The sequence below is a fragment of the Gymnoscopelus microlampas genome, assembly GCF_963454915.1.
Source record: "Gymnoscopelus microlampas genome assembly, chromosome: 4".
Taxonomy (NCBI): Eukaryota; Metazoa; Chordata; class Actinopteri; order Myctophiformes; family Myctophidae; genus Gymnoscopelus; species Gymnoscopelus microlampas.
In genome coordinates, this window is record NC_139941.1 from 34,284,305 (window position 1) to 34,356,393 (window position 72,089).

Below are 72,089 nucleotides of genomic sequence, written 5' to 3' on the forward strand. Positions count from 1 at the left end.
TGTGTGTGTGTGTGTGTGTGTGTGTGTGTGTGTGTGTGTGTGTGTGTGTGTGTGTGTGTGTGTGTGTGTGTTTTATACGTATGCATACAAGCCGAAATCTTATGTGTGGTGAGCTCGTAGATCAGCTATTTTCACTGAATTGCCTTGAAACTTTTCATCTATGACATGCTCAAAATAGCAATTGATTATTCATCTAATATTTTAAATTATCATTTTCTTTTATAATATTGATTAAGTCAATTAACTGTTGCACCCCTAATGATAATTGTTGCTACTATTCTGAGGGTCCCGCCACAGTTTACAGTAATCCAAAGTTCTCTGTTGTCTTTTCAGACCATATTTGACATCTTGAGTACAAATAGCGAGATGTTTATTATGTAAAAAAGAAAACGTTTGAAATCCAATTGTTAACATGTATGTTACCTTCTGACTATGTCACTATGAGACCGTAGATCGGTTAGAAGAAAAGAGCGTGAACAGTTTTGCATATAACCACATGGCCAAAATAGGGATGTTAGATTGAAAGTGGTTAACACCAAACCCAAGCAATGCTAAAATAGTGAAATGAATGTGATAGAGTTTTTGTCATGTAAATTTAAATAGCAAACTGTACGTTCAAACCCTACACTAACAGAAGTTGTATTCATGTACAATTCAACAGGCAACTAGAAAAGAGATCTGAAGCCCATTGATTTTAACCTTTGTGTTTATTTGGCATGTTTCAGACAGTTAGACAGGGGAAGAACATACTTTCATCATATCATTTTTTGTTAGATGTTTGCCCCTGAGAAAAAATATATTTCATCATATCATTTTTAGATTCCCCCCCCCCAGCCCATTGATTTTAGATCAAATAAATAAAGTCACTGTCAGACATCTCTGCCCAAAAACTAAGAAAACTAACCGATGCAGTCAATCAATTAATTTTTTAGACATTTAGAATTTTATATTTTATAAACCAGAATAGCGAAAATTGTTTGGAAAGAAACTCTCTTTTCTTTTCCCCATACGGCGGCAGTGGCTCAGGGGTAGAGTGGCCGGGTAGAGTGAACTGGAAAACCGCAAGGTTCCCAGTTTGATCCCGGGCTGGGGCGCTCCCCTAGAGTTAGTGTCGAAGTGTCCTTGAGCAAGACGCTGAACCCCTAATTGCTCCCGATGAGCAGGTTGGTGCCTTGCATGATTTCCTCCGCCATCGGTGTATGAATGTGTGTGTGAATGGGTTAATGGCACAATCAATGTAAAGCGCTTTGGATAGAAGCGCTATATAAATGCACCATTTACCATTTACCATTTATATTTTATAAACCAGAATAGCGAAAATTGTTTGGAAAGAAACTCTCTTTTCTTTTTCCCATACTTTTCCAGACCTTGAAATTACTCAAATCAAATTCCATACCTTTCCATACCGTTCATACTTGCATAGGAACCTTGCATTTTAATTCTTGTTGTTGTTTCAGTGTGCAGATCTGTCCAGCAGGATGAGGTCTGTTTTGGCCTTCTACCTTTGCTACGTGCTCTGCCTGTGCCTGGGGCTAGCCTGTGTGATGACTGTTTGCTATTGGAGCGGTCAGTATCGTGGTGGCTTCGCCTGGGATGGCTCAGACCTTCAGTTCAACTGGCACCCAGTACTGATGGTTTCAGGTCTGGTGGTGCTCTACGGCAATGGTGACTGGCACCTTTTATCATGAAGTTTCAGTTCTTTTTCTCTATTTGTTTTTTTAGAAACAAACGTTTGGTTGATCAATCGAAAAGAGAAGTGACGCCTTAATTAAAGGTATCACTTCTCTTTCAGCTAAAGGTGTCATCTTTAACTGATGCTAGTAGTAGTTTCCACTTTGGTGAAATTCTCTTCCACACTGCTTGTCTGTTTCTAGTGGAAGATATGAGCGCTATGAGCTTGTAGATCTCCTATTTTTGAAAAATCGTGACAATGTGTCCAAATCTTTTAATATATATATATTTTTTTAAGCGAACATTTGTAACTCAAATCTTTGCCTCGGGGGGTCCCTGGAACAACATATTTTGAGATGGGGGGTCCGCGGCCACATACATATCATTTTGGGGGTCCTTGACATGAAAGAGTTTGGGCACCACTGATATAGCAACATAAGTAAAAAAAAAAAAAAAAGAAATACAAACATTTAGGATTTAGAAGACATTGTAGAATCGGCCTCGGGTCTTAACGGCTTAACCCATTAAGCCGACCCCCATCTCTAAATATTTTGTTGCAGGGACCCCCAGAAGCAAAGATTTGAGTTAAAAATGTTCGCTTTAAAACAATGTATATTCAAAGATTTGCACACATTTTCACGATTTTTCAAAAATAGCCAAAGTGTAACATTTTTTTTTTACACTTTTTTTTTTTTTTCTCAAATCAAAAAATGACACAGATGCGTTCCAGGTCTTAACGGCTTAAAATGTGTGACCAGAAACCTTTAAATGACATGCTCTTGTTGTCTCCCCGCCCCCTGTAGGAGCTGTGCTATACCGTGTTCCTCTGACATGGGGTGACAATAAGCTTCCCTGGAAGCTGCTGCATGCTGCCGTGATGCTTCTGGCCCTGATCCTCTCCATCCTGGGGCTGGTTGCTGTGTTTGACTTCCATAATGCCAAACACATTCCCAACGTCTACTCCCTGCACAGCTGGATTGGAATTGGCACTGCCGCACTTTTTGCCTTACAGGTATGAATTTAACCATTAAGAAAAATCACGCTTTTACATAATTTCTTATAGATGGCACAGTTTCAGAAACATAATTGTCTAACTTTGAGGTATTGCCAATTACTGTAGGTAGACAGGTGGGCAGCATTTGCAGCCATAGACCAATGAATCCCACATCTGCCTTAGACCAAGGGATTCGTCTGTATGTCTATCTGTCTCTGTATTCTGTCTTTGTTTGACCGCAGGCTCTTTGAGGATTGTAGTAATAGGAGTGTAACTTGGATGGGTAAAAAAATGACATGAATCTCAGTGTGTCTGTATGTCCTTTGCATATCTCGATAATCTGTCAAATTGTATTGCTGAGGACCCATGGAAGTACAGTGTTGAGTGTGAAGTCGATGTTCCAAACAGGGGCCAAGCCCCGATTTAGCGCAGCGCTAGTGCATTAAAACTGAATATTGCTTTCGCAAACAATAAACACGCAATGATGTAGACTGTTTGATTACTTAGTCAGTTTTCATACCTGCAGTGTATGGGATCCAGTGGCTTCTTTTAAAATCAAACAAACTATGGTATATTTTGGAAAATGGTTGCCATTGGTAGCCATTAATATCAGGAGTCGTAGTCAATGGGCTAAACATGCCAGACCTCGCTCCGCAGTGGTCCTTTAACACTACTATCTGTACAACTGATTATTAAAAAAAAAAAGAATGCATAGATCCTGTATGATCTGCCAGACAAGCTACTAATCAACATTGTCTTAACAGTGGGTTGTAGGCCTGGCTGGCTTTCTCGTGCCCTGCTCCCCGGTGTCATTTCGTATGCTGCTGAAACCTGCTCATGTGTGGATGGGAATCGGCATTATGGCCCTCAGCATCGCGTCCTGCATCTCTGGAATTAATGAGAAACTCTTCTTTGTTCTGTGAGTGCCACCTCTCGGGTTGTTTTCTTATTAGTATGAACTGATATGATTTCATTGTCAAATGGAAACCGTTTTGGAGGCCATCAATCCATGGTAGCTGCATACTCCACCAGGACAGTGGAGAGCTCCCCGAGACGAAAACCGTCTGACAGGCAAATGGCAATTCATGTCTGCCACAGAACTCTTCTGTGTTCTGGAAGCCAGGCCTCGCCCACCATGGCTCACGCTGTTGGTAGTCTCTAGAGCAGTGATTCTCAAACTTTTTCATGTCAAGGACCCCCAAAATGATATGTATTTGGCTGCGGACCCCCATCTAAAAATATTTTGTTCCAGGGACCCCCAGAAGCAAAGATTTGAGTTACAAATGTTCGCTTTGAAAATATATATATTCAAAGATTTGCACAAATTTTCAAGATTTTTCAAAAATAGCAGATCTACAAGCTCATAGCGCGGCACTCGGTGCCGCGCTATGAGCTTGTATATCTGCTATTTTTGAATAGCCAAAGTATAAAAGGTCATAATTATTCTGATGCTATATTTACATATTTTGCTGGGTACCCCCTGGAACCCCCTCAAGTACCCCTGGGGGTCCCCGGACCCCACTTTGAGAACCAATGCTCTAGAGACACTGACTGAAGCAGTGTGCACTTCAGCCAGCACTGCCGGAACCGATGGTTTTAACACCTGGATATCGTAACGTGCTGTGGGGAAATTGTGACAGAGTTTTGCCCTTTCTAGCGATAGGTTGTGTTCATGAATGGTCACTAGACTAGAGAGAGATTTCAGAGGTGTTTGTACCTCCAGGAAGTCGGCTTGTGTCTCTTCCAAACTATCGCTGCTTTTCACTCGCTTCAATGCTGACAGTCACAGAATAGCTGGGCTGAATGTGGAAACCGTGTGAGAGGTCTGACCAACTTCTGACCAATCACAGTGGACAAACTAGTTCAGCCAATCGAAACATGTTGGTGGCGCAGAACAACCGGAAAAGGGTCTGAGACCGCCCACCCGAAGCTCTGAATGACGTCATTATTGTCGTTTTGGGCCAGCCGAACTGATCAAAGTTTGCCTGTTCTGGTGTAGTATGAATTGGGCTTTGATGTGGTGTAATCATGTGTTTTGGATGAAGTCATGACCTGTTTTTGTGTTGTTGTTGCAAATCCTTTGTCTTTTCTTGTGTTTTCCAAGGACATCAAACACCAATGGAACAAAGCCATATAAGTTACTACCCTCTGAAGCTGTGTTTGGAAATTCATTTGGCGTTTTGATTGTTGTCTTTGGACTGGTCGTATTGGCGATTCTGTTGAACCAGAAATGGCAGAGACCAGAGCCTAGATCTGACGAAGCAGCCTACAGGGTAAGAACACCAAAATGATGTATACACAGTAAAATCCTCAGTGTTAATTTAACTCTGAGAGTGTTTGGTTCCATTTGTACACTCAGAGTTACAAATGGATAAATGAACACTGATAATTCTACTGTGTACATAGTTTACATACATACAGTATACTGTGTAAAATAGAAAACAAAAAAGAAGGGAAAATAACATTTGATTTAAACTTTTCCACAGCCTTTGCTCCAAGAAGATAATTAAGGAAGGGAATGAAGAAATATTGAAAATGCGCACAAACTTCTCTTTATAAAATGTAAAAGTGCAATTCTGAATGTACAAGCTATACGTAGTACTACTAGAGTATGTGAAATGACTGTCTTTTCTGGATATGATTATTTATTTGAGATTATATTTAACTTTGCTGTATTGTTTTGGCCAAAGAATAAATACATAGATACATCTACATCACAAGAATGACCATAGTCTTCATTCAAGATTCTTATTCATTTACCATGTGCAGAGGAACCTCAGTTTTGAGGTGAGAGTATTTTCCTTGTCACTAGTCGGGCCTTGATTCTACAACATTTCTTACGCTTTAGTAAGAATAGTTGTAGAAGGTCTAGGCTAGGGTAAGTTTGGGGTGCTCGGTGCATATTTAAACCAGTGCTGGCTATCATCTTGATGCTAATAAATATTCCAAAAAGGGTATTTGTATAAACTGCTGAAACCTGCAAGATGTATGTATGTGAGCCAGCTTTACAATATGATAGATTGCCATAATTACCATGTGTTGATTGGTATAAAAGCAATGTCTGCTCTCTAATGATCCTCAAAGTGAAGTTTGGTTACTGATTTTGCAATACTTAAGGCAAGTGTGACAACCACAGTAATTGCCTTAGGGATGGTAATAAGTATAATGTGTCTTTTGTTGATGAATTGAGTACACAGGATCCCAATGGAAACAAGCCACAGCGCTTTCTTGGGTCTAATCCTCTTAGCAGACCTTGTATTGAACTGTACTTTCTGTGCTTCTTTTTTAGTATTCAATCAATTGTCTAGTTTGAATAACATTGGAAATGACAGAATACTCTGGTAATTTTTTGGCTGAGTAGAATGTTTATATATTGATTTGGTTTTGCTGTGTAACACACAACTATTTATTTCTCAGCAGGATTTGGGGCAGTAAATGCATGAATCATTACCTCTTGTTTGGAATGGATAGAGTTAAATTATAGTAACACTAACAAGAAAGTGGTATAATTAATGTAAAATTCATTATTAAATTAGCTCATATCATATTAATGTCAAAACATACGTTTTAATTATGTGGTATTGCCGGAGTCTTTAATTACTTTTAATAGAGATATAATTATTCCTTTCCCTGTCTGTAATTAGTATAATTCATTTGATACATTCTTCTGTGCAGAACAGAGAAACATTTGTCATCTATCGCATTTCTTCAGCAATAAAAACCTCTACATAGGGGGTCTCTCGAAACCAGCCCTCATCCTTTTCAGTTTTGCTCAAAATCTAGTGTGAACACTTTTCATCTCACCGCCATATAACTACAATGAAAACGGACAATCCTGCCATCCGCACCGGTGACTCACCAGTGTGATCTCCTATCTATTTTTCTGGATGGTGTCTGAGAACCATAAGCTGTGAGTTTAAGTTCATGTACTCACTGTATGATTTATTACTTTAGGATAGTCTTCTAATGGCATGTTACAATTGCTGTTGAATATTAGCTGTTGTAGTGATTTATCTGAGATAAATCTGTACGTACAACAACAAATACATGCAATTCATTTACCACTGCCCTGTAGCCTTCCGAGATAAACTTGAGAACTTTGGTCCCCCTGTGTTCAGCATCTTCTCTGACAATTGTCCGTGAGGAAGAAGCCCAACAAACCCGCGGTGAGGCCTTTAGGAGGGCCATTCCATTCCAGCGTACCGCAAGCGGAGCTAATACCATTAGACGGCCCAATCTAGTGGTATCGGCCCAAGGAACCATCACGCCAGAAGGAAATGTTTGGATCGGGGCGGTGCATCTGATCTGGCGCAGCGCTCAGGTCCTGGACCTGGTGAGACGAAGGAGGAGCCCGGCCAGGAGACAACCCACAGTGCCTAGTCCCTCCACGTGCCAGAGCCTCCCCGAGTCCCGGCAGAGTACTTCCGGAGAAGCGGACTGAGTGGCCCTGTCTTTCCCTTCAGGACTGACCGTGGGTGCTACTGGGACGTAAGTCGGGGCTTGATCAACCCTGGCTGGGTCACCTGGGCGAGGGTGTATGTTGTATGTTGCGAGACCCGAAACACCCTATGACCCCAGGCTACAACACTGATGATGCGTCCCAGTTGCATCCATGTGATGTATTTCTTTATTTATTATTAGGCTAGATCAGGGAGGAAGTAGTGATGGCGTGAGTGCGGTTCAGGCTCATGCCACATATTCCTGCAGAGCGGCCTGAGCTTTATGCCAGTTCAACTTTACAGGAATAAAGGAGGACTGAGAGCATTCATGCGATGCCAATCATGATCAGAGCCCCTTGACTTCTCATCTTCTCAGTTAAATGGGCTGGTGATGGCCCCAGTAATGATCCATGCTGATGATAAGGTTCAGAATGGAAGCGGTGGATGGAACTCATGATAATAAAAGGCAACCCAGAGCCCTCACAGAGGCTGCCAGATGGCCAGAATCCTGCCTACTCAGTAACTGCCCTCAAACATATGACGAGTGTGTGGCCACACAGATGTCAGACACAGCCAGAGACATCGCTAACACATGGGCCACCTTGGATCTCAAGTGGTGGAGTTGGACCACAGTGATGCACACCAGGTATCTTTCCATGAGTGTGCTGAAGAGGACAGGCAGGCAGTCACTGAGGGAGTTAGTTACCAGCCTGGATGTTTCACCATCGCTTGTGTTTTGCATAATTTCCTCCTTGTCTTACCCTGTGGGCCGTGCCAATATTCCAAGGGGGGGAAAGAAACTACTACCAGACAGTGGGGTCCATTGAAATAGATTCACAGCAGGTTAGAAGCTCTGCTGTCCTGTCCTTAAAGGGGTAGTTCACCCCCAAAATGACTTTTTTTTCTATCGATTTACTCACCCCATGGAGACTTGAATTCATGGATTTTTTGTTTTTTGTTTTTGTCGCATTCCTAAGCCAATAATTTGATGACGAGCAGTGGGTTCCAGTAGGAGACACAAAGAAAAAATATCCATGAATTCAAGTCTCTATTGGGGGGGTGAGTAATCGATAGAAAATACGTTTTGGGTGAACTATGCCTTTAAGATACATCATGTTAATGCCAGACATTAAGATGCGCACCTTTGCAGCCACATGTAGCCTCATAGTGCCTTATGATTGATTCCCGTTATAAACTTTGATTCCCTCTATAAATGTCCTTCTATGTCTCCTCTACTTACTCTCTATTTCAATGAAGAAGAAAAAAACTGTGGAATACCCCCTCATTTTATTAAAATTGCTATAATAATGTTTTAATACAAAATATATGGACCATATTAGTACATGTATAAGGTGTATAATATAACGCCTGATCCATTTCTCAAGTATCCCAGGCAACCACTTCTTTCTTTATACAGCTTTCCTCCTCTTAATGAGAAAAAAGACAGCTGTGAAATGTTAGAATGCACTGCTGAGCCTATCACTGCTAATATCACTATTGGGCTCTGAGAAAGATAGAGGTAAAACTTGTAGGAATGGTAGGTAAGCAGCAAATAGGAGCACAAGGGAGGGAATGCAAGATATGAAAATATGGTAGTGCTGCAATATGCATGCACCAATCACTCCAACCTGCATCCCTCACAAGAATCACAGATTTAGAACATTCTACATATGGAGGTTTTGCACATACCTGTAGAGTATATATAAAGCCTATATCTGTGTGTGTGTGTGTGTGTGTGTGTGTGTGTGTGTGTGTGTGTGTGTGTGTGTGTGTGTGTGTGTGTGTGTTGGGGATGGTGTGAGGGCCTGAGGGCAGCACCATGCTTGCACCTTGCCATAGACGGTTAATTACTTGTGAGTGCAGTAATTATAAAAGGCCCAGAGGCAATGCTATTAAAATTACCCCCCCCCCCCCCCCCTCCAGAAAAAACATCTACATAATTACCAATATACATGGAATGAAAAATCGATGTCAAAGTCGGCCGTTAAGTTTACAGTCCATTTTCATCTCAAATTATGCTCAAATGGTAGACAAAGGCTGGGCTACCTAGAACTGTAATCTGGAATATGTCGATACCAGGGTTGCTACTTTGGGCTTGTTTTTCTGTGAAGTCACTTGTAAATATTGGTAGTTGCGGGTTGCATTTTTTTGGGGTTTGTTTCTTAAGTGGAAGTTGCTTATTTGGGCTTGCTTCCTAATGTTGTTTAAACCAGTTGTTCTCAAATATTTTCATGTCAAGGACCCCCTTAAATTGTATGTATTTGTCTGCGGACTGAAAATATTTTGGGACCCATGTAGCCTAGATTTGTGTTGTTAAAATATTCCAAAGTTTTCAATTTTTTTCCTAGATTATTTTGAAAATAGCAGATCTACAAGCTCACGACATTGCTATTTTCAAATAGCCAATGTATATAGGTTTAAAGTGCTCATGTGGCGTATAGTTGCTTCTTTTGGGCTTGTTTTCATAAACTGGTTGCTTATCTCTCTCACAAATATGGCAACACTGATCACAGGTCCGAGGCCCTACATGCCTACATGGGGTCGATGACTCACAGTCGTATCCTAGTTTGCACAAGGTGGCAGCAAAGTCTATTATAATCCAATCTAAATCATTACAAAATCTGTTTTTAACCTCTTCGAGGGCTTAGCTTTTAAACGTGCGGCATTTTAGAGACGCTATTCGCGCTGACTGTACGGTTTCTAACTGTAGACATTGATTGTGCTCAGAAATCAGCTGAGCAGTGCTGCTTCTGTGACAATTAAACCTCCACCTACTGCAGCCTGTTACTCTGGTCTACTGGGTCAGAGTCGGGACCCATTTGTAGGTAGACACATTTTTATGTGTCACGAGTATATCTTTTTCCCCCCCATTTCCTACATTTAAAAGAATAATTAAAACATTCAAAAGATTTTTAAAAGTAAAAGAAAATCACAACTGTTCATCAATTAAAAACAAGTATTTCATTAAAAAAAAGAAAAGAATAATTTGCATTTATAAATGCATTTTTAAAAAGTTTGAGAAGTCGTGAAAATAGGACCCTGGACCCTAGTGAAAATAGCTGATCTACAAGCTCAAGATCTACAAGTTGTGAGCTTGTAGCTCTGCTATTTTCACTAGTTTGGGGACATCAAATTTCTCATTTGGGTGTTGAGCTAAACAGTTTGGTAACCAGTGCAGTTCTAGTCTGTACCCCTCTGGCAGTTGAATAAGCAGCTTTCTCTCCACTCCACTCCATTCACACAGCATGGCCCACCATCACATCACTGAGGTCATCGGGGAGGTGGGTGTGACTGACTGGGAAGGTCCTGCTCAGTTTGGTCGGAAAGTTAAACTCACAGCCTGGGAGGAGGAGGAGGGAAAGTTAACGGAATAACTCTCTTGGCTCAGCTGCTCTGCCTCTGGACACTGTGGAAGGCGGCGGACGGCGTTATTTACTGTGATCGATTGGTTGGTTGAACCAGAGGACCGCAGAACACCAGGGAAGCCTTCAGAGGCAGAGGGAATCACGTAAGTTTAAAACAACCACTAGTTTATGCACGAAATGTTCATGCAACAATGTAGCGCTGGGTGAGATTGTCAGCTAACCGTAACCCCGTTACTTTGTGACTGTTTCCCCATCAGCCAGTGGTGGAAAAATTACTCAAGTATTTTACTCAAGTAAAAGTATAAATTCTGCAATGTAGAAATGAGCTGGTGGCCGAAATGTGGTTAATGTATGTTTTGTAATAATAATCAAAATCTACAAAGACCCATTTTTCTATGAATTGAGCACAAAGGACCCCAATGGAAACAAGCCATAGGCTTTCTTGGGTTTATCCTCTTAGCAGACCTTGTATTGAACTGTACTTTCCTGTGTGTGTGTTTGCATTCTGCTAATTAAGTATTCAATCAATTCAATCAACTAGTATCTAAAGTTTTCAAATAATTGTAGTGGTAAAAGTACAATATTTGCCTCTGAGATGTAGTGGAGTAAAAGTAAAAGTATTGAAAATTGGAAATACTCAAGTAAAGTAAAACTACCTCAAAATTGTACTTGAGGTATATGAGTAAATGTGATTAGTTACTTTTTCTACATTTTCACTGGTTCTGTTCCTGGCCAGTCTGTAGTTTTCTGTTTGACTTAATCACCTAGTTGTTGTTACTTCTAGAGTAAACTGGAGTTTAGTTTAGTTAACCATTGTTCACTGAGGGTCATTTCTCAATGTTTTCTCGAGGTGAATAAAGGTTTATGATGATGGAGACATGGTGTTGGCAACAATGTCTCCAATTTATAGGTTATTACTTTAGAGTGACATTTTGACCCTCTGTTTGGTCCATGCTACAGTTTCAATTACAGTGTATCTATGAGTCAGGTGACCTGATTATGAAGGTTAGGAGGGAGACAAAGGCTATTCTGGCTTGATTGGACATTTTTGACGACAAACCCCCCTTGATACATAATATGATGATGCATAATAGATTAATGGAGCATTTGATTAGGAAAGATAACAATGAGATAGCTTTTAGACCAACTGTATAGACCTTTTTCTGACAAAATACAGTGAGGGTTTCACTCAAGCATGCTGGTCCAGTCTAGCCTGGTAATCCCCCCTCCCTCCGGAAATCTCATTTGCATTAATACAAATGAGATTTCCGGAGGGAGGGGTTTAACAGGCTAGGTCCAGTCAAGTTCTGGAATATTGTTTGGTTAATATTTTGGGGATGACTGTTGGTACATAATTCACACAAGCCTTTTTTGCAATCATTAGTAATTATGTCATGACCAAACACCTTGTTATTCATTTCACTCAGGTAGAACAGTCTAATAAGTTCAGAACATCCGAATCCGCCTCTGTTCAGTTGATATACAAGGAACTGTATGCAAGGAATTTGTCTCAGTGCATTGCTCTTACAAGCTATATCAACATATTTCGATAGTGTCATCATATCACTATATATTAATATTGGTCAATACATTGGCCAGCTCTAGTTGGACTGGTTGGGTCAATGTGCTGCAACCTGATCCACATAACCATCCTGTTGACATGGTCTCTTAGATTATTATAATACCATCAAAGCAAAGCCACTGGATTGGAAGCACATTTGAGGTCACAGAAATAGCAAGAAGCTCTATAAGACGAAAGTTCCAAATTCCACGTATGCTGCCTTAGCTGAACCTTCTTCTATGCATGTATGTTAACCATGTTTTTGTAAGGACAACAGCTCACAGGATTTACTGCACACACGAGACAGAGGCAGAGTCTGCTGGCTCTATTCCAGCAGGCCTGTTGGTTTTGTACAGTATGTGTATTTTGTAACTTGTGTATTTCACTGCCACGTTACAGATGTTGCTTTTACACAAGAGTGACACTGAGTTTTTTTCTTCTTCTTTGTTATGTCATTGCATTGTAGAATCACAGTTGGAAACATTCAACATTGCACATTGTGTTCATAGTTTAGTTTCTTGAGACATTGTGGATAATGTTACTTCACCACTGCTACCCTTTCATGCCATTTTGACCTATGACCTGGGGTTTGTTTGTTTAGCTTCTTTTAAGGCTTCAAGGGACACACAGGAGAAGGGGTGTGGCACTGACCATAATAATACCAGTATCACTGCTCTCTTTTGGGAGTTTAGGCATTAGTCCTGCATCTTTTTGCAGGTGTCTTGTTAAAGTTTAAACTCAAAAACTCAAGGTAAAATGTGAACTTGACTGATAGAAAGCTATTGAGGCATCTAATAAAAGTTTTTAGTTTCTCAACACTACAATAAATTAAATCACATCTGCGACTCACAAATGGGTCCCGACCCAGTGTTTGGGAATTTTAAATAACCACATTAAATAAGAGAAGCACAGGAGAAGAGTATAGTATAAGTTGGTTGGAGTTGTTTTACAAAGGGTATTTTCCAGACGAGGCAGAATGACATCAACATGATTGTGTGGTCATCATCACACCAGTTTGTTTAATGAGGTGTACTGCCTGTCTGTCTGTGGCTGGATTCCATCGTTGGAGTTACACAGAGGACATGTGGGTCCATAGATAAGAGTTTAAACATGACATCATCACTGGTCACCATTTAATTGATTCTATAAACATGATGGAAGACTTACATCCCTTGGCCTTCTGTTTGAGACTAGTGTTCCCCTGTCCTGATTCCTCTATAATAACCCATTAAGGCCGGGAACGCATCTGTGTGCAATTTAACGATTACTTTGGCTATTTTAAAAAAATTGTGAAAATGTGTGCAAATCTTTGAATATATATCTTTTTTAAGCGTTAGGATTTAGGATAAAAAAAAAAAATCGGCCTCAGGTCTTAATGGGATAAACGACCGCAATCCCAATGAATCACTAACCAAGACAACAGCCGTGGAATTTTAATGATCACTGTTCTGCTCTCTCCATCTATTCTCCCACAGATCTTGTCTTCCGTCCGTCCGTTCTGTGGGTTCTACAAACAACAACGATGCTGGTCGCCCACTGTCTGCCCTGCTGCTTAGCCTTCCTTTATGCCCTGTTGGCGCTCGGCCTGGCCCAGTATGAGCACCTGGGTCTGCCGCCGGGCTATCTTGACCCCCAACAGGAACAGTACACCGCCCCGAAACCACTGCCAGCCGACACGCCCAGGATCCAGCTGCGCTTGGCGGGTGATAAGCGGAAGCACAACGAGGGCCGCGTGGAAGTTTTCTATGATGGAGAGTGGGGCACGGTTTGTGACGATGACTTCTCCATTCACGGCGCCCAGGTGGTGTGTAGGGAACTGGGCTATGTTGAGGCTGTCTCTTGGTCGCCATCCTCCAAATATGGCAAAGGAGAAGGTACAGTAGTTGTTATTTCCCTCCCTGTAATGTTTACAACCAGTGTTGCCAGATTCTGTGAGAGAAACAAGCAACCAGGTCTAGGAAAACCAGCCCAAAAGAAGTGACTATGGGCCACATATGCACTTTAACATGTACATCAGCTATTTGAAAATAGCAGATCTACAAGCTCACAACGCGTCGCATCGCGACGCGTTGTGAGCTTGTAGATCTGCTATTTTCAAATAAAATCTTGCGGGGAAATTATAATAAGCAGATCTGGCAACCCTGTTTACAACTGGCGGCACAATTATTTGTGTAATATACACCGGTGGATTTGAAAGGCTGGTCCAGGGACCCCCAGGGGTCCTTGAGGGGGTCCCCCAGCTAAATGATTGGTAACTCTGAGAGTGTACAAATGGAACCAAATGAACCCTTACTGGTCCATTTCGTTCCATTTTGTCACTTTCAGAGTTATGGCGGTCCATGTCCCTAATCCATAGTAAACTGGAAAAGATTTGAGAATCTCTGGTTTATACAGTTAAATAGAGCTGAAACTACTGGCAAATCAACAATAGCAATATATCAACAGCTGTGTTAGTTTAGCATAGTCTAGTTCATGTTATATAAGAAGGGACATCAAATTATTTTTCTGACTGAAAATCATGACTCCACAGCTGTTACAGTCATTATACTGTATGACTCAATGTTCTTGGAAAACTTTGTTCAATGTTCACCTTCTCACCTTGGTTGCTCAGGATTTACTTACTTAGTTTAACATTATGGCTCCTACCGTAGCATGATCTATTAACGAACAAAATGGAAAAGATTAAGCGCAAAATATCTAATTCCAGGCATGACTGGATACTCATTTGCAATTACCTCTTGTGAGTCACTTAGCATGATGTATATTTCACATTTCATTATGGAATTTGATGATAATGTAAGTATGTAATTATGATGTAGAGAGGACAGTCTGACTAAGGGTCCACTACCCCACCCCAAAGATCAATCACAACACAAAACAAATCAATGGATACACATACTAATAAAAGATCACACCCAGTGTGAAGTGGGCGGTGTGTGGTCATCACAACATGACTCACTTTAAAAAAAGGATAAATTACTTTTTTTAAAGTCCATACTGCTATTCATAGGGCTGCACATGTGTCATGTGTTTCGCTAGCCAATCACAGTCCTGAATTTGCAAAGTCAGCCAATCACATTACAGTTAGTGGTGATGACACTAACTGTAATGTGATTGGCTGATATGAAAAAAGTATCGATTTGCATTAACAATGGAAGGGTTAGGGGGTACACAAATGTTTTGGTCGGTGTCCAAAACTCACTTATAGGGGGCGGCTACACCGCCCCAAAAACTGTAGGTACAACAAATTCAAATATGGGAATTCTCTACAGTAGCGTATGTGTGTCTGTTTTTATAGAGCTACGCTTGAAACCACTGGACACCAAACCTAGTATGCACACTGCCAGTAGGCCGACTTAGTACCTCCATGCATGTTTTAGGATTCCTGAAATATGTATCTTTAATTAATTTTATAATGGAAGGTAATGGGGGGTGGATCGGGCTGAGAAAATGGCCAAATTTGGAGTCATATATCGTAGACGACTGACGTCACAGGGTGGCCACATGAAGTCTTAGATCCGCATTGGAGCCACGCCATTCCCACGTGGATCCCAAGATTGATTAACATGATTTGATTGTTGTTTGAGTCTCACTTCTGTTGAAGATAAAAAAAACAACTTGTTGTGGTAGTCCTGATGAATCCTGTGTGACCCTGAGTGTTTCTTCTGCTTTTCCAGGACGCATTTGGTTTGACAATGTCCAGTGCACCGGCAAAGAGCAGAGCCTGGCGTTGTGCACCTCTAATGGAATCGGCGTGTCAGATTGTAAGCACACAGAGGACGTGGGCGTGGTGTGCAGCGACAGAAGGATCCCAGGGTTTAAGTTTGTCAACACTCTGCCTAACCATGTGGAGGTAAGCCATGCACCTCTTCTCCACCATTGTTTTATCTTTGTACACTGTTGACTAAACAAAACCTTCATGCAAATGTAGTGGTCTTTTTGAACCACTTAAGCCATATTTTATACTTTGTTGCATGATGGTGTTGCCGCAATCTACAAGTTCACACGCGTCACACGAGTGTTGCGAGCTTCTATATCTGCTATTGTTTGCAATTATTGAAACTTGTCGCCTATAATGACATGCCCAAAATGGGGATGCCAGGTTAAAAGTGGTTAAATATGCTATTATATTTGTATACTATAATTAAGTACTTTTTCTCCTTTTCTACCCACATTTGTATTGTACATTTCTGTAATTCATCAATTTAGCATAAACATTCATAATTTATCATTGAACATAATTTAAGAACAGGGCATGTTTCAAAAACACAGCAGAAAATGTATGCAGTATAAATTAGACTCCCACGTGAGCTTCTTTAGCTCAGCACAAGGACATTTGTGGACCTTTTGGCAACTTAAGCTGTTGTTGACTGACATGTTTTTACTTCTGGCTAGACAAACATTTATCACCTCACACCTTGTCAGCTCAGCTCTCACAGTCACAGCTGGGCTTTTTTTTTTACTTAGTTTTTGTTTTGCTTTTGCTTTGTTTTGGAGGGATTTATGCAGACTCCAATCAGTATTTAAATTTCTTGAGTATTCTGTGGCATTCTTGGAAAGTGCTTTGTCTACCTGAGTCTTAAAAATGTCCCCTATTTTATACTTTGTCATACAATAGTGTCGTGTGATGATAATAGTCGATCTACAAGCTGTAGATCTGCTATAATGACTTGCCCAAAATAGGGCCGCCAGGTTGAAAGTGCACTTAAACCCTAGTTGACCGGATTCCCAAGGGCTCTATACTAGGCCCCTTCCTGTGTTCACTCTACACTAAGTATCTTCAGACAGCACAACGGGTCGCAATGCGATGCGTTATGAGGTTGTAGATCTGCTATTTTCGCCGAATCTGTACAGTCAGCTGCAGCAATCCAAAATTCATATTAGAAAATGGTTTCTGCACTCAAAGAAGGTGCTGACTATGCCAAAACAATACTTTAGAAGTATTTCTCCTTCACTAGACAGACAGTGGAGGGGTAGACAGGAAGGATAGGGCTGAGGGGAAATCATATAAAGTACAACAAAGGTCCTGGGATGGAGTCAAACAGGACATTGCTTGTTATGTGCAATAACTATTTGAGACACCAGGGTGCCTAGACAGTCGCTGTCATTGTGATTATCTATCTCAATAAGCTCTTTGCAAATAGCCTCCAGTCAAAGTGAGTCTGGGGAAGTGAAGTGATGTTGCGCTCATAACTGGAAAAATGCAGCCCGTTCACTTATCTACTTTGAACGAGCAACACTGTCAAATGACATATAAATTAGGCTTAATTTTTGTCTCACTGGCCTTTTTAAAGATGTATTGAGCTCTCCACAGAGGACCGGCCAATAAGCCCAGAGATAATTGCCACCAAAGGCAGAATGTTATCTATCTGCTCACTGTGCAGGCCTTGTGAATTCACATTCCAATGTTATGAGCAAACTGTACAACAGAGCTCTCTCTCTCTCTCTCTCTCTCTCTCTCTCTCTCTCTCTCTCTCTCTCTCTCTCTCTCTCTCTCTCTCTCTCTCTCATTTGCTTTCTCTTGCTCTGTCTCTCACCTGTTCTCTTTCTCTCTCTGTGTGTGTGTGTGTGTGTGTGTGTGTGTGTGTCTCTCTCTCTCTCTCTCTCTCTCTCTCTCTCTCTCTCTCTCTCTCTCTCTCTCTCTCTCTCTCTCTCTCTCTCTCTCTCTCTCTCTCTCTCTCTCTCTCTCTCTCTCTCTCTCTCTCTCTCTCTCTCTCTCTCTCTCTCCCCCCCCCCCCCCACACTAGCTCTCTAGTGAGTTTAAAACTTATATAATTAACATGTATGAACAGCACAGCAGAGCTGTTCCCCAGGGTTTGAGGTTGTTATAATTGACCGTGGTTTAAAAACACCCCAATTAATCATCTTAACCTGTGAATTATTCTGTGGGACAGTTTTGCAAATACATTATTAATCCTCTCTGATGTATGTTAGTGTGTTATGTTATGTTAACACAATGGAGGACAAAATGCACAAAGCACTTACTTACTTAACCACTTAAACCCTACAGTGTATAATATACTATTTAGTTGACCGGAGTCCTCCAGGGGTCTGTACTGGGCATGATCCTTTTGTCCCTCTACACCAAATATCTATCTTTGTGGAAAATAGCTGATCTACAAGTTCACGATGTGCCGCGTTGCGAGGCATTGTGTGCTTGTAGATCTTGCTGTTTTTGCTAAATGTCGCACCAGAATAGGGATGCTAAAGGTTCATGTGGTTAAATTGTGCTGTTACACCCTGGATAGTATGTTATGTAATTATTTACTGACATTTTCATTACTGTATATGTTGGCACGTTGCTATTCATACTGAGATCACCATTCCCAAAGGCTGGAATAAGGCCAGTACACTAGAATAAGGCCATTGTAAATTAAACTGTTCCCCTGTGGAGTGTTTGAGTCTGATTAAAATCTTTCCAAAGCTATAAAGGCCTGTAGTGGGGAAAGGATGCATCTCATCCGGGCTCGCTCTTGTTCCGCGTAGGTTTTTTCGAGGAGAAAAGGTACATTATGATTCTCCAGAGAGAACACTGCTGTGTGAGTGGTCTAGACGTCTGGAGTCAGCCTCTCCAGTCTCATGCTGGGGTAGTAACAGAGAAAATAATCACACTCAGCTTTTCCATTCACTAAGAGGGGACACATGGGCTCACTGTGTATAAAACACGAGGCTAGGCCCAGGCCTACCACACAGGGCCTTGGTCTTATCATCTGGAAAAGGTATTCATGGTGTGACTCAGCCCGGGCAGAGTGGAGGGTTTGTAATGACAGACATGACGACATGCCACTATGTGGGTTCTGTGGTTTCAGTAGGATGAGAGGAAGGGCTTTTTGAGTAAGCTTTGGGATTACACAGCACAAGCATCTGCGTTAAGAGGCCTGTGAGCCCTCTCATGGTATGGTACAGGTGATGATAACCTGAGGACAATGGCCAGCCAGTCAGCCACAAAGCAATGCTTAAACAGGGTGAGTTAAGAGTGAGCGGCAAAACGTGTAACGTGAGGCCTCGCACGCACGTGTCACTGACCTTTTGACATCCAATTTAATTCGGGATGGATTCCTCCTCTCTGAGTACTTTTCTCTTCTCTGGTTGTTGAAATAAGAGTAGAGATTACTTTAAGAGAGGCCTGTTTTTGTACATTCTTTTGTACAGGGCAGGCTTTCCTGATCTTCCAGGTTCACCGCTGCTGAAAATAGAAAGTTGTTCTTTTGTGGTGGAGTAGTATATAGAGTTGAGCTTATTGGTTTGTATAGAGTCCAGCGAAAGTTAGCATTGTGTCGGTTCGTCGGTTGGACAGTAAACAGAGAGGAACTGCCCAGGCTAGGACTTCCTCCATTTCCCTTCAAATGGAATATTCACTGGAATATTTTGTCCTGTGTTTATTTGTATCTTTGTTCCTGCCTTTAGAAAACACAACTTCCCCAAAACATTTGGGTTTTTAGAGGTGGTGGGTAGAGAAAATATCTGAGGTTTGCCGTATGATCTCTCACACGTTTACATTCCATCTCAAAACTAAATTCAACTTTTGAGAGATTCCTGGAATCTGGAATGAAATGTGGGCTTTGGCAGTGCCTCTTTCCGTGCCAAGTTAACAACATACTTTTCAGCATTTATCAATGCAGACTTTATGAAGACACTGGTGCAGTCAGGTTTTATGAAGGTCAAGCAAGCGAGCTAAATGCACATGGTGGAAGCAACCCGGTGGTGTGTTCCAGGTTGTTTCCGAGGGCATACTATAATTATTCCCTCCCACGCGCACGGCACGCGCTTAGTTAAAGTGTGAATTACTTCAAAACTTCCAACGGCCAGCGGTCATTATCACCTCAAGACAATAGTCACACATAAGCCTTCACCTCAGACGCCACAATATCACATGAAAAAGGCTATTTGAACTGAAGTCTACATTCTTGCTGCCCCCATCCTCCTGCGTATCAGATACGCTTTCTCGTTTTATGGATGGCTACGCTTGGCTACGAAAAATGTCTGCAGGTCACATTACATATATAGCGTAACATGGTAGAACACACCACTGAAGCAACCTATGAATGATAGGTTGCTTGTTAATTGTCTCAGTTAAAAATTACAACTGTTGTGGAACATTATAGCCAAATTGCCAAAGGTGGAGTGGAGGTTTATTGAATTGATTATGTGAAATGCATAGGCTGTAGTGTCAGCTGTCTGAAGAAAGACAATGTGTCATTGCTGTTGGTCTGAAACAGTTACTTTTCTGGAAAGAAAATGAAAATAGAACCTATGTTGAACAGGACCCAAAGCATTATGCAGTCACAAGCTATTTCATTGGTTAAATATTTATAAAACCCCCAGACAAACATGGTATGCCACCTGAAATATTTGACCCCGAGAAGAATGCCCGTAGTGTAATTGCATGACATCATGGGTATCATATGACTAGGTGTAATGGTACCTCATCATAAGGAATCTAGACAGAGGTCTGGCTGTCTGCCTGTTGTGGTGTTTTAGGTGATATCACAAATGCCTATAAGCAGGGCCTCATCCTGCTTGATATATTTAGCTCCATTACTTTGCAGTCCACTTGTCCTAAAGAATCTCCCAGGGATGTCATGCTGGAACAGGCCAAGCTGAACAAGACTGATTGTGGGGCTCCAGGCTGGTGGTAGAACCCCCCCCCCCCCACCCACCCCTCTCTCTTTTCTCACTTTTACTTGCTTTCTCTCTATCTCTCCCTATCTCACTGGCTTAACCCTTTCTCTTCCGCTCTCTCACTTCCCCGCTATTAAGTATTTTACAAGGACCATTGAAGTCACCCCAAGCAGAGTTTTATGGCTCCCATTTTCTCTCTCTCTTTAGTCATTGTTTCTGCTGAGGGCTAAAGGTCAAAATCTCAACTTTCTACTCTCTAAACGTCCACACGGTGGCAGGGTGCCTTAGACTGCCCTGTCAGCCTCTAATTAAACGGCACCGTGAACTTGAGTTGGTGCCCGGCGCCATTTGGTCCGAGATCCCAAATTAAATCCTAACAGTTTAACCTATTAAGACCCAAGGTTACGATTCTACAAAATATCATCTAAATCCCAACAGTTTTTTGAAAAAACCTATGTTTCTATATCAGTGGTTCTCAAACTTGTCTTGTCATGTCAAGGATCCCAAAATGATATGTATTTGGCCGCGGACCCCCATCTCAAAATATGTTGTTCCCGGTACCCCCAGGAGCAATGATTTGAGTTATAAATGTTTGCTTTAAAAATATACATAAGATTTGCACACATTTTCTCGATTTTTCATAAATAGCAGATCTACAAGCTCGTAGCGCGGCACTCGGTGCCGCGCTATGAGCTTGTATATCTGCTATTTTTGAATAGCCAAAGTGTAAAATAATGCTTTTTAGCTCAAATCACAAAATGACACAGATGCGTTCCAGGTCTTAAAGGTTTAATCAGATTCCCATACAACCGATACATATTTCTGTAGCACAGTAGCATTTCACAGCCCCAAGGCACCACATTCCCATTATACAACCCAGTCGGATGTTTACCCTCTGGAAATATGCATTCTAAAATTAAAGTCTGCTGCCTCTGGCAGCAGTGTGAATAATATACCGCAGTGTGAATATACTGTAAGATACAGACTAATGGTGAAGTGGCTTTTTTCATTCACACTGTGATATTATGCTGCTGTGAGACAAATCACAACCATAAATAAATTACTGTCTGTTTCTCTATTAACCCATTAAGACCTGAGGCCGATTCTACAAATGTCTTCTAAATCAAGATCTTTCGCAGCGCGGCACAAAGTAACGTGCTATGACTCGAGCTTGTATATCTGATTTTTTTGAATAGCCAAAAATCTAAAATGGCACCGATGCTTTCCCTGTTTTAATGGGTTAAAATAATCTTACTTTGCCTTACTTTGAATCCATCCACTTTAGAGTTTCGACTTAATGGCCAGACACTGATGTGCATGTTTGGCTATGTTTTTACCAGACAGATACAACCACAATGGGATCTGACAAACAGCTGCTGCTGCTGGTAAAAGGCGGTAATCTCCTTTTTAAACCGACCCTCCATTGGGGAATCAAAGCTCATGAACTTAGACTGTGCTTTTTGTTGCTCTGTCATAATATTAGCTACGGTATGTCCACAACAGTCTTTGCTTTTAATAAATGTAAAATCATCTCAATCTGGGCTCCCGGGTGGCATAGGGTAAAGTTCTTGCCCACCACCCTGCGATATAGAGGTTTGATTTCTCTATGGTGCCTTTGGCTAGACGTTCCAACTTAACAAAATGAACAAAATGGTCTGGGAAGCCAGTTGGGGAGGGTATTCTCTGTTGCTGCACTAGCTACTACAGGTTAACTTGGTCGGGCACCTGTTTGGAGCTGAGATGGATAGCGTGTTCCCCCGCACACGTACTTACCCCTCCCAGTGAAACTCCTCACTCTCGGTTGAAAATAATTGGCTTGTGACTCCCATGGGTATCCAGAGGCGTAGCGTCATGGAGGCCACTGAGGCCATGGCCCGGTCAGTAAAGACCCGGCCTGCCCTGTCTAGCTGCTCAAACTGCAGGGCAAGATTCCCCAGAAAAAATAATTCTGCTCCGACAACAATAGATACGTTACCGCAGTGATACTTCGGCTGTCCCATTCGCACCATTTACAAAGCTAAAGCTGCCGTCTCCTGCATAACAATGGTCCAAGTGTGACCTGTTAAGTACCTTAGTCTGTAGGAGGCATATAGGCTACTGTCAGATCATGTCCTAAGAAGGAGTCCAAAAGAGAATGGATTCTGGGGTAGAGTATGCTATTTCTACATTGCAGTATTGATACTTTTTACTTAAGTAAAACATTTGAGTAAGTTTTCCACCACTGAAGGATGGTAGAGTGTGTTGTTAATGTTGCTTTATGATCGTTTAATTAATGAATTACTTTAAAAAACACTGCCAGTGCCAACTTGGCACTGGCAGTGTTACAAAGTAACAAATTAATATGTTACTGTAATTCCATTGAATTTGTCTCTACTCTCTAACCCATCATTACTGGTCAAAATTCAGTTTTTCAGTATTTCAGTTACCAATCAAACAATTAGTTCATTACCTTTGCTACATACTGTGAGTTCTGCCTTTCTTGCACACTCGTGATTGACATGATAGTGCATGCCTGTGCAACAGTCACTTGACCTCTGGCTAGAGTTCAGAAAGGAGTTCACACACAGCTGAGACAAATAATGACTAAATTAACTAAAGAAAACTAAATAATCATATGAACAGAGATTGCAGTCATGGAAATGTTATCATTGGAAATTCTATTTTATATATATTTTTTGTATCTTAAAACTTGAAACACCAATTGAGTTTATGCCATTGGGGGTTTCAGGTTTTGTCATGGCTTTAGTTGAACTTAGACATCTGCTTTCAATTTGCAAACAAAGGCTCTTTTAATGAGTCCTAAGGAAGTCTGCCGCAAATGAAACAAAACTGGTGAGTACATGACATTTACAGCAATCTTATAAATGCTAATTCAGGAAACAGATAATGATCAGTTTGTGCTGTGGCCTGTGAAGTAATCCACTCTCTGGCCAGGGGAATATATTTACGAAATGTGACCTCAGAACACGTGGAAATCACAGGGAGTGGTGACTGGGAGTGATGTCAACAAAGATTTCTCACAGCGGATCACCACTGTTTTCACACTGAGTTCTGGTTTCAATGTACTCACAATTGAGTCAGTAGCCAGGGATGGAAGAAGTACTCACATTATGTGCTTAAGTAAAAGTATCAATGCTGCAATGTAGAAATACTCTGTTACAAGTAAAAGTCCGGTGTTCAAAATGTACTTGAGTAAGAGTACAACAGTATTGGCATCAAAATATACTTAAATTACCAAAAGTAAAAGTACTCATTATGCAGTATGTCCCATTTCACAAGTTCATCATGTATACAAATATTTTGAAAATAGCCGATCTACAAGCACACAACGCGTCGCAAAGCGACAAGTTTTCAAATAATTGTAGTGGAGTAAAGTACAATATTTGCCTCTGAGCTGTAGTGGAGTAGAAGTAAAAGTATTGAAAGTAAAGTCAAAAATCACACCCAGTGTGAAGTGGGCGGTGTGTGGTCATCACAACATGACTCACTTTAAAAAAAGGATAAATGCCTTTTTTTAAAGTCCATACTGCTATTCATAGGGCTGCACATGTGTCATGTGTTTCGCTAGCCAATCACAGTCCTGAATTTGCAAAGTCAGCCAATCACATTACAGTTAGTGGTGATGACACTAGCTGTAATGTGATTGGCTGACTTTGCAAAAGTATCGATTTGCATTAACAATGGAAGGGTTAGGGGGTATACAAATCTTTTGGTCGGTGTCCAAAACTCACTTATAGGGGGCGGCTACACCGCCCCAAAAATCACACCCAGTGTGAAGAGAGTGGTGCCTTTGAAAGTGTAACTGGTTGCATCCTTGTGTTGCAATCAGCAACAATATGTTGTCACGTGTCACGTGAAGCTTGACCAACCAGCCGTGCTCAAACATACGGACGGACATACGGACGGACGGACATGCGGACACACGGACAAAGTCAAATGTAGGAGTGGTTGGCACCACTCAGAAATACCTCCAAATTGTACTTAAGTACAGTACTTGAGTACATGTACTTAGTTACTTTACACCTCTGGTCAGGACCCAATAAATAAGATGAAATAAAGCATGTATTCCTCTGTTAAGATGAAAAACAATGTAAGAGCAAAAGCATTCCTGAATGTAACTATAAATTAAGATCTGAGAAATTATTGTGAATTGCAATCGTAAAACTGAATAACACGTCCCAGTTCTTTGGACTTTGGATGATTTCAACTGCAAAAGAGGCTTCTTCAAGGGCTCTATTGGAACCATATGTTCTTCATACACTTTATTTTCGCTGGCAGTGATACACGTTAGAACAGTGCTGTGCATGGGGAACGATCATGAAGTCACTATTTGGCCCTAAGTCGTTTAAATGTCTGTGGCCTTGTTGCCAGAAAAACACCCTGAGTGTTAACTGAAGGACTGTGCTGCATTCTTTGCGTAGCCAGCAGCATCTTGATATACAGCTGGGTCAAGCCTATAGCCTATAGTATGCCCACGTGTGTAACCCTGCTAGGCTCTAAACATGGTCTGTCCATTCCAACACTTTGGTGCCAAACAAGATATCTCGAAACCGACTACTACTACTACTGGCTGGGAATGCCATGGAATTTGCTGTGTGGCCGTCATGGCCATACTTGTGTACCAATGTACTGTGGTGTAAAGTAACTAAATACGTGGTACTCAAGTACTGTACTTAAGTATAATTCTGAGGTATTTACAATTTTCTGTACTTTAACTTCTACTCCACTTAATCTCAGAGGCAAATATTATACTTTTACTCCACTACAATTATTTGAAAAATTAAGTTACTTTTGATTATCATTACAAAACATGGCCATATACATTTTGGCCATTTGAAAATAGACGATCTACAAGCTCACAATCAGCTATTTTCAAAAGATTTGTATACATTTTATATAATTGAAAACTTGTGAAATGGACATTCTGCACAATGAGTACTTTCTACTTTTGGTACTTTAAGTACATTTTGATGCCAATACTCTTGTGCTTTTACTCAAGTCAAATTTTAATTCCAGACTTTTACTTGTAACAAGCATTTCTACTTTGCAGTATTGGTACTTTGATATATGAGTACTTTTTCCACCACTACCAATGTACAATGATTCCACAGCAAAATGATGTTGTAATATTGATATAGTTAGAACTCCATTCACCTTTGAGTATTACTAAGCACTGCTGACGGGGAGAGATCATCCCCCAGCATGTATGGTCTACTGTACTGAGTAGATTATACATGACAGCTGTGGTAATGCTTCAACATATTGTTTTCCCTAAGGAGTAGGTTTACCACTTATACCTGTGGCCCCCACTGAAGTACTGTATACTGTAGGTTTACTATGTGTACAGTATCTGCACAAGCATAACAGGACGTATTTCTGTACTTCTTTTGCAAAAGGTTGGAAGTTTGCGAGGTGTAGAAGTGTGGAAAAAATATAACTGTTCAGATACATTTCATAATCATGATCATTAATGAATAAAATCTTCACATCTTGTCATACAAATACAACAAAAAAACATAAAAATTGGAGAATTATGGATTTCTTTTGACGTGGAAAGTGTGTAGCAACCATAGTGAGTAAGAGCTGGTTGAAGCTCTCCAATAGAGATCCTCATCCAGCTTAATGGCTTTTCCATCTGCACCACCTTCCTCTTACACAAGCTAAACTGATTGGGCCTCCTCTTTCCCCTGGAGTGCACTGAAAACAAAGCACACATGTTAGAAAAATCTACTTTATTCCTTGCAATCCCGGCGCAGTCGACCATGCATATTTCAGGCCTTGCTTTCTAGTAAACAGGAACCCTTGAAGTGCCCTCTGAACCTACCAAACAGGAAATAGATTATATGAGGAATTAGATGTGGCAGTGCCAACGGGGGAATGGGAGGGCAGCGGGAGGGTGAGAAGCTGGCACGTGAGCCAGTTCCACAAACAAGTTGAGTCTGTCTGTCGTCCACCTGAAACCTAAATTAAAGGGGAAATAGTTGTAATATTTTCAGAGTCTTTTCTCCGTAAACACAGAGTGGTCACTGTTAAACTACATACGGTACACGTAAGCAGTATAAAGCACACCAGGAAACTGTTGGCAGGGATATTGTTTATCTCACATAGACGTTGGGGTCAGTGTCTGAGAAAGAGAAGGGTATCATTTTGCAATGTTTATCGGACGTTCATCGCACGTTATGTCTTGAGTTAATTTTGGACGGCAGTCTTTACAGTGACTTCCACCAGCCCTGTTTACTTGACTGTGGCCTGAGATATTTAGAGTGGCTTGGGTTTTATTTGGATGTTCGCAGATTGTACACATTACGCCTCCATGAAATTGAAAATAAATCATTTTGTGATTTTTCTTTTTTTAGTTGTTGTTGTGATTGCCAAGTGAATTTGGCACCAGTACACATACAGTATATGCTTTCCTCCTGGTGAATTAAGTTGAAAAGATATTAGAAATAGCCTCACCACTTACCACTAATGTCAGCTACCAGGCTGTGTATATCCAGACAACATTGCAGCATCACCACATTTCCTGTCATTAGTATTTCCCTATAATTTCAGGCTGTGTGCAGTTTAACCAACTCTACATACCAGACCCCTCTGTTTCTGTCAAAGGGATGGTTACTGTGGTCATCCATGGGGACGAAATAGTCAAGCGAAAGACTGATGATTTGCAGTTTTTTTTTTCAATGGTCCCATCTTCCTTTCCATGTACTGTGTGCAATTGCCAATTTCGGAAACCCTTGCTTTTTCATTACTGGATTGGTAGGTCTCTCTCCACTTGTTTGACTGTAAGTGATATGCGTTTATGCCCGCCACATGTGTCGAGCAAAGCGACGTGTCCCCCCCCCCCCCCCCCCCCCCCAGCCAGACCCATCTTGCTCCCTCCCTCCCTCCCTCCCTCCCGCTTAGCTTGCACTGTCACGTAGCGCAAGAATGTGGGTTTGGTCTAAGAGAGAGAAAGCTGTTTACTTAATCCCTACCAAGAGTCACAGAGGGAAAGACTCATTATAGTCCCTTTTTGACAGCTTGACACTGCCTGGGTGCTAACTGTTGTGTTGCTCTTCTCCAGTCTGGCCAGTCTTCGCTCTGACTGGCAGTTCTGCCCTGGTGGCTTGGCAAATGCCAGGATGAAACTCATTGTCTCCCCTATGCATAGTAATACAGTCAAGCCCTTAGCAGGGACCCACCTATCTATACATTTAGGGAAGGATGATTGTTAATGCTTAAACATGTAACTTTATAATTCTGTGGGACATACTATGCTTGTTAAAAAGTTACATAGTGAGGCTTTAAGTGGTTAATGCATATTTTGTATTAATAATCTAAATCTGCAAAGTAACTAGTAACTAAAGCTGTCAAATAATTGTGGTGGAGAAAAAAAGTTGCCTCTGAGATGTAGTGAAGTAAAAGTAGAAATGATCAAAAATGGAAATACTCAAACATGTACTTAAGTAACAGTACTTGAGGTACTTAGCTCATTTCCACCACGTGCCACTCACAACACGTGCCATGCTGGTACAGACCTCCATGATTCTGCAAACGGTTGCAGTGCATCTGGTCATGATCTTTTTACATTAATGAGGGTATTTACCGTGAAAATGTTTAAGTAAACCGGAAACAGGTTTATGAGGGGGTGGGTGTGTTGTGTTAGAGCACAGATGGGGAGATGAGGGCCATAGATTGCATATTATGTAACACAAGAAATGCAACATTCCATACATAACAGCTGTGATGTACTGTAGAGTTGTTTATAAGATGGGATTGATGATATTCCAGACAAAGTTGTTTGGAAATTGTAAAAGTCAAAAGTTCGGAGCTTCATTTGATCATGCAATGCATATCAATGTGTATATTCACAGCTTCAACCATACATTAAATTGTATCCAAATGTATTACGACATTACTGAACTTGAACCTGAATAATTGAGTCGATTGAGAACAGTTAATAGTTCATCTGTACTTTAAATTGCATTAACATGCAACAACAACAGAGTAAAGAATACATTTATGATTACCTATACGTTTCAAGGCTGCAAGTTGATTTAATACCATACTGAAATGACCTGAATCCAATGGCTTCCTTTAAAATCACTATAAAATGTGCCATATTTGCCTCTTTTTCACAGAACTTCAATATTCAAGTAGAGGACGTGCGCATTCGGGCCATCCTGTCCTCATACCGTAAGCGGATCCCAGTGACAGAGGGCTATGTGGAGGTGAAGGACGGGGGCAAGTGGAAGCAGATTTGTAACAATGAGTGGAACCACCTTGACAGCAGGGTCATCTGTGGCATGTTTGGATTCCCCGGGGAGAGGAAATACAATGCCAGAGTGTACAAGTGAGTAGTCCTTCACTGGATAGGCTGGTACTTTATTACTTTCTCCGAGGGGAAATTACATACTGTTGCTATACCTGTAGCTCAGTAGGTGGAGTACAACATGAACATTACCATGGTTAACAGTTCCCTATATAGCTCAAGAACACGCTGCCAATGTTAAACTTTGATAGTAGCTACCTGGCCATGATATTAGTCTGAATATTGTCAAATCCAGCGGTGTAAAGGAACTAAGTACATTTACTATTAGTACTGTACTTAAGTACAATTTTGAGGTATTTTTACTTTACTAGAATATTTCCAGTTTTCAGTACTTTTACTTCTACTCCACTACATCTCAAAAAATATTGTACTTTTACTCCACGACTTTGATTATTATCGCAAAACACTCCAACCACTTTCCAGCCCTATATACATTTCGGCCATTTGAAAATAACAGAACTACAAGCTCACAATGCGTCGCTATACGACGCATTGTGAGCTCACGAGTACCTTTACTTTTGTACTTTAAGTATATTTTGATACGAATACTTTTGAACTTTTACTCAAGTAAATTCTGAATTCCGGACTTTCACTTGTAACAAGAGTGTTTCTACATTGCAGTATTGATACTTTTACTTAAGTAAAACATGTGAGTACTTTTTCCACCACTGGTCAAATCATCTTTATCATTTGAGCTTCTTAGTGGGGAATGAGGAATCATCTCTCTATTCACTCTTATTGAATGGTGAAATAATAGATGACACTTTTAGTGAGAGTAAATGGGTGGGTTGAGCAACATACATAGCACGAAGACGCCCTCGTTTATGTACTATTAGATCAAAGTGCCAACAACTGGCAGGGTGGGGGCTCCATGCCTGTAGCTCATGTACAATGGTGAAGACACGATCAGGGTCATGGTCGCTGTTCTCCATGTAGCTCATTATATATCCTCGAAGACATCTATATACATCATGGAAACTCTGAAACCCGATCAGTGTCATGTCCCATACAATACCTCACGTCTGTCTGCTGAACGTGAATCCTTGACCTCTCGCAACTCTATAGGGGGACATTAACCTCTTAAACCCTATTATATAATAATACGTTATTGACGCGAGTCCCCCAGGGATCTACAGTATACTTGGCCCCCTCCCTTTTTGCTATACACCAAATGTCTTTACAGAAAAGAACCGATAATCTGCTATCTTTGCTGAATGTTTGCCTGTTAAACTATTTATCTATCCTAGAGTCCATATTCGGGGGCTATTTTCAGTGCAGAGATTTGGTGTAGAGGGAAAGAATTAGGGGTCCAAGAATATAGCGCTGGTCAACTAAGTATATAGGGTTTAAGTTAAATATGGAAAATGAGGTCTTAATAAAAGAGACACCTCCCATGTGTGTCCGACACGCTTCACCCCACAAGCCTTTCAACACTGAAAAAGAACAACACATCTTCCTCCTTTCATGCATTTAACTCCATTGCATTCCTGGAAGCAGTTGTAATGTTGAAGCGGATGATGAGGTATATTATAAAATGTGGTAACCAGCAGCCAAATAGCTACAGGTTAACCCATTAAGACCGGGAAGGGAACGCATCTGTGTGTCATTTTAAGATGTCTTTAGATATTCAAAAATAGCAGATCTACAAGCTCATAGCGCGGCACCGAGCTTGTAGATCTGCTATTTTTGCAAATTTGTAAAATATTTAGTTCCAGGAACCCCCAGAAGCAAAGATTTGAGTTAAAAATATCCGCAAAAAAAAACAAAAAAAAACAAATATTTGCACAACTTTTCATGATTTTTCAAAAATAGCAGATCTGCAAGCTCATAGCGCGGCACTCGGTGCCTTACTATGAGCTTGTATATCTGCTATTTTTGAATAGCCAAAGAAATCTAAAGTTCCCGGTCTTGATGGGTTAATCACAGTTAACCATACACTTTTAGCCAGCGCTGCAGCAGCGAACTCTGCAGGGTAAGGAAGTTTTCTTGTGCTTAGGTAACCACAGTGGGAGCTCGCGTCATGCTCCTTACTTTTCCATCTACGTGTCTGCTTCCCCGTGCTCCCTGCTCCTGCTGCTGCTCAAAAAAAAACACATGAAACGTGCACACAACGTTGTTTTTACAGGCTGCCGTTTGACTGAGTCGCGGCGCATAGCCAAGGCCCAGCTCCAGTTGTTTCATAATGCGGGGTTTTGCCATCTGTTCGGATGCCTCGGCGTTTGCCCTCTAGGTTAGCTTTATTCACATTAACATTGACAGCAAAGATTTATATTAAAAGTTCTCACATGCTATGTAAGGACGCTACCGTATGTACATCGTTACATAGCGTTACATCACACACGCGCACACACACATACTGTACATGCGCGTGCGTGCGAGCGTACACACGCCTGATGAAACGTGTAATTAATTTAATTTAAATGTAATTTACTTGCTTTACATTTGCGTTAATGCATCACAGCTGCATTTTAATTTAACATTTGAGGAGATACCAGGCAGGTAGGCATCTAGGCGTGGGATTAGAACGCTTGGTCCATGTCCAAAAGTTGAGCAGCGTTCCTATTGTACGGTCCCAAATGAAAAACAAATGCCGTCCCTTTTTTAATAGGCTTTTCTGTGTACACCTGAGACATGTGATACACAAGACTGGAGGACATACTGTTCTGTGAGTGGGGCTCGTTAAACACATTAATATAGGCTGTGTACTAAACGGAGAGGAAGAGATTAGCACCCCGGTGGGCCTTGAAAGAGCACAATTAACCCCACGTTGTTCCGTCCGTAACAACATTATGTCCATATCGTCGCCGGGAGGCAGAAACCTTGTATCTCTGTTTTTTAAAACTTTTAAAAATAAATGCATAAATGAATGCTCTATTTCGTCGTATGACGGTGTTGTGCGAAAGTAGCGAGAATAGCCGATCTACAATCTCACAGCGCGCCACGACAAGTTGTAAGCTTGTAGATCTGCTATTTTTGCCTATAATGACATGCCCACAATAGGGACGCCAGGTTGAAAGTTTTTAAATCTGTCTGTGGGTTTTATTTAATTATTGAAATGTATTAACAAGCACTTTTCTGAAAAGTAACTTTTTTGGACATACAAGGTTTCCACCCGACAGCGATCATAGTTCTTACAATGCCTCAGTGCTGTAATTGTATTAACTTCACCATTGTTTCACTACGGTCATCAGTCATATCAGTCATGGCTAGCAGCACTCTGAACTTTGCATCCATTAATCTGAGTTCAAATCTCAGTGGAACCTATCTGTTACAGGATCAACCAGTCCTACTACATGTCTTAGCTGGCAGGTCAGGACCATGTTTAGGATTGAGTGCAAATCATTGCTGTCAGGCAGAAACCTCGTATCTCCATATTTCTTTTTTTATGTCTTTTCGTAAAGTAATGCCCTACTTCGTCATGCTGCAGTGCAGTGGTGGGGAAAGTGCTCAAATGTTTCACTTAAGTAAAAGTATCAATACTGCCAGGTAGAAGTACTTCGTTACAAGTAAAAGGCCTGTGTTCAGAATGTTACTTGAGTAAAAGTACATAAGTATTGGCGTCAAAATATACTTAAAGTACCAAAAGTAAAAGTACTAAAATGTTTGAAAATAGCAGATCTACAAGCTCGCTACGCGTCACATCGTGACGCGTTGTGAGCTTGTAGATCTGCTTTTTTAAATTAGCCTAGATATAAAATAGGGCTAAAGTGGTTAATGTATATTTTATGATATAATGATTTATATCTTCAAAGTAACGAGTAACTAAAGTGTTCAAATAATTGTAGTGGGGTAAATGTACAATATTTGCCTCTGAGATGTAGTGGAGTAGAAGTAAAAGTATTGGAAATTGGAAATACTCAAGTAAAGTACAAATACCTCAAAATTCTACTTAAGTACAGTACTTAACTTAAGTAAATGTACTTTGTTACTTTCCACCACTGCTGCAGTGTCACATGAAAGAAGTCAAAAATAGCCAATCCAAAAGCTTGTACTGTAGACCTTCTATTTTTGCTATTTTATAAAATGAAAATAAGTGAAAGTGGTTAAGTCTGTCTGTGGATTTTATAAATACTGAGCCAATGAAAAGTATTAACAAGAGCTTGTGACTAAATAACTACATTGGATCCATTTGAACAACGGTTCTTTTTTTCATTTTCTAGAAAGTGACGGTTTGGAATATACAATGTTTCCACCTGACAACCATGAAATGATATAGTTGGACATAGAAGGACATTTCCCATTTAGGGGTCAGTAATATAACATTAAGAATGCTATCAAGTAGGGGGGGGGGTATATTTTTATGACACTTTATTGTTTTTATGACACTGCAACTAGCCTACTACACAGTACATTATGAATAACCTTTGTCTAACCCGGGTCCTTATTACCAGCTATAACCTTTATTCCAGGCAATGGATATTACTCAGCCTTTGAACAGCATTGGGAAAGGAAAAGCTGTCGGATGCTCTGAACGCCCGGACCCGTAATCCTTACCCTAACCCTCACCAAAGCATGTCTAACCTTAACCAGGCCACCTGTTTACTGCAGTATCAGCTATTCTGTTACTTTTTGAATAAATAAAAAGTAGACGCTCGACAGAGCCGGATGCACCACGGTAGATTTGAACCCACAACCCCCACAGTGGTGGGCAGGCATTTTAAACACTGCGTGGCACCCGAGCGCCCTGTACAAATATACATCTTCACTTCACTTAATCCATTTAGACCGGGGAAGGATCTGTGTAATTTTAAGATTTATTTGGCTATTTAAAGATAGCAGATATACAAGCTCATAGCGCGGCACCGAGTGCCGCGCTATGAGCTTGTAGATCTGCTATTTTTGAAAAATCGTGAACACTTGTGCAAATCTTTGAATATATATATTTGTAAAGCGAACATTTGTAACTCAAATCTTTGCATTTGGGGATCTCTGGAAAAACATATTTTTATATTTTTATATTTTTTATATTTTTTATATTTTCTATATTTTTTTATATTTTTTATGTAAAAAAAAATATATAATTTAGAAAACATTTTTAGAATCGGCCTCAGGTCTTAATGGGTTAACTTAGTGTGCTTCCTTCCTGTCTCTCCAGGATGTTTGCTCGCAGGAGAAAGCCCACCTATTGGGACTACTCCGTCAACTGCACGGGCAACGAGGTCCATCTGTCCAGCTGCAAACTGGGTCACGTCGTGTCGCTGAAAAGCAACGGTACCTGTTTTGGAGGCATGCCGGTGGTGGTGAGCTGCGTCCCGGGGAGAGCCTTCGCTCCCACACCCGTGGCGGGCTTCAGGAAGGCGTTCCGACAAGAGGTACGTACTGTAGGTGTTCGGGCATCAGTTCCATGAAATGCCTGTGAAACCATTCAGAACACCCACAGTTCTTACAATACTCCAAGTCAGTGGTTTTCAAATATTTCCATGTCAAGGACCCCAAATTGATATGTATTAGTCCCAGGACTAGTCCATTTGAGAATGTATTGTGCCAGGGACCCCCATAAGAGAAGATTTGTGTTGTTACTTTTTTTGTGAGTACTGTTCTACAAATATTGTGTTATACTACAGCAGGAGCAGAACTGTGCCAAAAAAAGAAATATGCCTCCATGCCTGTAGCTCATGTACAGTACAATGGTGAAGACACAATCAGGGTCTGGGTTGCTGTTCTCCATGTAGCTCATTATATAGCCTCGTTTTGTGATCCCCTTCTGTTATACTGACTTGAGGAAGAAATCTATATACATCATGGAAACTCTGAAACCTGATCAGTCATGGCCATGCAGCTGTGTGGAAAAAGTTTTTGAGAACGAAGAATGTGTATCGAAAAGATACAAATGATTTCTCCCAGGCTTCAAAGGTTATGAAAGTTTTTTTTCTTTCTTTTTTTATAGTCAACCACATAAATGTTTGATTCAAGTAAGACAAAGACAAAATGTTCCACAACTGCAGTGCTACACTGACGTTTTGTCCACTTGTGGCGTCATTATCTCTGCTCTAGTGTCCTGAGATGCTTGCCTGCGTGTGTGTGTGTGTGTGTGCTCTCTGTCACGTTCCACAGCTTAGCGTTGAACTGGGATGGAACACGTGCATTCTTTAAACATTGTGAAATATCTCATACTGAAGGAAGGGCCTGTATTTACAATGAAGTGGACTGATACCGTCTTTTCCCTCGATTCATCAGTCTTTAATGAAATTGATTTGAAGCATTTCTTTCAGTGTCAAAAATACACAGTCCAGTCTGTAACGGTGTCGTTATACCTTTTTTCAAAAAGTTATTGAAAAACATTGTTATTTATCATCAGTTATTTATCAAAACAAAACTCAATATACGGTCACGTAACGATTTATTTAACAATATTAACCTTAGCATTTGGTACAGGTGTATCCCACAATCCAAATGACCATAAATATGTCCAGATTGCCCATAAGGAAAATGGCAGTAAAGCACGTGAAACTATGCCACTAATGTGTTTACTTGTAAAATTAAACACTTCCAATCTGTCTGAGCTTTTAATGGCAGGAGCACTTCAGTGGCATGTTAAAAACATGGAGCCACCCAGTCTGTAGGTTTTCTAACAATTCTCCTGCCCTGTGAAAGGAGGAAAAATGTCTAAACTGCGGTCCTGCAAACTTTCAGCTGACTGTGTTATTTTTGGAAAAACTATAGACTAACCCAAAACTGTGGTTTTCTCCTTTTAGAAAGACATTGTAGAATAGATCATGGAGTTCACTTCCAAAAATGTCCCATAGAATAAATCTGTTGCCTTAGTGTTCAGTATCAAACTGTGTAAGGGATAGATTTGATCAACCAAGGACAAACACACTTACACCACTTAAACCCTACTTGTATAATAGTTGTATGTCAAATGTATGCCTCACCATCTCACACTACACTACGTTTGCCTCACACTACGGTAAAGGCTGTGGGTTATTTTCATTTTTTTAATCCTTTTAATTCAAATGTTCTTCTCGCACTCACTCCATCTTTTTTGCCTCCACCCATAGCAACCGTTGGTGCGTTTACGTGGCGGGGCCATCGTGGGGGAAGGCAGGGTTGAGGTGCTGAAGAACGGGGAGTGGGGAACCATATGTGATGACAACTGGAACATGCTGGCGGCTACCGTGGTGTGTCGAGAGCTGGGCTTTGGAACCGCCAAAGAGGTCTTGTCTGGAGGACGGCTCGGACAAGGTGGGCCAATCATTCAGACCAATACAATGTATAGAGATGCACTTGTTAAGCATAAAGTAGATGCATTATCATTTGCCATTTTGTCAGTCAATCTATTCACATGACCTAATACATACATACATACATTAGCATAATGTATTTTCATTTCATGTCATCATTTCATTTTGTAAGAGTAAGAGTATAATGATACTTATAGTCTAGTATCGTTCAACAGAATATTAATTTATTAATGAAGTATTATGTCTATTGGGTAATATTTGTACCTGAGAATAACTGACTGACTGACTGACTCACTGACTGTCTGATACTTTATTAACATGCCCCAGGGGGTTATTTTCATTGTGGTCCTTTGTACTCAATTAATCAGTAAATTCAAAGTAGTGGCTAAGAAAGTGTGGAAACAAATTCAGAGATTTGAAAAATAACTGCATTGCAGCACCAATGCAAAGACTTTATGTGGTCCTTCATATAGATATGGTTATATGATCTGTCTTCAAGCAGTATAGGCATAGGTTTGTTTGCGGCTACTTTCTCTGCTGTACTAGCCAATATTATTGAATTTGTGATATGATATCAGATCTATCTGTAGGTGGAGATCTCAGATTTTCTGGCTACGTAAGACTAGGAGGATGAGGATACTTTTCAGAAAATGTTTGTACAAAAAAAAGTCCCAAGCTTTGACCTACAGTAAGGTACAGAGTGTACAGTAGCCAGTGAGGTATAGAAGTAGCTTTGAAAGCAATCCAAAGGCAATAAGCCCAGAAAGCTTAAAATTACAGCCTTTACTGCTGGAGTGGCTATTAAAATACAGTGTCTGCATGGAATGGGACTGAAAAGTGATGATTGTCTACTTAGAGCAATAGTACATCTGCTCACCAAATGCTCGGTTAGGAAATTATCCAAAACATCTCACAGACAGTAATGTTACCCCTCAACCTTTCCCTTTAGCTCAATACCACTGATGTCACCAAATTGAACTCAACGACCGCGTGGCGAAAGTGGGTTTGGTGGGGTGGAGTTGAATGTGGTGAGAGTGACTTTGGTGCCATTCAGGTGTGCTAGTGCTGAAGGTTTTTGAGGGCATATAAACATGTGACCATGTTCAGAGCATTTTAGTTTTATTCATATACAGTATATGGAAATGTTTGATATATTGTAACTGAGAGAGCGAGGGCCCTGTGAGTTTGAATGGATCTCTTGCCTGTGGTTCCACCTAACAGTGAGGTGAACAACATGAGATTCTGAATTTAAAGTTGCCATTATGTATTGAAGTGCTCAAGAGGAGCTCTTCTCCAAAAGGCAATAGTCAAATATGGAGGATTCCTAATGGCATTGTATGGTTATACACAAGCCATATAGTCTTTCTTTACGGTATTTACAACATATCCTTGTGTGCAATTTATACATTTAGCTAATGCTCTTAAGCCTGTTTCATACTTTGTCGTATGTTGGTACTGAGTGTCGAAAATAGCCGATCTGCAAGCTTGCACTGCATTGCGGATGCAACACGTTGTGAGGTTGTAGAGCTCTTTTATTCGGTGTGCGACACCGTCTTATAACGGAGCATACATTAGTCATTATTCAGACCAGACATTTAAAAAGCACACTTAGCTGACTTTTGGATATTGAACCTCATCGAAACATTATAGGATGGGCACCATAACAACTCAGCCCAGGCCTCCATGCAGGTAATTTGAACCATGCGCAGAAGAGAAATCCTTCCACCACTTTTATGGAAGGATATCCCTAATGATAGCCTTCATTCCAATACCAGCACCCCTTTATGGCCTCGATGGAGGGGTTTGTTAGACTTATACCAGCGGGACGTTGTTATGGGTTGTCATAGAGGTTTTATCACAGGAGGCAAAGCAAGGCTGGACCCCCCCTTCCCTCCTTAGCCCAGCCCCTATAATTCCACCCTACCCCCAAAAAGCGACACTGACCCACACAAGTCAGCAGAAATACCGTAACAAGCTTGTGAAATAGTTTTAAGGACCCTAGCTCACCTGTTACAAGAATATACTGCGGAAAATAGCATGTTTTACTGCCACACTGTGGAAAATTGCCCACTCCCTGGTCCTATATACTGTGACCAGGAGAAAAATATCCACACTGCATATTATTTTGTGAATACCCAATAGTCATTCTTTTTTTCACTGCACCTCCACCCAGTATTTTTGCCAGGGAAGGAGTAAATTCCAGAATAATGGCACACTGAACATGGAATGAGCAGAGGCAGAGGGAGAGTGGTACTATGGTGGCTGCGTTCGGAAAAAAATCATCCCAGGGAATCCTCGATGGTTTCCTGTTAACAAGAAACATTCTGACCACTGGCTTGCCGGGCTTGGAAACCCACCTTCACTCACTTCCCGTTCACTGTCTCCTTTTGAGCTTTGGGTTTCTCAGTAAAGACTAAATGCAGCCTTCTGTCTTTTTTTCTTTTCTTTTTATAAATAACCAAGCTTTCCTTTGTCTGACCCAAGGTCATTATAGTTTTATTATCATTAGTTTTTATTTTTAATTTGGTGTGACCTTTTGTTTTTAATTTTAGTTACATTTTGACTAGTTAATTGTTTTTGGTAATATGTAGGAATCAAGGACAAGATCAAAAGAAGTTGGCAAAATGGCAAAAATAGCCTATTTTTTATTATTATGTAGGAAATAATGACAAAGACTAAAACTAAAAGACATTTTCTCTATGATTATATTTATTTTTAGTTAGTTTTGTAAACACACAATACAGTTTCAGTTATTATTTTATATTTATCTAATTTAACGAAAATGTTTGTAAATCATAGTTTTAGTTATTTCGTTAGTTTAACCCTGGTCTGACCTTGTTGTGTGTGTGTGTGTGTGTGTGTGTGTGTTTTGAAGGTATGGGCCCAGTGCATATGAATGAGGTGCAGTGTTCTGGCTTTGAGAAGTCCATCACAGAGTGTTTCTTCAACAAGGAGTCTATAGGCTGCAGCCATGAAGAAGATGCAGCCGTCAGGTGTAATGTCCCAGCAATGGGCTTCCAGGAAAGAGTACGTCAAAATATTCATAAACTCTTTTTGGTCACGAATCATGAATAGCAATGGATTAAGTTGTTCCCCATTATTTATTAATCTCCATTCCCCGCCAGGACATTCATGCATCTGCAGCTGGTCAGCACCACATTTCTTGCCAGCAGGCGAAAGACCTGAATATTTTTCAAATATTGATTGATTGATTGAATACTGTATTCAGAGGTTGCAGAGAAAAAGCACATGGAAGTACAGTTTACAATATACAAGGCCAACTAAAATGGATCGCTCATAAAAGCCGCAAGGGCTTGTTTCAAATGAGATCCCCACGTACTCAATTAATGGAAAGGTTTTTCCATGAAACAGGTCAACGACAACTATGCTATTATTGTAAATGAATAATCACAGGGCAATCATCCCTCCAGACTATGGGATACGAGCTCTGTGAGTCACGAGGCAAAGGATCGGAACTATCGATTCAGGCTTATACGAACTAGCCAATTACAGCACTCCTGTCTATGGGATGTGTGCTAGCCAATTGCAGGCATGCAGTTTGCCATCATAAAGCCAAGGCTTGAGACTGAAATGCCAACTCATGAAAGTTGCATTATAGTTCATAATCTATGCATGTCAAAAATACATTGTTCAGAGAATCTCTACACCAACAATGTTCCCATTGTCCCATTGTTCCATCATCCCCTATCTGAAGATTATAAATATTGTAATATTCGTTTAGAGACAAGAATACAGTACTGTATAAACTACCCACTGCCTTGCATAGCCTAACTTTCTCTCGTGAAGGGCTCACGAATAAAATGTAAGTCATAGAAACCTGACTCTTACAGTCAGTGACAATCAATCAGTCAATGTACTGATTAATCACAAGCCACAATACTGTTACATAGCTCTGTTAAATACATTGTTATTATAATTATTATTAGAGCATGCTTGAAGATTTTTCGGTCTACTGTGGACACCTTTCTAGGTTTAGCTTAGCGTAGTTACATTGCACACAAAGAAGCGATGAAGCTCTTAAAAAGAGTGAAGAGAGATAAAGTAATCATATTCTTATAAAATACATCCCAAAAGTAAAACTGTAAAGATTAATCGGGCCTCTCTGTGTGGAGTTTGCATGTTCTCCCCGTGTCCCCTAGGGTAGGTACCCTCACAAAAAACATGCCGTAATCCTGGTCTCTATACTGCCTCCCCCTGGTCAGCCGGGGCGCCTGATGGAGGGGAAAGGAACTGGTTGGAATAACGTGTTCCTTCCACACGCTACGTCCAACCGGGAAAAAACTCCCCCCTGTCGACTTGTTAGCTCTCATGCATTGAAGGAGGCATGAGCTCGGCTCTGGGCTCTCCCTAGGCTGGCAGAGGGAGTGCAGCGCCTGCAGGATTACTTAGACAATTGGCACTGGGTGGAAGAAAAAATGGGGTTGCAAAATCGTGTGATAAAAATGTAAAATTAAAAAAAGATTAATGGTAATTTGTCAGTTAGGCAACAGAAACCAAAGGACGTTAAAATGTCAGAATTGAGTAATGATAAAATGACATTAACAAAGAGAAGCAAACGCCGTCACATCATCCCCTGATTCAGTCCATGTCTCTGCTGTGTTCTGTCTACATATGCAGTTACGTCTGAGTGGAGGTCGTAACCCCTATGAGGGCCGCGTGGAGGTGCTGGCGGAGAGAAACGGTTCTCTGGTCTGGGGAACGGTGTGCAGCGAGGGCTGGGGAACCATGGAGGCCATGGTGGTCTGCAGACAGCTGGGCCTGGGCTTTGCCAGTGCTGCTTTCCAGGTAAGACACACAAGACACTGTAGATCATTGGTTCTCAAAGTGGGGTCAAGGGACCCCCAGGGGTCCTTGGGGGGGCTTCCAGGGGGTCCCCAGCTTAATTTGTTAATATAGCATCAAAATAGTTTTAACCTTTTATACTTTGGTTATTCAAAAATAGCAGATCTACAAGCTCATATGAGCTTGTAGATCTGCTATTTTTGAAAAAAAAACATTTTTTCTTTTTAAGCGGAAATGTGTAACTCAAATATTTGAGATGGGGGTCCGCGGCCAAATACATATCCTTTTGGGGGTCCTTGGCATGAAAGATTTTGAGAACCACTGCTGTAGATAAGGTTTGGGAGCACTCCTGAGTCTGCATTCACTCCTTGGTTGAAATACTTTGTAGAAGACAGTGTTTGTTTGTGAACTAGTCTGTCATGACTCAAAAGTGGGTCATGTTTCACAAGACATTCTCACAGGGCCATGGATTAAGTTTTTGTATGGGACATTGGATCATGACTTTGTTTAGAAGGTAGAAATAGAGTCTGAGTAAATGCAGTTCACTGCTCTATTCTAGAAACAACAAAACAAGTCAGCCTGGTGATTAGCCCATTAAGACCGGGAACACATCTGTGTGTCATTTTTTGATTTCTTTGGCTATTCAAAAATAGCAGATATACAAGCTTGTAGATCTGCTATTTTTGAAAAATCATGAAAATTCGTGGCAAAATCTTGGATTATATATTTTTTAAAGCGAACATTTGTAAAATATTTAGTTTCAGGAACCCCTAGAAGCAAAGATTTGAGTTACAAATGTCCACCAAAAAAAAGAAAAAAAAATTCAAATATTTGCTAATAATATAACTTTTCATGATTTTTCAAAAATAGGAAATCTACAAGCTCATAGCGCGGCACTCTGTGCCGCGCTATGAGCTTGTATATTTGCTATTTTTGAATAGCCCAACGAAATCTAAAAACTCTCTCACAGTGTCCCTTGACCAAGAGACTGAAACTGTAGCTAGTCCAAATGTTTAATTATTTTCTTTGCTGTATGGTGATTGAAGTGTTCTGGAGGGGAGGGGGACCCTGCCACATCCATTTTTAATGTCACACGGTCCTCATCCACTTTGATCTAGCCTAGGTCTGTTGTCACATTCATGTGCAGGGGGATTAAGTTGACATCTGCACATAAAGTGGCTTCTCACTCTCTCTCCTTCACTCCTTTCATGTCAGCTTGAATTCGTTGCATCTTTCATCGCTGCCAGTTTTTCCTTTTTGAGTCCTATGGAGAAATATGACTCCGCAGGGTGTCAACATGTTACAAGTTAGAGTCAGCGCTTGCATCCATTTGTGATTGGCACACCGTGGTCATGTGACTGAGCCCATTGTGAACAAAGCAAAGTTGTCATTGGCTGGGAACATAATATGATGTCACTGTCGGACAGATCTTCATCTTCATTTTCATCTTTTTATATTTTATCGCCGTGTGCCAGTTTCGTAGCCTGGCTCCAGCCCCCTGAATCGCTAGCCTCGCATTCAGGGTCTAAATCTAACTGGCGGCCCCGACGAATCGGGATCGGGGATGATCCAGCATGAACCAATCGCCAAAGAGTCCCACTTTGGCCACGCCCCCCATCTCAGAAAACAGCTGCACTGCGAAGGCTTTCAGACTGAATGATGGAGTTAAACTAAATGAAAAGTGTCAGGCTACCAGTTTCGTGCAGAAGTAGTGAAAATAGCTGAACTAAAAGCTCACAATGCATCGCGATCCAACGCGTTGTGAGCTTGCAGATCTGCTATTTACACAATATTTTAAAGATTTTATAAGATTTAGAAAATGTTCAACCTATAATGAAATGCCCAAAACAGGAATGCCATGTTGAAAGTGGTTAATATAAGTATGTCTGTGTCTTTTTTAAATTATATTTAACTAATGAAAAGTATTTAGAGCTTGTGACTAAATAATAGCTACATAGGATCCAGTGGAACACAGGTTTTCTTTCTTCTTTTTTCCCCCTGAAATATATATATATATATTTCCCAATATATATATAATAAAATAAGGCACTTCTATAATGTGGCTGAACGCTTTGTACAGTAGCAGACACATTTACTCCACTGATGTCTGCACCAGACAATGATAAAAGAGAAACCAAAGTAATAACCCGAGGGAGGCTTACCATGCAGCCACTCTCTGCAGGGGGCCCATAGGTTGTAATGGATTGACTGAGGCATTTTTAATGCCCTGCGTCAAAACCACTCTGGGTTGCTCATGAAATGACTCCATCAATGAGTTGCTGGCTTTGATGAGCAGCCACTGAGTGGAGGTCTTTGGTGTGGGTTGTAGTCGCTACTATGATGGGGGTAGGGTGTGTGCGTGTGCGTGTGCGTGTGCGCGCGCGTGTGTGTGTGTGTTCTGGGGTGGTGGGTTTCTTTTATGTTTGACTGACTGCCACTACCAATGTCATATGGCCCACACTGCTTTGTTCTTGAGTCAAAGCACACTAACACACCTTCTTTGAGCCTTTTATTTTATATTAGGATGTATACTGTATATATACTGTATAATTTATGTTCAGGCCACTTTGTGGAGTTTGTGTTTATGATGTCCCACCCATAAATGAGCACATGGCGTCACTGATGTCACGTTTTGGGACTTTTTGCACCCGTTAACATTGCGTTCGCTGTGTCAACACATAAGCCAAAAATGATATGTTCAATTGATGTGGTTTAGAACACCCTGCCATTCCCTAAAAATAAACATGCCATATGGAGCCTGTTGCCGTGTGTTTCTACAGTATGTGTATGGTGTTGCTACGGGTGACAAATGACCCCCTGCAGTCACCACCACATATTAACATCCGTTACCTCTGCTAACTGCTTACACCTGTGAAACATTAAGATAGACGGACTCTCATCCAACAGGGATGGATTCGGCGTTCCAAACTTTAAGGTTTGGTTTGATTTGAATTGCAAATAACCTACAAATCATAAAAACACATTCAGGCATAACACACAATAAAGTCTAGCACCTATTTCCATTGTGGCCCTCTAATGTTTACAGTGTGGGTTGATAACTGTAATAGTAGGGAGGCCCGGCAGCATACTTACAGCTTAGGAAAGTATTTGCAGAGCCGTGGAATGACAGAACTCTCCTCCTCGATGCTGGAGATTTATGAGTGGAAATGGCAAAATAATGATTTTTGTTTATTATAGGCTGTCAGGCTCGCCTCAAGACAGGGGCAGTGTCTCTGTTGACTTTTAAAGCTGCAATCCATAAGATTCATGCCCTGCCCGGGATTTGAGCTCAGACTGAAAGCCTGTTTGGGCATTAAAGCTGGTCCTACCCTACCACAGGGTCTACCATTTGTTTCCCAATAGAAGAGCAGGGAGACCACCTCCACCCACCGCAGTTATGTTAATTATCATTGTATCAACATACTCTACCATCCAGATTGGTTAAAATCATATTTTATTCATACACAAAAAAAAGTTATGGATTTCAGTTTATATTCTAAAACAAATCACTGTTATTATATGATTTCCCTCTGGCTCATACCTTTACACACAGTAGAACTTATTAATTAAACATATTCTAGGGACGCATGCTTATTCTGTTTTTTACGGTAGAGTTTTATATACACATATTTATTCATTAAAGGTGAAGGAAATAGTGATAACATTTGAATCCAAACTGCTGGTTCTAAATGGCTCACCATTTTCAGACAAAATAGTACTGTACATTAACAAGGGGCTCCCTCTAGTGGCTGGAGTGGCACATCACTTCAACAAAGTAGTGATCACTGAAAATGTCCTTTTATCCACAAGAAAATATGGCATTAAAATATTTTATTCTGTAATATAGTGAAGGTACAATTTGTGAATGCCTGGCCTTACATTGCATTACATTACAATTTATCATTGTGCTGCTGGTTGTCATTCTAGTCATCTACTCAATATTTAATTTAGACCTGGGATACCAGCTGAGTGGGACATTGTCGGGTCTCCGCTCTACATGTAAAGTGTCTTGAGACAACTTGCTGTGATTTGACACTTTTGAATTTAATTGAGTAAGCATAGTCACTTGAAGGCCATCCTAGAAAGGCCATCAGAAGTTCCAACAGAACGCCAGATCCTTACCCTAAACTTCACCACACCAAGCCCATGCCTAAACTTAACCATACTAAACAGTACCTAATTAAATCCATGCCTAAACGTAACCATACTAACAGTAGCCTAGTAGCCTACCTAATTCAACCCTTAGCTCACGCTAACAATACTTAATTCAAGCCATGGTTAAACGTAACCATACTAATTGTACCTAATTCAACCCATGGCGAAACTTAACTACATTACATTTACATTACAGTCATTTAGCAGACGCTTTTATCCAAAGCGACTTACAATAAGTGCATTCAACATAGGTAGGGAACGAAACTACTAATCACCAGAAGTCTTAAGTGCATTTCCTGCAAAAACAAGCAACCTAAGGTAAAAGTGCTATATATCAGCTACCTACTTTCTTAAACAGATGAGACAAAATAGCAAAATCAAATGAGCACGAGCTAATACAAAAAGTGTATCGACTAAACAAGATCCAATAAAACAATACAACAGTAAAACAAGAGTTCGTACAACTAGTTAACAACAAGTAAGCCAGACAAACTACTGTATATATAATTACCTATGGCAAAACATGTATGCTGGACTTCCATCCTTTCAATAGTGGCCATCTAATGACAACTATTAACAACTCTATGGAGTATAAAATGTAATGCTTTAATAGTCCACAAGTCACACAGGTTGTTTAATAGGTGCTCTTAGAGAAAGAGATTAGAAAACTGAAAAGATCATAGACCTGGACTGGAGAGAGTCTCTGTGCTGCCTTCAACAGTCATGGAGGATGAACACTGGTTAAAAGACCACAGCGTACTTGGCCAGAAGGTGTTCTGTGGGTGTAGGAATGTCAATGTAAGAGCCAGAAAAGAGGAGAGAACAATTGTTTAAAATAGTCATGAAGCTTGAAGGACAATACAGAATAGGATGGGTGGTTGATTTTCTGTTTTCTGTTTGCATTGTACACTCACTGTAAACTCCTGTGAGAATGTTCAATTTGTACACAAGATTACATTAACAACTGAGGATTTTACTATGTAGCAGTAGCAAGAAAAAGATGCAGTAATCATGCACGATAGCTGCAGGATGTGTGGAGACGGTTGTTTAAATCAGTGGTTCTCAACCTTTTCAGGCCGCGACCCCCCCAAAATTATCATATTTGAACTGGGGAAGCACTTGGAATTGTTGGAGTTGAGGCATTACATTTAGTCTGACTGTGAAAATAGCAGATCTATAAGCTCACAACACCTCTCAACGCAAGGTGTTGCGAGCTTGTGGTCTCTTTTCATTTCATTTCATTTCTTTTGTATTAAAAAGGTCTTAAAAGTCCTTAAATTGTCACTTTACTGTCATCTGGGCACCCCCAAAATAATGTGGGGACTGGTGGGGACATTGGTTTTAATGTTTAAACCACTGGTCTATTTAAACCACTGGTTTAAATAGACCTATGAACTGTATGGCACTCAGGGCGATCAGCTGACAATCAACCCCAGTGTGGTGCATGAGTTCATGTTCCTGTCTGAACCGACGCTCTAAAGTGCCATTCACACTGAGCACTATAACTATAAAGATAACTATAACTATATCGTTCCCCATTGTATTGTTTTTTTTATAGTTGGTGTGAACTCTGCCATCCACTTGACTTAGAATGATTTTTAAAAGTATATTTTTATAGTTATAGTTATAGTGCTCAGTGTGTGAATGGCCCTTATCTCCATTCCATGTTGTCCTAACAGGAGACGTGGTACTGGCCAGGGGAGGTGAGCGCAGATGCGGTGGCGATGAGCGGGGTCCGCTGTTCTGGCACTGAGATGTCCGTCTCCCACTGCCTCCATCACGGAGCCCACCTCAGCTGCCCCAGAGGAGGGGGGCGCTACGCCGCTGGGGTCTCTTGCTCCGAGAGTAAGACACTGAATAATATGCATGGTTGTTGGCAATGGTTGTTCCATGCTGTACTGTAGTACCTAAAGCTCAATCCTGCCCAAGTAGATTAAAAATATATATCTTTTGCAAAGATTGTACACTTTTTTTTGCACCAAGAACAGGAAAAGATCCCATGTTGTGATTGCACTGCATCACAAGATGGTTTGAAAGAAAGAAAAAAGCTTTTTTCCCCCAAATTTAAACATAGCATCTGTAGCCTAAAAAAAAGAACACAATACATGTCATCAACAACTACAAAAACACTATTATGTTCAAAGGAGAAAAGGGAAAAACATCAGCAGTAAATAACACCTTCTTTCTGTGGGAAATTTGCATTTACCTCCCCTTGTGGTCTCCTGATGGATAGTTTCTCAGGCTAGTTTTGAAAGAAACCAGTGATTCACATTTTTTAATGGATGGTGTCAGGGCATTCCACATTTTGGTGGCAGAGTAGTAGAATGAGAATTTCCCCAGGTCTGTTCTATATTTGGGTAGTACCAGATTGTTGTCGCTCCCTACTAGAGCCACAATACTAGATTGTGGCTGTGGGTGTCACTCACTCACTGTGGAGTAGTTAGTCAGGTATGAGGGTATTGAGGGCACTGCCCTTTGACTATCTTGAATACCAATCCCATTTTTATTTGATTAACCCTGTCTTCTACCCTAAGACATCCCAGACTAGCAACGTGTGTTGGAATTAGGTGGGTCATGGGCTTTAGGTAGGTCTGAAGCTTAGTTTTTAGTGACTTTGAGATGTTGGAAAACCAAGAGGTCAAGCAGAGTCAAAGTGGCATTGAATGAGGGCTCCAGCAAGAGTAACAATGAAAGGCCCATCATACTGTAATATGAGGTTAAAAAAAATACTTTTTTAATGTAATAGTATAAACACATCATGTGTTTATGAAGTGCAGCATTGGCACTTTATTGGAATAATGACGGGGGTGATGGGGTCCTGTTTTGGGCCAGGTGGATTGGCGTGAGAGGTGTGCAGTGGGCCGGTGAACGTTTTCCTACTGTACGCGTGTTTGGGAATTTAGGGACTCGCTGTGCACCATGTGGGAGGAGAGGTGCAGTAGGTTTTGTGTCATTTGCAAATCAGCGAGCACACTGCAATTTTGAGGTCAAGACGGCCTTAATTTGCACCGTCCACCGCCGGCCTGCTTGGACCAGGTCTCCTGGCGTATAGCGAGTTGCACGGTCATCCATTGCTATTTTTGGCACACTTTAGTTGGTGGAGGCACACCCAGATAGATGTCTACAAGATGTCACACAAACCCGCTTTATACTGTATGTTCTGTTTGAATTATCACCACCAGAGATCATTGAACCACTACTTAAGGGGATAGTTCACCCAACAAATTACTTTTCTTTTATCGATTAGTCATCTCATGGAGACTTGAATTCATGGATATTTTTTAGTTTTTGTCGCATTCCTAAGCCAATAATTTTATGACCAGCGGACCGGTAGGTAGCGCTTCCGGTAGGAGAGACAAAGGAGACTCTTTGTCTCCTACCGGAACCGTTGCCGGTCATCAAATTATTGGCTTAGGAATGCGACTATCCCTTGTTGCTGTTTAAAACAGGGAGCAGACCCGTACACGGATGGAGAGTCCAGTGATCTGTCAGCAGGCTTTTGTCTTTCATTCCCCATTGTATATAATTTATAGATTTCATGGACAGGCCACATGGACGCAAATAAGTACTGTTGCATATATATTTGAACTAGTATAGCGTGACATTTGTTGATGACAGTAGGGTAAGAGTTCTTCAAGATGTTTGACAACATAATATGTTTTCTTTGATAACAGTCTAACTTGCCATCTCTCACTCCCTTGTCCACTACTCTTTTATCTCCCTCCCTGGCCTGTGTTCATCCTCTTTGCTCACTGTGTGGTCTGTGTGGTCTCTTTTCCAGCGGCTCCTGACTTGGTGTTGAACCCCTCGGTGGTGGAGCAGACCACCTACATGGAGGACAGGCCCATGTTCATGCTGCAGTGTGCGTACGAAGAGAACTGTCTCTCCTCCGCCTCCAGCCAGACCCCGGCCAACGCCTACCGGCGACTGCTCCGATTCTCCTCCCAGATCCACAACAATGGACAGTCCGACTTCAGGCCCAAAGCTGAGCGAAACTCCTGGGTTTGGCACGACTGTCACAGGTATATACATACAGTATGGTGTACAGAGAATGCGTTAGCATGTGTTATGTTGGTTTTATTCGTAGGTTTTCACTTAACCCATTGAGACCTAAAGCCGATTCTACATGTCTCCTAAATCCCAACAGTTTTCTGAAAAACGTATGTTTCTATATCAGTGGTGCTCAATCTTTTTCACGTCAAGGACCCCCAAAATGATATGAATTTGGCCGCGGACCCCCATCAAAACATTTTTTTCCAGGGACCCCCAGAAGCAAAGATTTGAGTTAAAAATGTTCGCTTTAAAAATGTATATATTCAAAGATTTGCACACATTTTCACGAATTTTCAAAAATAGCAGATCTACAAGCTACAAGCTTGTATATCTGCTATTTTTGAATAGCCCAAAGTGTAAAATAATGCTTTTTAGCTCAAATCTAAAAATGACACAGTTCCAGGTCTTAATGGGTTAAAGGTAGGGTAAGTGATATTATTTGGTTAAAGCAAAATGTTTTTTTTTGTTAAAAGGTTAAAGCACTATATTCTGATAGTAATCATTGCTATAGAGTGTTTGCTCAGTAACAGGAGTCTCCCTGTTTCTCCAGCTCTTTAATATACAGAAAATACATATTTCACAATAGGTGACAAAATCTCAGCCAATCAGGATGGAGTACCCATTTATCAGCATTTCTTTGGGTCATCACTTCCAAATTCACTTGTTTAATATGTATCCTGGCTGAGTTCCCTATCCTGATTGGATAAAATTGGTATCCCGACATGAAAATGCATTTTCTGTTTAATAGAGAGGTGGAGAGACATGGAGACTACTGTTACCGAACAAACACTCTATAGCAATGAGTACTATCAGAATATAAAGATATTCAACACTTATTTTAACCAAAGAAAATCACTTACCCTACCTTTAATTATTAGTGTATTATATAACACCCAAGAACATGATAGAAGGCAAATATGTATCTACTTGATAGCCATTGACTCCTAATTTCAAGTTGACTGTGTGCAATTACCGGTATCTACTTATCTACACCACGTATCAATTTATTTTTAGGGGATAGGGGGAACTTATATTACCCCATCCACAATGTGTTGCAAGCTAGAGCAGATTTCTTTGTGGTTCCAGTGTCAGGTAGAGGAACTGTGTCGTGTTGGCAGCTTTACACCGATGACCAGCCCCACACACATCAACCCTCTGGCTCCCTGTCATGACTGGTTGAACCTTGCTGTCCCATGCAGAGCGATTTCCAAGAATCTTGTGGGATTGCATGCACACAGCATTGCTAAACATAGACAATTTGTAGGCAGAATGCGTCCTTTTGGCCTTTTGTGTCTGCCTGGTGCCTTGTACTTTAGCAGAGACTATAAGTCGAGTATAGAAAGAAAGAAAACGCTGCCCTCTGTGGATGGCGCCGTGTATTTTTGTTCTGAACTTCTGAGCCTGAGTAGGTTGGTAAATAGAATTTTTTGAAACAGAGCTGGCAGTCAACTCCCCTTTGCATTTTTCCTTAGTGAGATTGCTAGTCGGAAAGCTGAGAGGGAGACGAAGGGGAAGAAGGCTGTTGAGGGATTCAGTCCTAGAGTACCAAGTGTATGCTTCCAGAGCCAAGCGTGTGTCTTAGCTTTTTTTTTCACTGATTTCTCCAGACATTACTATTGTAAATACAAGTTACTTTCATAAATTTGTTACATATTACTTCTTGAAATGTACGGTTGATGTGCGGTTCCAGAGGTGAACATCTTTACCACTGTTGTTTTCTGTTGCTAAAAAGTGTGTGTGTGTGTGTGTGTGTGTGTGTGTGTGTGTGTGCGTGTGCGTGTGCGTGCCTGCGCTTGCCTGCGTGCGTGTGTGTAGACATTACCACAGCATGGAGGTGTTCACACACTACGACCTGTTCAGTCTTAACGGAACTAAAGTGGCAGAAGGACACAAAGCCAGCTTCTGTCTGGAAGACTCTGAGTGTGATGAGGGTGAGCACAAGTGCAATGGATAGACCTCCTCCTATACAAAATAATAACAAGCTCAAGAGGTCATGTTTTTATGTAGTGCTATTCACCGTTAAAATCTATTCAGACAAATTCTAAATAATTTCTCCTGGTTTCCATTGATGTTCTTGAACTAAGTCACAATAACTGAATAGTGTGATGATAATACATCACACAAAATAAGTGGACTTGATTCCAGAAAATGTGATTTGATTAGAAACCGCTGTGATTATGTGATCGGTTGTACAATACAATCACCTCTGTCCTCATTAAGACCTGAGGCGATTCTTTAAAAAAATCTAAATCCTAACAGTTTTTCGGAAAATTATATTAAAAAATAATTTTCACGATTTTTCAAAAATAGCCAAAGAAATCTTAAGTGACACAGATGCGTTCCAGGTCCTAATGGGTTAATGTTTAACTGATGTTCTGTGTTGTAGGTATTGACAAGCAATATGAGTGTGCCAATTTTGGAGAGCAGGGCATCACTGTGGGCTGCTGGGATACCTACCGACATGACATTGACTGCCAGTGGATTGACATCACTGACATCAAACCTGGGGATTACATTTTTCAGGTAATCTTTCTCTTTATTTATTGTCTTGAGCTGTGTTTCATATAAATGCAATTAAAACCATAACACAATATAATCAAGCTTTTGCTTACAAAATGACACAAATGTGGCAAGTATGACTTTGTGGACAGTCATCTGTTTAATCTAGTTGTTTTGTCCTTGTTTGTACATTCCACATTTTCATGTTTCTAGTTGTTTTCAATGGTTGGGGTGAATAGTTTGATAAATGACCCCTTTCTTTCCATGAGGTGCCTTGGGCTCCGTTGGAAGGTGTTGCCTGATAGTTTTCCATATGTCTCCTCTCCTGCAGATTAACATAAATCCAAAGTATGAAGTGGCAGAATCAGACTACTCCAATAACGTCATGAAGTGCAGATGTCGATATGACGGACATCGTGTATGGATGTATAGCTGTCATAATGGTAATACAGCACAGTCTGAAGAGAAGATTTGTGTTAAAAATGTCTAAATATTTCAACATTTCCCCCCAAAAATAAGATTTTTCCAAATGTTTAAAAAAATAGCAGTTCTACAAGCTCGCAGCGCGGCACGAAGTGACGCGCTGTGAGCTTGTATATCTGCTATTTTTGAATAGCCAACATACAGTATAAGTGGTTAAAATTATTGTGATGCTGTATTAACACATTTTCCTGGGGACCCACTGGTACCCCTCCAAGGACCACCGGGGGTCCCTGGACCCCACTTTGAGAACCAATGTCCTGTTCTTTCTTGTAGGTGGTTCATTAAGCACTGAGACAGAACAGACGTTTCCTGGCCTGATCAACAACCAGGTGGCCCACAGGTAAAGGAACTCCCGCTGAGAGCCATCCTGATGCCCCGCCAACCACTAGACACATCCATCTGTGGTGGATTTTCCCCTCAGGATCAAACTCAATATCCCCAACCCCATCCTCAAGGCCCGCGGCCAGCTTTGAATGAACACCACCAATCTTGAAGGTGCAGGTTGCTTCTCTGCCCTAGGACACGGTCAGCGTATTTGATGTATGTTGGTGTCATTACGAATTCTCCCTCCTGTGGACTAGTCAGCTCCCAGACCGAGGCAGAAACAGCCGTTACCCCTAAGCATCCCCTAGTGGATCCCTTGCAACTGCCTGTTCAAGATCAACAGAATGACATGACATGCTCACACTAGCACTGCTGCAACCTTTTATGGAATAAGCAATGAAATACTGCTGCTGCTGACCATGCAGCATCTGCGATGTCATGTCATCAAGGGTGCAACTTCTTTGAAGAGAAGTAATTACAGGGAAGTTGGCAGCAGTTTGTTTCAGAATAAGAAGCATCATGATTATTCGAATGTGATTTTCAAGAGTTTGGTTGCCTCTGCGGGAATCGTTAGTCTTTGCATCGAATGGAAATAATTGGACATACTCTCACTCAGTATTCACCATGAAGTTTGAGAGGTGCCTTTCACACATTGAATAGGTTGCTGAAATGGCTGGAGATCAAACCTTAACTAACTGCATTGTGATTGCATTCAGTGATGTTTTCTATTTAAGATGTAGGTGACCTGTGTTACCACCATGTTGTCATATTTCTTTAGATACTTTTTAGTCTGTCCAGTTCATTAAGGCTATTTATACTTCATTGCATGACAATAGAATAAATTAAGCTTGTTGCTATTCTTCCAGTTTGTAGGTACTCGCATTCTTCTAATTATTGTAGTAATTTAGTTATTTTTGGTTTCTCACATAAAACTATTGATAAATGGCGAATGCAGACATGAGACAGGGAAACATTTGAATTTATATTTGTGTATCAACCTATGTATTGTTATTAAGACATGCATTGTTACTACGAAGTAATACAATATATAAGTTGTTGATACGTCATGAAATTGTGCCTCCTACATACTTTCTTAAGGTGTAACAACACAGTGTAGAGTGAAAATGTAATTGTATTTACATTGTGTTCCACACTAGTAAAGTAGTAAAGTAGTATAACACAGATGCTAATGCAGTAGTGTTTTTACCTTAGTGGTATTAACCTTTTGTTTATACAGAGATTAAGGCACTGGAATGACGATGTTTTAATGTATCTTTTTTACCTGAGACTCATACCAAATTGCAGAAAAGATTATAGTTCTTTAAGACAAGTACTACTGAATGTTAACATTCAAATACCTGTTCTGTGCCATTGGAATGTTCTATTTTATTACTAGGCTTTATTTCTGTTCACAAATAGTCAATCAGACAGTTCCAAGCTACATTTATATTTTTCAATGTTCATAAACCCAAAAAGAAGTCCCCATATTAGTAACTTATTGTAAAAGTCAGGGATTTTAGACATGTGGTCCTTTTCTTAATTTACTTTTGTACAATAATATATGTGAATCTTATTTTATTGTACTTTTTTTTTTATAATGGTGCTATCAAACCGACCCTCTGTTTTCTGAGGGTACTGAATGACTATGTTATGTATGCTAAGTGCTAACAGACAGTATACTTGAATGGAGTGTAGAAGAAAAAAAAGAACAATGTGCTTTATGTGTTAACTATAATAAAGTTCAAGCAACCAATTCTTTGTGTTGCATTTATAGCATTTCACATTCATCTTCTGCAGCTAATCCGGCAAACCATTTCTTGTGTATGCTGCCAGTAGGCCAAGGAAGTAAATCCCTCAATATGTTTCACATATGAATATTCTTTCACCTGTCCCTGGAGACGAGAGAAACCACTGCACCTATGCACCGCCATCTTTTATTTACATATTAATCATATTTCTTTCACTCTAACACTTCTCTATCTCATAGTAGTATCAGATATTTTAACCATACCAAACTGTATGAAGCACGCTTCAACAGTAGGACCTTGAAGCAGTGTAGTGCTGCCACCTTTTGGTCAGAGAGACATAGTTCTTCTTGCTAAAATAACCCTAGTAGGCGAATGTGTTACAGAACTGATAGCGTCAACTCCTAATCTTCTACGCCCTGTCATTGAAACAATAGTAGTGCTATTTCAACACACCTAGAGATTGTCCTGTCACATTACATGATCTTCCTTTGGCTCTCTTACACATAGAACCCATTTCATAGCTCATCGACAGAGTGAAAGGGTGTTTACAGTTAAAGCTCAATTATATATTTATGCCACATAAATTCAATAGGCTTTAACGCAATGAATTACAGTTGTCATAAGTACAGTAATTGTAACTGAGAAATCTTTGTGTGGGCTTTAAATTATGACTGATTGTTTGTGGGTGAATATGATCTGTGGATGTTGGAGTGAATCCAGACTTTTGCTGTGGATATGCATTAACATACAATTTCATTTAATTTTTTTAAATGGGCTGTCGACAGTCGACACATCTTAGCATTTTGTCTTTATTGAGACAAAATAGTAAGACAGCAGATAAATACCTATAGGCTAGGGGTGACAGGAGAGAAGGAATTTCTGGTGGGATTTGACACCGGTAGTGGTTCTGAAAAATCATTCAGTTGAGAAAATGTGTTATCTTTAGTGTTACATGTGATGTATGAACTTTTATTAAGCATTGTAAAATATCGTAATTTCAGAGCGCAATAGGGCCTATTATTCAATATACAGTATAAGCATCCAGCAGGCATGGACTCCTAGATAAAAATCAGGCTTTGCCATGCAGGCCTAGTCACGCCAGGAAGAATGATTCATCTGTCAACATTGATGACACCTGCTGCCACTCAGACATTAGAGGTGTTTGAGTCAAAAACACCTCTAATGTCTATTACTACATATTTCTGATGCAAGGATTCCCAATCTTTTTCCAACATTAGCACACTTAAAAAACAAAATCCTCCCGGGGATCCATACTCTTAAAGAAATGTTTTCCATTAGATATAGTTATGAATAGAATTATAACTTCACATTGTCTATGGTCTATACAATGGGGAGAGAGATGGGGTGGGGGGTTGCCTCCACTTCCAAAACCACTTAAAGGCCACCCCAGCGTCCCCTGACACTACTTTGGGAATCACAAAAGTCCAATCGTTTTGTCTTGGAGACACAGGGTCCCCTGACACTACTTTGTGAATCACAGAAGTACAATAATTTTGTCTTGGAGACACTGGTGCAACATTCCCACCCTTGACTGACAACATGAACTCACATTTCATACAATGGGACAGTGTATGGCAAAACAATAGCCTACACAGTATGAATCACTGTACACAACAACAACCTAAGTGTTTAAATAAGTCCAAACACTATCAGAGGCAACTTAATGCTTTTGACAGCCAAAGTGGCTTGAGGAATGTCCGCCCAAGAAGCATATGGAGCTTTGTAGCTCTATAGACGAACAACCAACCTTCAAATCAACAATTGTCAACTTCACACCTCCAATTAACACTTCATAAAACGGACACGTTTACATCGTAAATCCTACGTGCCTATGTTATGTGTTTATGTGTATCAGACCACCAAGTCTCTATACAGGCCTACGCACATTTGTAAAATTATGAAGACATTCTATTGACTATTACATCCCCCAGGGTTTCGGTTATTTGTAACCTTAACCATTATGCTACCATTACTCAAGCCATAAACACAAGACCTAAACATAAAATGGAACCTTGAAATTTGCACCCAGTGAAATGTCCTCACTTTAGTTTCCAGGATATTCCTCGTCTTTCTGTCCTTATGAGGACGTTTGTTCTTCACAAGAAAAGAAGTACACACACAGGGTCCCGATATGGCTAATGCAAGAGACCACCAACAGTGCCATGGCAGTGGGATTGAATGAGCCATTGACTTGTGTAATATGAAACAGCAGACTTCAGTCAGTAAAAGGAGACGCTCAAGTGACTTTGGGGAAAAAATCTTGTCCCGCTCTTTAAGGCAACAATGAACAAGCCTCATGTGATAAAAGGTTAAATGCAAGGTGGACTCCAACAGCAGGAGAGAGGATATGGTTGATCAGTTTTTTCCCCCTTCTTTCCCTGACCCCTGGGAGAACACGTGACATTCCATTAATGTACCCGTTTTACTGCAATTACCCAGGAATTGGAGATCTAAATTTTATATATTTAGATTTAAGGGTTTGAGGTGAGGTGACCTAAAATGAGTATAATAGTACTAGCCATAAGCTTCAATTCTTAGATCATTAAGTTTAGCCTGGTTGCATTAATGTTAATGCCAAGAAACTAGACCTTCCAAAATATAATGAAATGTCAGTCACCCACCTCATATTAAATGTATTCATGCATCTTCGCTTACACACAGAAACAAACCTCCCTACTACCCAGCAGTATCTTGAATCCAGTACATATTTTCTAACCTGAAATTCACCTCAACAACAAAGGTAAATATAGCTGCAAGCAGCGATAATACGGGGCCGGGGGGGGGAGAGAGACAGACAGACAGACAGACAGAGACACAGAGAGACAGACTAGAGAGAGAGATAGAAACGGAATAGATTGGAGAGAGAGAGAGAGAGACTGGGAAACGGAATAGATTGAAGAGAGAGAGAGAGAGAGAGCCATGGAAACGGAATAGATTGAAGAGAGACATGGAAATGGAATAGATTGATGAGAATGGATTGATTGGACATCTCAACCTATTGCCATTAACAGGAATCAAACTCTCAACCTTCGGACTAATATGCTGCAACACTACCTATAGTGCTGTAGCTTTGTCCAGGCTGATGTTGTCTGTTGAAGATCATAAACTCTTGCCTTCTGTCATGGACCAAGCCAACACTAAGATCACTCGTTCACAAACCATTTGCCAATAGAGAAATTGTATGTCTCCTCGCAACCGAAAACACCGATGGGATTTCTGAAATATGTGATTGTTAGAGGCATTTGGGGGTAAAAGTTGGGAACAAGGCCATCTTACATAATTCAAGGGTGCTGAATCAGAAAAACACTGTTCCCAAGCAAAATTCTTAGTGCTTAACCTCCTAATTTGCATATCAAAATGGCTGCCGATTTTGAAGTATTTCTTAAACAACTCTATAACAAAGCAAGCAAATCTGACAAATAAAGTGTATATATTTATGTTCTGAGGGTCATACAATGTGTGGAAGATATTTGTATTGTAATAAATGTAAATAATGTAAATAAATATGCAAATTAGAGGCCACCATTACATAAAATGATGTACCGTAGTACTCAAACGGTGCAAAAGGTGCATCCCCCTTATTTTGTTTCTAATTATCTGTATTTTTGCCATCCTTAGGACATCTAAAATACATACTTTTTCCCCATGCTAAATGTTTAGTTTTTGACCTTCTAATCTGCATATCTGAATGGCTGCCAAATTGGCAAATTCGCACCTTTATCTTCAATAACTCTGTGGCCAGGCATGCAAAATTGACAAATGAAGTGTCGGTAGCACTTTACAATAATGACCCGTTATAAAGCATTTATAAACGTTTATAAGTAGTTTGTAGACTATTAACAAATCATTAACAACCTGTTTGTTGACATTTGTAAATGATTACTAAAACCTTTACAACTACAGTTACAAATCATTTATAAAGTATTAGTAAGTAGTGAACTATTCATGAATAAGCCATTTATATACATCTGTAAAAGATTATTAAATCATTTGTAACGACCCATTCTAAAGCATCTATAAACGTTTATAAGCAGTTTGTAGACTATTAACAAATCATTAACAACCTGTTTATTGACATTCGTAAATGATTACTAAAACCTTTATAACTACGGTTACAAATCATCTATAAAGGTATTTTATGACTATTCATGAATAAGACATGTATAATACATCTGTAAATGATTATTAAATCATTTGTAACTGATGTTACATAATATATACAAGCTATTGGTAGCTTGTTCATGTTTAACATATGCTTTGTTAAATATTCCTAAAGTATCTATAAATCCTTAATACATGTTATTATGTGCCCTATAGTAAAGTGAAGACAGTTCATCATTTACAACTGTCTGTTAATGTGTTTGTTCATGTTTAACATGCTTTGTAAAACATTCCTAAAATATCTAATACTATGCATTATTATAATCTACCAGGAAGGCTGTACTTGTCAGCCATCTGTTAGCTCAATGGGTTGAGACGCAGTATTCATGATCCAGAGGCCATGAGTTCAAATCCCACTGATGTCATTCCTATGATTCTTTCCTTTGCAAACTGGCTTCCAGAAGATCAACTGAAAACTACCAGGAAGGCTATATTTGTCATCCAACTGTTAGCTCAATGGGTTGAGACGCAGTATACATGATCCAGAGGCCATGAGTTCAAATCCCATTGATGTCTTTCCTATGATTCTTTCCTTTGCAGACTGGCTTCCAGAAGATCAACTGAAAACTACCAGGAAGGCTATATTTGTCATCTAACTGTTAGCTCAATGGGTTGAGACGCAGTATACATGATCCAGAGGCCATGAGTTCAAATCCCATTGATGTCTTTCCTATGATTCTTTCCTTTGCAGACTGGATTCCAGAAGATCAACTGAAAACTACAAGGAAGGCTGTACTTGTCAGCCATCTGTTAGCTCAATGGGTTGAGACGCAGTATTCATGATCCAGAGGCCATGAGTTCAAATCCCATTGATGTCTTTCCTATGATTCTTTCCTTTGCAGACTGGCTTCCAGAAGATCAACTGAAAAGTACCAGGAAGGCTATATTTGTCATCCAACTGTTAGCTCAATGGGTTGAGACGCAGTATACATGATCCAGAGGCCATGAGTTCAAATCCCATTGATGTCTTTCCTTTGCAGACTGGCTTCCAGAAGATCAACTGAAAACTACCAGGAAGGCTGTACTTGTCAGCCATCTGTTAGCTCAATGGGTTGAGACGCAGTATACATGATCCAGAGGCCATGAGTTCAAATCCCACTGGTGTCTTTACTGTGATGCTTTCCTTTGCAGACTAACTTCTAGAAAAACAAGTTAAAACCACCAGGAAACCTGTAACTCTCAGCCAACAGCTTAGCTCAACTGGTAGGGCGTCTGTCCAATAACATGACTTGACTTGACTTGAGTGAGTTCGATTCCCACTCGAGTCAAGTGTCCCCGGTATCTTGGGGCAACGGATAAATTGACTGATATCCTTAGTGATGCGTCCCTTTGCAGACTAACTTCTAGAAAAACAAATTAAAACCACCAGGAAACCTGTAACTCTCAGCCAACAGCTTAGCTCAACTGGTAGAGCGTCTGTCCAATAACATGACTTGACTTGACTTGACTTGAGTGAGTTCGATTCCCACTCGAGTCAAGTGTCCCCGGTATCTTGGGGCAAACGGATAAATTGACTGATTTGCCCCAAGTTACCTGGGACACTTGACTCGAGTGGGAATCGAACCCACTCAAGTCAAGTCATGTTATTGGACAGACGCTCTACCAGTCGAGCTATGCTGTTGGCTGAGAGTTGAAGGTTTCCTGGTGGGTTTAACTTGTTTTCTAGAAGTTAGTCTGCAAAGGGAAGCATCACTAAGGATATCAGTCAATTTATCCGTTGCCCCAAGATACCGGGGACACTTGACTCGAGTGGGAATCGAACTCACTCAAGTCAAGTCAAGTCAAGTCATGTTATTGGACAGACGCTCTACCAGTTGAGCTAAGCTGTTGGCTGAGAGTTACAGGTTTCCTGGTGGTTTTAATTTGTTTTTCTAGAAGTTAGTCTGCAAAGGGACGCATCACTAAGGATATCAGTCAATTTATCCGTTGCCCCAAGATACCGGGGACACTTGACTCGAGTGGGAATCGAACTCACTCAAGTCAAGTCAAGTCATGTTATTGGACAGACGCTCTACCAGTTGAGCTAAGCTGTTGGCTGAGAGTTACAGGTTTCCTGGTGGTTTTAACTTGTTTTTCTAGAAGTTAGTCTGCAAAGGAAAGCATCACAGTAAAGACACCAGTGGGATTTGAACTCATGGCCTCTGGATCATGTATACTGCGTCTCAACCCATTGAGCTAACAGATGGCTGACAAGTACAGCCTTCCTGGTAGTTTTCAGTTGATCTTCTGGAAGCCAGTCTGCAAAGGAAAGACATCAATGGGATTTGAACTCATGGCCTCTGGATCATGTATACTGCGTCTCAACCCATTGAGCTAACAGTTGGATGACAAATATAGCCTTCCTGGTACTTTTCAGTTGATCTTCTGGAAGCCAGTCTGCAAAGGAAAGAATCATAGGAAAGACATCAATGGGATTTGAACTCATGGCCTCTGGATCATGTATACTGCGTCTCAACCCATTGAGCTAACAGTTGGATGACAAATATAGCCTTCCTGGTACTTTTCAGTTGATCTTCTGGAAGCCAGTCTGCAAAGGAAAGAATCATAGGAAAGACATCAATGGGATTTGAACTCATGGCCTCTGGATCATGAATACTGCGTCTCAACCCATTGAGCTAACAGATGGCTGACAAGTACAGCCTTCCTGGTAGTTTTCAGTTGATCTTCTGGAAGCCAGTCTGCAAAGGAAAGAATCATAGGAAAGACATCAATGGGATTTGAACTCATGGCCTCTGGATCATGTATACTGCGTCTCAACCCATTGAGCTAACAGTTGGATGACAAATATAGCCTTCCTGGTAGCTTTCAGTTGATCTTCTGGAAGCCAGTCTGCAAAGGAAAGAATCATAGGAAAGACATCAATGGGATTTGAACTCATGGCCTCTGGATCATGAATACTGCGTCTCAACCCATTGAGCTAACAGTTGGATGACAAATATAGCCTTCCTAGTAGCTTTCAGTTGATCTTCTGGAATCCAGTCTGCAAAGGAGAGAATCATAGGAAAGACATCAATGGGATTTGAACTCATGGCCTCTGGATCATGAATACTGCGTCTCAACCCATTGAGCTAACAGATGGCTGACAAGTACAGCCTTCCTGGTGCTTTGACTTGAACAACAAACAAGACAAATAACTTTAAAAAAATGTGTTACAGCATAAATATAAATCTTTTTCATGGGGGGCCCTGACACTACATCTTTTCACATTGGGGTCCACTGCCCAAATACATGTCAATTTGGGGGGTTGACAACAAAAGGTTTCAGAACCACAGATTCCAAGGAAACAGCTGTAGGTGAATGGATAGAGTCACTGACTAGTGAGCCGCAGGTAACAGATTCAAGCCTCAGCTACAGCAGCAAGTCAGGATGTCAAATCAAATAGGTATTATTAGGAGTGAAATGGTTGTGTTTCTTCACCCCAACTGCACATGACAGCAGTTTTATATCAGTTTACATGTACGTTATTTTCAGTGATGAAGGCAGACGTTCACTGTACTTTAGTACATTTTGTAAACTTATGACTCTGAGTAGAGTATAGCCTGACTTAAACAAACAAATAACAACTTAGTATAGTCAGATTATTTTTTACACAACTTACATTTTGTAATCAAACTACCGAAACGAAAGTTGGTCACCACCGAAACGAAAGTTAAATCCGAAAAAATCACTAAGTGTGGAGGCCAAAATCGTCCCCCCAAAAACCTGTTAGGAGTACGTTTCAGGCAATTTAGAGTTGATTGGTAGTACTTTGTAGTGACTCTTTTTGGTCCCTAACATTCATCGAGCTCTGGACTTAGTAAATTTATTTTTTCACCATTGTGTCACTACCGAAACGAAAGTTAAATCCGAAAAAATCACTAATTGTGGAGGCCAAAATCGTCCCCCCAAAAACCTGTTAGGAGTACGTTTCAGGCAATTTAGAGTTGATTGGTAGTGACTTTTTTTGTGATTTTTTTTTTCCGTTTCGGTAGTGACGAAAAAAAATTGGTGACGAAAAAATTGGTGACGAAAAATAAATTGGTAGTGACGAAAAAAAAATTGTTCCCCCAAAAACCTGTTAGGTGTACGTTTCAGGCAATTTCAAGTGGATTGGTAGTGACTTTTTTTGTGAAATGTTTTTTCCGTTTCGGTAGTGACGAAAAAAAAATTGGTGACGAAAAAATTGGTGATGAAAAAAAAATTGGTAGTGACGAAAAAAAAAATGTTCCCCCAAAAACCTGTTAGGAGTACGTTTCAGGCAATTTCAAGTGGATTGGTAGTGACTTTTTTTGTGATTTTTTTTTTCCGTTTCGGTAGTGACGAAAAAAAAATTGGTGACGAAAAAATTGGTGATGAAAAAAAAATTGGTAGTGACGAAAAAAAAAATGTTCCCCCAAAAACCTGTTAGGAGTACGTTTCAGGCAATTTCAAGTGGATTGGTAGTGACTTTTTTTGTGATTTTTTTTTTCCGTTTCGGTAGTGACCAAAAAAAAATTGGTGACGAAAAAATTGGTGACGAAAAAAAAATTGGTAGTGACGAAAAAAAAAATGTTCCCCCAAAAACCTGTTAGGTGTACGTTTCAGGCAATTTCAAGTGGATTGGTAGTGACTTTTTTTGTGAAATGTTTTTTCCGTTTCGGTAGTGACGAAAAAAAAATTGGTGACGAAAAAATTGGTGATGAAAAAAAAATTGGTAGTGACGAAAAAAAAAATGTTCCCCCAAAAACCTGCTAGGAGTACGTTTCAGGCAATTTCAAGTGGATTGGTAGTGACTTTTTTTGTGATTTTTTTTTTCCGTTTCGGTAGTGACGAAAAAAAAATTGGTGACGAAAAAATTGGTGACGAAAAAAAAATTGGTAGTGACGAAAAAAAAAATGTTCCCCCAAAATCCTGTTAGGAGTACGTTTCAGGCAATTTCAAGTGGATTGGTAGTGACTTTTTTTGTGAAATGTTTTTTCCGTTTCGGTAGTGACGAAAAAAAAATTGGTGACGAAAAAATTGGTGATGAAAAAAAAATTGGTAGTGACCAATTGTTCCCCGAAAAACCTGTTAGGAGTACGTTTCAGGCAATTTCAAGTGGATTGGTAGTGAATTTTTTTGTTAATTTTTGTTTCCGTTTCGGTAGTGACGAAAAAGAAATTGTTCCCCGAAAAACCTGTTAGGAGTACGTTTCAGGCAATTTCAAGTGGATTGGTAGTGACTTTTTTTTCCGTTTCGGTAATGACGAAAAAAAAATTGGTGACAAAAATTGGTGACGAAAAAAAAATTGGTAGTGACGAAAAAAAAATTGTTCCCCCAAAGACCTGTTAGGAGTACGTTTCAGGCAATTTCAAGTGGATTGGTAGTGACTTTTTTTGTGAAATGTTTTTTCCGTTTCGGTAGTGACGAAAAAAAAATTGGTGACGAAAAAATTGGTGATGAAAAAAAAATTGGTAGTGACGAAAAAAAAAATGTTCCCCCAAAAACCTGTTAGGAGTACGTTTCAGGCAATTTCAAGTGGATTGGTAGTGACTTTTTTTGTGAATATTTTTTTCCGTTTCGGTAGTGACGAAAAAAAAATTGGTGACGAAAAAATTGGTGACGAAAAAAAAATTGGTAGTGACGAAAAAAAAATTGTTCCCCCAAAAACCTGTTAGGAGTACGTTTCAGGCAATTTCAAGTGGATTGGTAGTGACTTTTTTTTTTGGTCCCTAACATTCATCGAGCTCTGGACTTAGTACATTTATTTTTTCACCATTGGGTCACTACCGAAACGAAACCGAAACGAAAGTTAAATCCGAAAAAATCACTAAGTGTGGAGGCCAAAATCGTCCCCCCGAAAACCTGTTAGGAGTACGTTTCAGGCAATTTAGAGTTGATTGGTAGTACTTTGTAGTGACTCTTTTTGGTCCCTAACATTCATCGAGCTCTGGACTTAGTAAATTTATTTTTTCACCATTGTGTCACTACCGAAACGAAAGTTTGTCACTACCGAAACGAAAGTTAAATCCGAAAAAATCACTAATTGTGGAGGCCAAAATCGTCCCCCTAAAAACCTGTTCGGAGTACGTTTCAGGCAATTTAGAGTTGTTGGTAGTGACTTTTTTTGTGATTTTTTTTTCCCGTTTCGGTAGTGACGAAAAAAAATTGGTGACGAAAAATAAATTGGTAGTGACGAAAAAAAAAATTGTTCCCCCAAAAACCTGTTAGGTGTACGTTTCAGGCAATTTCAAGTGGATTGGTAGTGACTTTTTTTGTGAAATGTTTTTTTCCGTTTCGGTAGTGACGAAAAAAAAATTGGTGACGAAAAAATTGGTGATGAAAAAAAAATTGGTAGTGACGAAAAAAAAAATGTTCCCCCAAAAACCTGTTAGGAGTACGTTTCAGGCAATTTCAAGTTGATTGGTAGTGACTTTTTTTTTGGTCCCTAACATTCATCGAGCTCTGGACTTAGTACATTTATTTTTTCACCATTGGGTCACTACCGAAACGAAACCGAAACGAAAGTTAAATCCGAAAAAATCAGTAAGTGTGGAGGCCAAAATCGTCCCCCCGAAAACCTGTTAGGAGTACGTTTCAGGCAATTTAGAGTTGATTGGTAGTACTTTGTAGTGACTCTTTTTGGTCCCTAACATTCATCGAGCTCTGGACTTAGTAAATTTATTTTTTCACCATTGTGTCACTACCGAAACGAAAGTTTGTCACTACCGAAACGAAAGTTAAATCCGAAAAAATCACTAATTGTGGAGGCCAAAATCGTCCCCCCAAAAACCTGTTCGGAGTACGTTTCAGGCAATTTAGAGTTGATTGGTAGTGACTTTTTTTGTGATTTTTTTTCCCCGTTTCGGTAGTGACGAAAAAAAATTGGTGACGAAAAATAAATTGGTAGTGACGAAAAAAAAATTGTTCCCCCAAAAACCTGTTAGGTGTACGTTTCAGGCAATTTCAAGTGGATTGGTAGTGACTTTTTTTGTGAAATGTTTTTTCCGTTTCGGTAGTGACGAAAAAAAAATTGGTGACGAAAAAATTGGTGATGAAAAAAAAATTGGTAGTGACGAAAAAAAAATGTTTCCCCAAAAACCTGTTAGGAGTACGTTTCAGGCAATTTCAAGTGGATTGGTAGTGACTTTTTTTGTGATTTTTTTTTTCCGTTTCGGTAGTGACGAAAAAAAAATTGGTGACGAAAAAAATGGTGACAAAAAAAATTGGTAGTGACGAAAAAAAAAATGTTCCCCCAAAATCCTGTTAGGAGTACGTTTCAGGCAATTTCAAGTGGATTGGTAGTGACTTTTTTTGTGAAATGTTTTTTCCGTTTCGGTAGTGACGAAAAAAAAATTGGTGACGAAAAAATTGGTGATGAAAAAAAAATTGGTAGTGACCAATTGTTCCCCGAAAAACCTGTTAGGAGTACGTTTCAGGCAATTTCAAGTGGATTGGTAGTGACTTCTTTTGTTAATTTTTGTTTCCGTTTCGGTAGTGACGAAAAAATTGGTGACAAAAAAAATTGGTAGTGACGAAAAAAAAATTGTTCCCCGAAAAACCTGTTAGGAGTACGTTTCAGGCAATTTCAAGTGGATTGGTAGTGCCTTTTTTTTTCCGTTTCGGTAATGACGAAAAAAAAATTGGTGACAAAAATTGGTGACGAAAAAAAAATTGGTAGTGACGAAAAAAAAATTGTTCCCCCAAAGACCTGTTAGGAGTACGTTTCAGGCAATTTCAAGTGGATTGGTAGTGACTTTTTTTGTGAAATGTTTTTTCCGTTTCGGTAGTGACGAAAAAAAAATTGGTGACGAAAAAATTGGTGACGAAAAAAAAATTGGTAGTGACGAAAAAAAAAAGTTCCCCCAAAAACCTGTTAGGAGTACGTTTCAGGCAATTTCAAGTGGATTGGTAGTGACTTTTTTTGTGAATATTTTTTTCCGTTTCGGTAGTGACGAAAAAAAAATTGGTGACGAAAAAAGTGGTGACGAAAAAAAAATTGGTAGTGACGAAAAAGAAATTGTTCCCCCAAAAACCTGTTAGGAGTACGTTTCAGGCAATTTCAAGTGGATTGGTAGTGACTTTTTTTTTGGTCCCTAACATTCATCGAGCTCTGGACTTAGTACATTTATTTTTTCACCATTGGGTCACTACCGAAACGAAACCGAAACGAAAGTTAAATCCGAAAAAATCACTAAGTGTGGAGGCCAAAATCGTCCCCCCGAAAACCTGTTAGGAGTACGTTTCAGGCAATTTAGAGTTGATTGGTAGTACTTTGTAGTGACTCTTTTTGGTCCCTAACATTCATCGAGCTCTGGACTTAGTAAATTTATTTTTTCACCATTGTGTCACTACCGAAACGAAAGTTTGTCACTACCGAAACGAAAGTTAAATCCGAAAAAATCACTAATTGTGGAGGCCAAAATCGTCCCCCCAAAAACCTGTTCGGAGTACGTTTCAGGCAATTTAGAGTTGTTGGTAGTGACTTTTTTTGTGATTTTTTTTTCCCGTTTCGGTAGTGACGAAAAAAAATTGGTGACGAAAAATAAATTGGTAGTGACGAAAAAAAAAATGTTCCCCCAAAAACCTGTTAGGTGTACGTTTCAGGCAATTTCAAGTGGATTGGTAGTGACTTTTTTTGTGAAATGTTTTTTCCGTTTCGGTAGCGACGAAAAAAAAATTGGTGACGAAAAAATTGGTGATGAAAAAAAAAATGGTAGTGACGAAAAAAAAAATGTTCCCCCAAAAACCTGTTAGGAGTACGTTTCAGGCAATTTCAAGTTGATTGGTAGTGACTTTTTTTTTGGTCCCTAACATTCATCGAGCTCTGGACTTAGTACATTTATTTTTTCACCATTGGGTCACTACCGAAACGAAACCGAAACGAAAGTTAAATCCGAAAAAATCACTAAGTGTGGAGGCCAAAATCGTCCCCCCGAAAACCTGTTAGGAGTACGTTTCAGGCAATTTAGAGTTGATTGGTAGTACTTTGTAGTGACTCTTTTTGGTCCCTAACATTCATCGAGCTCTGGACTTAGTAAATTTATTTTTTCACCATTGTGTCACTACCGAAACGAAAGTTTGTCACTACCGAAACGAAAGTTAAATCCGAAAAAATCACTAATTGTGGAGGCCAAAATCGTCCCCCCAAAAACCTGTTCGGAGTACGTTTCAGGCAATTTAGAGTTGATTGGTAGTGACTTTTTTTGTGATTTTTTTTCCCCGTTTCGGTAGTGACGAAAAAAAATTGGTGACGAAAAATAAATTGGTAGTGACGAAAAAAAAATTGTTCCCCCAAAAACCTGTTAGGTGTACGTTTCAGGCAATTTCAAGTGGATTGGTAGTGACTTTTTTTGTGAAATGTTTTTTCCGTTTCGGTAGTGACGAAAAAAAAATTGGTGACGAAAAAATTGGTGATGAAAAAAAAATTGGTAGTGACGAAAAAAAAATGTTTCCCCAAAAACCTGTTAGGAGTACGTTTCAGGCAATTTCAAGTGGATTGGTAGTGACTTTTTTTGTGATTTTTTTTTTCCGTTTCGGTAGTGACGAAAAAAAAATTGGTGACGAAAAAAATGGTGACAAAAAAAATTGGTAGTGACGAAAAAAAAAATGTTCCCCCAAAATCCTGTTAGGAGTACGTTTCAGGCAATTTCAAGTGGATTGGTAGTGACTTTTTTTGTGAAATGTTTTTTCCGTTTCGGTAGTGACGAAAAAAAAATTGGTGACGAAAAAATTGGTGATGAAAAAAAAATTGGTAGTGACCAATTGTTCCCCGAAAAACCTGTTAGGAGTACGTTTCAGGCAATTTCAAGTGGATTGGTAGTGACTTCTTTTGTTAATTTTTGTTTCCGTTTCGGTAGTGACGAAAAAATTGGTGACAAAAAAAATTGGTAGTGACGAAAAAAAAATTGTTCCCCGAAAAACCTGTTAGGAGTACGTTTCAGGCAATTTCAAGTGGATTGGTAGTGCCTTTTTTTTTCCGTTTCGGTAATGACGAAAAAAAAATTGGTGACAAAAATTGGTGACGAAAAAAAAATTGGTAGTGACGAAAAAAAAATTGTTCCCCCAAAGACCTGTTAGGAGTACGTTTCAGGCAATTTCAAGTGGATTGGTAGTGACTTTTTTTGTGAAATGTTTTTTCCGTTTCGGTAGTGACGAAAAAAAAATTGGTGACGAAAAAATTGGTGACGAAAAAAAAATTGGTAGTGACGAAAAAAAAAAGTTCCCCCAAAAACCTGTTAGGAGTACGTTTCAGGCAATTTCAAGTGGATTGGTAGTGACTTTTTTTGTGAATATTTTTTTCCGTTTCGGTAGTGACGAAAAAAAAATTGGTGACGAAAAAAGTGGTGACGAAAAAAAAATTGGTAGTGACGAAAAAAAAATTGTTCCCCCAAAAACCTGTTAGGAGTACGTTTCAGGCAATTTCAAGTGGATTGGTAGTGACTTTTTTTTTGGTCCCTAACATTCATCGAGCTCTGGACTTAGTACATTTATTTTTTCACCATTGGGTCACTACCGAAACGAAACCGAAACGAAAGTTAAATCCGAAAAAATCACTAAGTGTGGAGGCCAAAATCGTCCCCCCGAAAACCTGTTAGGAGTACGTTTCAGGCAATTTAGAGTTGATTGGTAGTACTTTGTAGTGACTCTTTTTGGTCCCTAACATTCATCGAGCTCTGGACTTAGTAAATTTATTTTTTCACCATTGTGTCACTACCGAAACGAAAGTTTGTCACTACCGAAACGAAAGTTAAATCCGAAAAAATCACTAATTGTGGAGGCCAAAATCGTCCCCCCAAAAACCTGTTCGGAGTACGTTTCAGGCAATTTAGAGTTGTTGGTAGTGACTTTTTTTGTGATTTTTTTTTCCCGTTTCGGTAGTGACGAAAAAAAATTGGTGACGAAAAATAAATTGGTAGTGACGAAAAAAAAAATGTTCCCCCAAAAACCTGTTAGGTGTACGTTTCAGGCAATTTCAAGTGGATTGGTAGTGACTTTTTTTGTGAAATGTTTTTTCCGTTTCGGTAGTGACGAAAAAAAAATTGGTGACGAAAAAATTGGTGATGAAAAAAAAAATGGTAGTGACGAAAAAAAAAATGTTCCCCCAAAAACCTGTTAGGAGTACGTTTCAGGCAATTTCAAGTTGATTGGTAGTGACTTTTTTTTTGGTCCCTAACATTCATCGAGCTCTGGACTTAGTACATTTATTTTTTCACCATTGGGTCACTACCGAAACGAAACCGAAACGAAAGTTAAATCCGAAAAAATCACTAAGTGTGGAGGCCAAAATCGTCCCCCCGAAAACCTGTTAGGAGTACGTTTCAGGCAATTTAGAGTTGATTGGTAGTACTTTGTAGTGACTCTTTTTGGTCCCTAACATTCATCGAGCTCTGGACTTAGTAAATTTATTTTTTCACCATTGTGTCACTACCGAAACGAAAGTTTGTCACTACCGAAACGAAAGTTAAATCCGAAAAAATCACTAATTGTGGAGGCCAAAATCGTCCCCCCAAAAACCTGTTCGGAGTACGTTTCAGGCAATTTAGAGTTGATTGGTAGTGACTTTTTTTGTGATTTTTTTTTCCCGTTTCGGTAGTGACGAAAAAAAAATGGTGACGAAAAATAAATTGGTAGTGACGAAAAAAAAATTGTTCCCCCAAAAACCTGTTAGGTGTACGTTTCAGGCAATTCCAAGTGGATTGGTAGTGACTTTTTTTGTGAAATGTTTTTTCCGTTTCGGTAGTGACGAAAAAAAAATTGGTGACGAAAAAATTGGTGATGAAAAAAAAATTGGTAGTGACGAAAAAAAAAATGTTCCCCCAAAAACCTGTTAGGAGTACGTTTCAGGCAATTTCAAGTGGATTGGTAGTGACTTTTTTTGTGAAATGTTTTTTCCGTTTCGGTAGTGACGAAAAAAAAATTGGTGACGAAAAAATTGGTGACAAAAAAAATTGGTAGTGACGAAAAAAAAAATGTTCCCCCAAAATCCTGTTAGGAGTACGTTTCAGGCAATTTCAAGTGGATTGGTAGTGACTTTTTTTGTGAATTTCTTTTTCCGTTTCGGTGACGAAAAAAAAATTGGTGACGAAAAAATTGGTGACGAAAAAAAAATTGGTAGTGACGAAAAAAAAAAAAGTTCCCCCAAAGACCTGTTAGGAGTACGTTTCAGGCAATTTCAAGTGGATTGGTAGTGACTTTTTTTGTGAAATGTTTTTTCCGTTTCGGTAGTGACGAAAAAAAAATTGGTGACGAAAAAATTGGTGATGAAAAAAAAATTGGTAGTGACCAATTGTTCCCCCAAAAACCTGTTAGGAGTACGTTTCAGGCAATTTCAAGTGGATTGGTAGTGACTTTTTTTGTTAATTTTTGTTTCCGTTTCGGTAGTGACGAAAAAAATTGGTGACAAAAAAAATTGGTAGTGACGAAAAAAAAAATGTTCCCCGAAAAACCTGTTAGGAGTACGTTTCAGGCAATTTCAAGTGGATTGGTAGTGACTTTTTCTGTGATTTTTTTTTTCGTCACCAATTTTTTTTCGTCATTACCGAAACGGTAATGACGAAAAAAAATTGGTGACGAAAAAAAAATTGGTAGTGACGAAAAAAAATGTGTTCCCCCAAAGACCTGTTAGGAGTACGTTTCAGGCAATTTCAAGTGGATTGGTAGTGACTTTTTTTGTGAAATGTTTTTTCCGTTTCGGTAGTGACGAAAAAAAAATTGGTGACGAAAAAATTGGTGACGAAAAAAAAATTGGTAGTGACGAAAAAAAAATGTTCCCCCAAAAACCTGTTAGGAGTACGTTTCAGGCAATTTCAAGTGGATTGGTAGTGACTTTTTTTGTGAATTTTGTTCCCCCAAAAACCTGTTAGGAGTACGTTTCAGCAAATTTCAAGTGGATTGGTAGTGACCTTTTTTGTGAATTTGTTTTTCCGTTTCGGTAATGACGAAAAAAAAATTGGTGACGAAAAAATTGGTGACGAAAAAAAAAATGTTCCCCCAAAAATCTGTTAGGAGTACGTTTCAGGCAATTTCAAGTGGATTGGTAGTGACTTTTTTTGTGATTTTCTTTTTCCGTTTCGGTAGTGACGAAAAAAAATTGGTGACGAAAAAATTGGTGACGAAAAAAAAATTGGTAGTGACGAAAAAAAAATGTTCCCCCAAAGACCTGTTAGGAGTACGTTTCAGGCAATTTAAAGTTGATTGGTAGTGACTTTTTTTTTGGTCCCTAACATTCATCGAGCTCTGGACTTAGTACATTTATTTTTTCACCATTGGGTCACTACCGAAACGAAACCGAAACGAAAGTTAAATCCGAAAAAATCACTAAGTGTGGAGGCCAAAATCGTCCCCCCGAAAACCTGTTAGGAGTACGTTTCAGGCAATTTAGAGTTGATTGGTAGTACTTTGTAGTGACACTTTTTTTGGTCCCTTACATTCATCGAGCTCTGGACTTTTTTTGTGAATGTTTTTTCCGTTTCGGTAGTGACGAAAAAAAAAATTGGTGACGAAAAAATTGGTGACGAAAAAAAAATTGGTAGTGACGAAAAAAAAATGTTCCCCCAAAAACCTGTTAGGAGTACGTTTCAGGCAATTTCAAGTGGATTGGTAGTGACTTTTTTTGTGAATTTTTTTTTCCGTTTCGGTAGTGACGAAAAAAAAATTGTTGACGAAAAAATTGGTGACGAAAAAAAAATTGGTAGTGACGAAAAAAAAATTGTTCCCCCAAAAACCTGTTAGGAGTACGTTTCAGGCAATTTCAAG

General features: G+C 40.0%; 2 protein-coding genes across 6 annotated transcripts in view; both read left to right on the forward strand.

The window, feature by feature from the left end:
• Window positions 1–5,379, forward strand: part of cyb561a3a (cytochrome b561 family, member A3a) — a 7,407-nt gene extending 2,028 nt beyond the window's left edge. For 3 of the 5 annotated variants that reach the window (XM_084056322.1, XM_084056324.1, XM_084056325.1), the window contains 5 exons: window positions 1,458–1,665; window positions 2,475–2,683; window positions 3,430–3,584; window positions 4,770–4,938; window positions 5,152–5,379. In XM_084056322.1, coding sequence (XP_083912448.1) covers window positions 1,458–1,665; window positions 2,475–2,683; window positions 3,430–3,584; window positions 4,770–4,938; window positions 5,152–5,175 — 765 coding nt within the window. In that variant the 3' untranslated portion in view covers window positions 5,176–5,379. The remainder of the gene's footprint in view (window positions 1–1,457; window positions 1,666–2,474; window positions 2,684–3,429; window positions 3,585–4,769; window positions 4,939–5,151) is intronic. The other 2 variants (XM_084056323.1, XM_084056326.1) reach the window with 2 other exon arrangements.
• Window positions 5,380–10,465: 5,086 nt separating this feature from the next.
• On the forward strand, window positions 10,466–54,209 carry loxl2b (lysyl oxidase-like 2b). Its single transcript, XM_084054162.1, has 14 exons — window positions 10,466–10,612; window positions 13,506–13,904; window positions 15,708–15,883; window positions 28,773–28,984; window positions 34,059–34,275; window positions 35,965–36,148; window positions 39,023–39,174; window positions 40,786–40,953; window positions 46,785–46,950; window positions 48,887–49,127; window positions 50,974–51,089; window positions 51,545–51,681; window positions 51,989–52,100; window positions 52,414–54,209. Exons 2-14 carry the CDS (start codon window positions 13,553–13,555, stop codon window positions 52,482–52,484), a joined length of 2,304 nt encoding a protein of 767 aa, XP_083910288.1. The 5' UTR covers window positions 10,466–10,612; window positions 13,506–13,552; the 3' UTR covers window positions 52,485–54,209.
• The last annotated feature ends 17,880 nt before the right edge of the window (window positions 54,210–72,089 follow it).

Bases quoted from the DNA above. Each gene is read 5' to 3' on its own strand.
- loxl2b (XM_084054162.1), top strand. From the start codon at position 13,553: ATGCTGGTCGCCCACTGTCTGCCCTGCTGCTTAGCCTTCCTTTATGCC. The intron at 40,954-46,784 runs GTAAGACACACA...TTGTCCTAACAG, and splicing joins TTGCCAGTGCTGCTTTCCAG to GAGACGTGGTACTGGCCAGG. The intron at 52,101-52,413 runs GTAATACAGCAC...TCTTTCTTGTAG, and splicing joins GATGTATAGCTGTCATAATG to GTGGTTCATTAAGCACTGAG.